The 66,011-nt window shown below is 42.8% G+C and overlaps 1 protein-coding gene across 1 annotated transcript; it reads left to right on the forward strand.

Moving 5' to 3' along the window:
- The first annotated feature begins 2,574 nt into the window (after positions 1-2,574).
- B3GNT9 (UDP-GlcNAc:betaGal beta-1,3-N-acetylglucosaminyltransferase 9) lies at positions 2,575-43,857 on the forward strand. The gene is made up of 2 exons (XM_082270355.1): positions 2,575-2,898; positions 42,414-43,857. The coding sequence occupies exon 2, from the start codon at positions 42,476-42,478 to the stop codon at positions 43,787-43,789; it is 1,314 nt and encodes a 437-aa protein (XP_082126481.1). The 5' UTR covers positions 2,575-2,898; positions 42,414-42,475; the 3' UTR covers positions 43,790-43,857.
- Positions 43,858-66,011: the final 22,154 nt, after the last annotated feature.

A 66,011-nucleotide genomic window follows, 5' to 3' on the forward strand; every position in this document is an offset into this window, starting at 1 on the left:
AGACACCCTGTCACATGTGCCCTTGGCTTTTATAACATATCCCAGGATGCACCACTGTTTGTGCCAACCCACTAGGATAGTTACAAAAGTCTGCGTGTCACTGGTTGGGTTTCCTCCACTGTCCAACAGGCTCCCCTATTGGATGCAGTGGGGACAGTCCCTCAGCCCAGATGAATCACACCCTGATCACATGTAACAGGCCTAACTGATCAGGCTCCCCTGATAAGCAGATGGAGCAAGCTATGATTTACCTGCTACTCCCCAATTAAGCAGGCAGAGCAAACTATTCTCCCTGCCTAGCACCTATCTAGGAGGGTGCTACATCTGGAAAGTTGTTACTTTTGCAAAGTTCAACAAAGCTGTGGCCTTGCCTTATTTCAAACTTAACCAGCTTCTGTGTCTTTTTGGAGGGCAAGCTATTGGTTTATTAGTTGGTCATAAATGAGCCTATGCTTCTCAGCAGTCAAGAATGGTATGACAAATATACTAGTACTGGAAATCAAATGTAATAATTCGAGTATGACTTAGCTACAATCCGACTCAAGTTTGTTTGTTATTGTTTTATTCTTTTTTTACCCTTTCTTGTTATGTATGGTTGGTGTGTTCACCTATTGCAATACGAAAAGAGATAATGCTGATTGCATGAAAGCTCCAGACATATCAGATGTTTGTTGAAGTCTTCACATATAGTTCTATGTATATTTTTATTGTATTTTTTTTTTTTTTTTTGGATGATCCTACATTGATGTACTGAAATGAGAAGTCAAGGTGGTGGTGGTGAGGTCTCCTGTCTTATGACACAGTATGCTCTAGTGATCGACCGATATCGTTCTTTTAATGCCCATACCGATATTTTGGTCATCGGTTTCGGCCGATATTTTCAGACATGTAAAAAAAATGTTTTTTCTAAAGGTACTCAGAGTACCCGGAAGTGATCCAGAAACAAAAATTGATGCTTAGCACCCTGCTCCTGCGCTCAGAACCGGGTCCTCAGGCTGTTTGAATCTAGGAACCCACACTTGCCATCCCGTATGGCTAAGCCTTGCTGCCCTCTACGACCGGGGTAGTAAAAAACACTGTAAAAACAAACACAAAGAAAGGGCGCACCAGCCTAGTGCATTATCCTCAGCAGGCTTTTTTTATGACAGAAGTTAAAATCAACTACTCACAAATATGCGTGATAAATCAGCATATCAATTCCAAAGAACAGCTTCAAATGGAAAAGTCCAATGTCTCATGTAGACGGAGGCTAACGCGTTTTGAGGTCAAACCTCTTCCTCAGAGCCTCAGGAAGGCGAAACGCGTTAGCCTACGTCTACATGAGACATTGGACTTTTCCATTTGAAGCTGTTCTTTGGAATTGATATGCTGATTTATCACGCATGTTTGTGAGTAGTTGATTTTAACTTTTGTAATTAAAAAGCCTGCTGAGGATAATGCGCTAGGCTGGTGCGCCCTTTCTTTGTGTTTGTTTTTACCCGGAAGTGATGTCATGACATCACTTCCGGGTTTTTTACATTTGCTGCGCATTTAATGCGCACTTGCGGCAGGGATACCGGCTTTCACGGGGACACATCTTCATGCCACATCAGGTCTTCTCTTCGGCGGTGGCGGTAGGTTGCCCGGGTCTCCCAGTGGGACGGGAGACCCGGGTGAGCCGTGGAAGGCGGCGGGAGGGGGGGGAACGTCCCCTCCCGCTACTTGTAATGACAGCCGAGCGGCTTCTCAGCCGCATCGGTTGTCATTACAAGTCAGCCGAACCCTCGGCTATGGACACCGGTACCAGGGTGATGCCTCTAGCTCAGTGTTTCTCAACTCTAGTCCTCAGGGCACACTAACAGGCCAGATTTTAAGTATTACCTTGGGGAGATGCAGACTAGAATACTGCAATCACTGAGCAGCAAATTATATCACCTGTGATGTATTTCAGTTTTCTTGCAAACCTGGCCTGTTAGTGTGCCCTGAGGACCTTAGTTGAGAAACACTGCTCTAGCTGCAGGCATCACCCCAGGACAAGCACTTTCTCTAAATATCGGCAATATCGGTAACCTCAGGGGCCGATTCCGATATATCGGGGAAAATGCATATCGGCCCCCGATATATCGGTGTTGCCGATAATCGGTCGATCTCTAGTATGCTCTCAGATGGGGTGTCTGGGCGGGGGATGGCACTACCATAATCAGACTGTAGTTATTCGGGATATCTATTGTGTTGATGAGACAAATTGATTACTCCTTCGTTATGTAAAAGTACACCTACAATACGGTGACACAACTCTGTAAAATGTTAATACATTTTTTATTGAAACTAAATTGAAACATACAGTGGATCTGATTCAGAGTGGACTAGCTCCCTATTGTTGTTATTGGATTAATCAAGGTTATCAGAACAAAAATAGTACAAAAGGAAGACACATGAGATGCCACAATACATATAGTGTATGTGTTGGATCGCTATGTATCCAGACCATGCAAGTCCTGTCCTGCCTCTGGCTGCCTGGCTTAAGCTCATATTTTATTTAGGAGGAGAGTCAAAAAGAATGCACATGCTGAAACAACTCCAGATGTGCTTATTTGGCAGTCAGTAGCAAAACGCTCACACACAAAGAACAGCAGAGACCCCGAGAACAAGACCCTGCTGCAGAGTAACAATGGAGGATCTGCCCCTTCCCCTCTCTGACATCTCACTCCTATGACATGCCCAGTCTGGCTGGTTACCAGCTCTTCCGTGGGGGATCCAGCGGTTGTGGCTGGCTGCTCCAGATGTGTTCAGAGTATAGAGATTCATGATTTCTGCCACATCACGGACAAGCCTGGACCTTGTGTATGAGAAATCCTGGAGGATCTAGCCACACTCCCATGTGCACCTAGCAATTCTGAACTGCAAAACTTTGAGAGGGTAAGTCATTGTATCTCCAATGTGTATATTTCTGCTTCTGAACTGTCAGCCCATAAAGCAATATGTGCAAATATTATAGACCAGACCTGACCCCGATCATTTATTCAGAGCTAAACACCTGGTGCTTAAAGTGATGATAAACCCAACGTGGGGCAGGAAAGGTGTGTTCTGTGGGCGTTTCCCATACTACTTTCCAATGCACTGTTCTTGCGACCTGCATGCGAGTGCCAATTAAGTGTTATTGGCACCCCAAACACAGATTGCAAACTCTTTGCGTATGCAGGCATCTAATCCCATGTTACTGCAGTACCATGCCATTTGGTGTGGCGTGTTATTTCAAAGCCGTGCATGCATTACTTTTTCTGGGTTCTGGTGCGATTTGCAGTCATGCACCACACACGAACGCATATTGCGAACTGGCCCTTAATCCTTGCCTGTGATCTAGTTTAAGCTGGAGCCATGACTACTGCCTTAAAGCGGAGTTCCACCCTAAAATTGAAGTTCGGTCCATCTTCTTGCTCCGGGTCACCTGAAAAAAAAATAGCTAATCGCAATTTTTTTTTTTTACTTACCTTGTTTTAGAAGATAATATACTTACCTTACTTTCTCTTCCTCCCTCGTCGGCCACGGCGAGTCGTAACTTCCTTGCTTGCAATGATTCCTGGAAGCTGAACGTCATCGCTCCCAGGAATCAATGCGACTGCACCGGCCCCGACGTCAGTTCCGGTGCAGGCGCCGTCATACCTTGCTAAACAGCTTCTGGGCATGCCCAGAAGCTGTGCAGGGATGACGCTGCAGCCCCAGAAGTGAAGGCGGGGCCGGTGCAGTGCATTGTGGGACCGAAGAGGACGGAAGAGGACGCAGAAGAGGATCGCGCTGGCTTCAAGCTGCCCACACCTAAGATGGCAGCGCTGGACAATACATTTTCAAGGTAAGTATTTCTTCTTGCAGGTAAGTGCAACCCAGGACAGTTCAGAGCTATCCATTGTGGAATGCACTAGCCCTGACTGTCCCGGGGGTATTTTTATGTATTTTTTTGGATTTAGGTGGAACTCCGCTTTAAGTTTCCTGTTTCAGGGCGGCTCCTTTCTCTTGCAGCGTCTTATAGAGCCACCCTTGCATGCCGGGACTAAAGCTGTATTTCCCTACACTGTGTGCATCAATAGAAACACACACCCCATAGCATAGGATGGCAAGGCAAGGCATACTTGTACGTCATTTAGCGGGACAGCTACAGTAGTGGGGGCGCGCACGTGCTGATTGGCCAGCTGCTGTACTTATACTGCAGCAGGTTGGCTCTGTCCCATGAAAAGATGTACCTGTACGTCATTTAGTGGGACAGCTACAGTAGTGGGCCATAATTGGCCATAAGGGGAGCCAATCAGTGAGTCCAGTGGTTGCGATGTCCGCCGGACACCCACGATCGCTCCCCATGGAGACAGAACAGCGGTCTGCCAATGTAAACACGGCAGACCGCTGTTTTGTCGTAATGAACACAGGGATCCTGTGTTCCTATTATTCAGGAACACAGGTCTCTGTGTTCATCCAGCAAGCCCATCCCCCACACAGTTAGAATGCACCTCCTGGAGACACATTTAACCCTTTGATCTCCCCTGATGTTAACCCCTTCCCTGTCAGTGTCATTAGTACAGTAACAGTGCATATTTTTAGCACTGATTAGTAATAGTCACTGGCCCCCCCCAAAAGTGTAAAAAATGTCAGTTAGGGGTCTAAAAACTGTCTGCCGCAATGTCGCAGTCCTGCTAAAAATCGCAGATCGCCGCCATTACTAATATAAATAAATAAATAAATTAAAATGACATAAATCTTTTTCCCTAGTTTGCAGACGCAAACAAATCAATTTACATTTAGTGGGATTTTTTTTTTACTAAAAATATGTAGCAGAATACAAATTGGCCTAAAATGATGAAAACATTTTGATTTTTAATTTTTTTTTTTTATTGGGAATGTTAAATAGCAGAAAGTAAAAAATATTGTTGGTTTTTTTTTTTTTTTTAAATTGTCGCTCCTTTTTTGTTTATAGCGCAAAAAATAAAAATCACAAAGGTGATCAAATACCACCAAAAGAAATCTCTATTTGTGGGAAAAAAAGAACATCAAGTTTATTTGGGTACAGCATCGCACGACCGCGCAATTGTCCGTTAAAGTAACGCAGTGCTGAATCACACAAAATAGCCTGGTCATTAAGGGGGAAAACCTTCCGGACCAGAAGTGGTTAAGTGATAATCTGCCCTGGGAAAGACAGCTGCCTTCTGATTGGCAGCTTTGTGCAGCTTCCGCTCGTCACTCCAATTTGTCTTTCATAAATCAGCTCTTCGATATCAGCATACAGAATTTTATTTTTCATAATAACATTTTGTGATACAGTACAGACACAATCCCCCTCCTCTGATCACAGAGATTACATTGAAAAGTCTATGGGACTCGAAACCTGAAGAAAATCAAAAGTCCTAATTTTAAAGGCCTAAATGCAAGTTATTGCACAAAAAAAGTGGATGGGGACCCGTGTACCAATAAAAAAAAAAAAATTTAAAACAATGGTTTCTAAAGGAGCAGTGATTTTAATGAAGATTAAAGTGAAACAATAAAAATGAAAATTTCCTTTAAATATATACTGTACACTGGACTTGGCTGATATATAGGATTGTGTATATGGCATTGTATGGTTGGGTTTTCATTATTGGTGTTTATTTATTTATTTATTTTTTTAATTGGTTGAGCCAGATGGACTTGTGTCTTTTTTCAACCTGACTAACTATGTAACTATATATATATATATATACTGCACTGGTTGATATATACACTGCACTAGTTGATATATATATATATGTATATAAATATATATATATATACTACACTGACTGATCTACACAGGGCTGCCGTGTAAGCAGCAGCCTAAAGCCCCGTACACACGTACCGATCGTCGGCCGAACGATCGGCCATCTTTTGTCCGGTGCTGTCCTGTCTGTTGAAAACTGCAAAAGACTGCACACAAATTTTGTCGGCCAACAACAGCCGACTGCAGAAGTGATGTCATGTGATGGTTAACTTTCCTTGTCTTTTTTCTTTTCTGAGCATGCCCAGTCTTGCTAATCTGCTGTCTTTTGGCCGAAATCTGTACTGACTGGCGAACAATCGGCCATTCTGGTGTTGGCCAACAAAAATTTTAATGCCTGCACGACAGATTCTGTTCGGCCGAAAATGCGCTGTAGGCTGTCGGAAGCATCATACTAACAAGCCTACAATCGGCCGATCAGTCGTCGGCCGAATAATTACGGCCGACAATCGGTACGTGTATACGGGGCTTTATATAGTGCGGGGCATGGACTTAGCCCCTGAGCAATGATTGGCTAAAGGCACCCTGCCTTTGTCCAATCATGACTCTTACAGGACATTGTGCTGTGACTCGCCAAAGCATACAGGTCAGGTGCATGCTTTGGCCAATCACAAGAACTCAATGCACTGCAATTGCGCAGTCTCCGCTCTACTTCATCCCAAAGGTTTCCTGTCGGGTTGAGGTCAGGACAGTCAAGTTCCTCCACCCCAAACTCACTTATCCATATCTTTATGGACCTTGCTTTGTGCACTGGAGCGCAGTCATGTTGGAACAGGAAAGGGGTCATCCCCAAACTGTTCCTACAAAGTTGGGAGCATGAAATTGTCCAAAATGTCTTGGTATGCTGATACCTTAAGAGTTCCCATCAATAGAACTAAGGGGCCAAGCCCGACCTCGGAAAAACAACCCCACACCATAATCCCCCCTCCACCACATAATTTGGACCAGTGCACAAAGGAGGGGTTTGACTCCACCTTTCTGGTCCAGTTGACATTGTTCATCCTCCAACTAATGTAACCTTTTTGACGAAACTATGTTTATGATGTTGTTGTCAGATTGTACTGTCTCATTTTTTCCTGATGTGCCTTAACTCTATTCTGCAACCTCTTCTTAAAAAAAAAATGGGAGTGGTTTCATAATTACCAATCAGCTGTGCACCTGCAGGGCAATAATGAGGAAATCTGCTGTGCCTGCATCCCTTTAGACATGCTCCTATTGTATTTCACCAAAGATGAAATTTTTTTGCAGGGGATGCCTGAAATCTGACTTCTGGGAAAATCAGGGAGTCAATCATACAAGCAGGAAATGATGTTTTTGGGGACATTTAGTATGCATTCTGTGTACAGAACCCCTCCAGGTAGCCATATTGCATTTCATTTTGAGAAAATTACAGCAGCTACAGGTTGAAGAAGAAAAGTTTTTTGAATAACATTCAATTACAATGTGACTTGTGTCACAATTGTACAGGCTATATTATTTTTGCTTTATTTGCTATTTTTCTTCCCCACAAAAGGGGAGTTAATCTTAAAGAATTTAGAACATCATGCAGGCTGTGAATAAAATAACCATGTACTGTATTCGTTTTTCTGTGAAGCTCCTCTTGGATTTTTTGAAAAGCTAATACAATTTACTTTGGCTGCTATTCGGCTAAGTCATAAAAGTTGGACGGATGAACGGTAAGATGAAAAAGGGGCTTCTGCCAATAGAAATAATACCATTAATTCATGGAAATATTATACAAGATGTCTGCCATGGAAAACAAATCCACTAAATATTCTTACTTTCTTTTTTTAAATTTGTTATGAATTAGTCCATAGCCTTATAACTTGGAATCAGTGAATCTGCATGATTGGCGTGTTCAACGACTAATGTTTGATATTCGCGAAACCCTAGCTTAGCAGCAAATTCTATTAAAGTGGAAGTCCTTTACTTATGTTTAACCTACTGGTAAGCCTATAATAAGTCTTACCTAAAGGTACTGTAAATATCTTCCAAACATGCACTGTTTAGGAGATATTTACTTGTGAAGCTGTCGGTGACGTCACCTGCGCATGCGCTCTAAAGGAAGCGCATACCCGTGCTGTTTCTTCAGAGCCCTGTGCCATAAACAGTGACTCCCGCGAGAATGTTTGGGAGTAAGGTCATCGCGATTTGTCCATTCAAAGGAACAGAGCCCGCAAACCCAGAAGGAAGACCAGGTGAAGATGGAAGCCCTGTGAATGGAGGGCTTTGTTTTAAGGTATGTTTCACACTTACTTAGTATGCGATGCATGCTAGCACATTATAAAATTGCTTTGCAGGGGAAAAGTTGTTTTTTTGGGGGGTTTTACTGGGTTTACCACTTTATTGTCTTTTAGGAACATTTTTAACCACTTAAGCCCCGGAAGATTTTACCCCCTTCCTGACCAGGGTTTTTTTTGCGATTCGGCACTGCGTGACTTTAACGGACAATTGCCCGGTCATGCGACGCTGTACCTAAACGAATTTGACGTCCTTTTTTTCCACAAACAGAGCTTTCTTTTGGTGGTATTTGATCACCTGTGCGATTTTTACTTTTTGCGCTATAAACAAAAAAGAGCGTCAATTTTGCAAAAATAACAATATTTTTCACATTTTTTTATATGAAATTCCCAAAAAAAAAATGCATACTATAAAAAATGGGAAGTATTCCCAAAGTATATCCAAGGCAGGGGCCTAAGGTGTAAAGGCATTGACCTGTATAGAAGAGAAAGAGAAAAAAAATATAGAAGAACAGAAGAGGGGAAAAAAAAAAAAATAGGAAGGGAAGACAAGGGAGAAAGGTAAAAAGGGAAACACAAAAGAAGGGGGGGAAAAGGAAAGAAAAAAGGGGGGAAAAAGGGGTGGGGAAAGATGAGGAAGGGGGAAGTGGAGGGAAAAAGAAATCAAGGATTGAAGGGAAAGAGCAGTCAGAAAAATGTTGAGGGCTGGTGGGATTTTGTAGGTACCGGGTAGAGAAAATGAAAAGCTATATTTATAAAACCATGAAAATATTTATTGATACATGTTAAAAACAAGGTAAACAATACAAAAAAATGTATTCATTTGACATAACAACTAACATATATAGAAGACTGGATGTGTGAAGAACATATAGGCATAAGGCAATGATATACAATTGATCAAGTCCAATGAGGAGCATCAGACAAATCCCGACATGTTTCGCGGACACTGGGGGTCCGCTTCTTCAGGGGTGTAAAGCACATTATGCACAAGATAAGCCTTAAATAGCCTGTGTGATACAACAACAGCAATCATTAATATATATACATACATAGGCATTAATGCATGCAAGTGTGGAACACCCAAACGGTGGATGCTCTGGGTGCATTTGGGTGTTCCACACTTGCATGCATTAATGCCTATGTATGTATATATATTAATGATTGCTGTTGTTGTATCACACAGGCTATTTAATGTGCTTTACACCCCTAAAGAAGCGGACCCCCAGTGCCCGCGAAACATGTCGGGAACATGTCAGCTTGTATGAGACCGCATTCACACTAGTCCGACTTGGACCGTGACTTGTCAGCCTGACAAGTCGCGGTCCGTCACGCTCCCATTGTGCGGTACAGGAGCCGTTCTAATAGGAGCGACACAAGTCGCTCTGACTTAGAAAAAGGGTCCTGTATTACTTCGGGGTGACCTGGAGGCGACTTGCATAGACATTCATTTTATGAAGTCCGTGCAAGTCGCGCCGAAGACGCGCTGCACGCGACTTCACAGGTCGCCCCCGAAGTCGGAGCGACGTAGTGTGAACCGGCACTAACAGTGTAAATTTGCTGTCCCCTCAAAAGAACTCAACACACAGCAATTAATGTCTAAACCGCTGGCAACAAAAGTGAGTACACCCCTAAGTGAAAATTCCAAAACTGGGCCCAATTAGCCATTTTACCTCCCTGGTGTCATGTGACTCATGTTAGTGTTACAAGGTCTCAGGTGTGAATGGGGAGCAGGTGTGTTAAATTTGGTGGCATCGCTCTCACTCTCTCATACTGGTCACTGGAAGTTCAACATGGCACCTCATGTAGCTCTGAGGCATAGCGCTGCATAATTTTTTTTAAACAAAGACACTGTGCAACATAGCTGCATATAACAGAGGGGATTCTAGTAATTACAGAAAGTGACTTTACAACCACTGTAATGGCCATTCTAAGCCAGCTGACCTAAAGCAGAGTTCCACCCATAAAGTGGAACTTCCGCTCAATTGCTTCCTCCCCCCCCCCTCCGGTGCCACATTTGGCACCTTTCAGGGGAGAGGGGGGAATGGGTACCTGTTTTTGACAGGTACCCTTTCCCACTTCCAGGAGAGGGCACCGCGGCGCTGTCCCTCGGAAGTTTGGCCCCCTCCTCCCCCCATCGCCGAGCCAATCCGAATGCACAGCACGCTTCGCGCATGTGCAGTAGGGACCCGTCTGTTAAGCCGCAAGTCTTCACTGCCGGGTTCCCTTACCGGCAATGACGGCGGCAGCACCTGACAGCCGATGGAAACATCGGCTGCGGTGCCGACATCGCTGGACTCCAGGACAGGCAAGTGTTCAAGTTCAAAAGCCAGGCAGTGCATTATGATTACAAAAAAATGTTTATAATACTTTTCAGCCAGTGTTTAGACTCAGGGATACAGGCACCTATAAAAAACTGAAAAATACGACCCCTGATGTCAGATGCTTCTGACAAAACGCATAGGGTTCACGGGGATACGTGACACATCATTTTCGCCTTTTGGAACGCAGGTGGACCACAATCAGCGTCCCTGCTTGTCTTTTTATCAAATCACTTCATTATCTGCACAATGTAAGTTTCTAACTTCACAATCTTTTAAAAAATAATACTTTATCACACTATGGAGGCTTTTCTATTCTTGTCCTTCTGAATGTGAGGTATCGAGGAGATATGTGAGGAGATACTAGTGTCCCAGTACATCTATTCAAATGTGATCTTATTGCTGAGGTTTTCGGTAGAGTACCTGTTATGTGATCCGAGGGTCCTTGTTACCATATTATACAAGATATACACTTACCTTTGGTGAGTAGGCATTCTTTCTGGTGGTGGATCCATTCCAGGCAAATCAAATTTGACACTTTTTCACGGAAGATTGTTCTTGAAAAGTGATTCACAAGAGTGTACACGTGTGAATACACTGGGTTTATGGACTTCATTTCAATTATTTCATTTTCAAACAGGGCTGTGTTGCCACGGACAATACCCAAGGTTTTACCATCTATTAATTGTCCATTGGATGGTATTTTTTTTAGCACTTATGCACAATAATTTTGCTATATGAAACTTTAATGGGATTATTTATTGGGTTTTTTAATTTTTTTATTGGCACCTATCACTTTATATTTATATTTAGCGCGGTTTGTTAGATTAATCGGGCAACATAAAGGTTGACCGGTTTCTCTGATACTGGGAAGAGGGGAGTACCTGCAACTAGTCACTGAGACAAAAATCCCTACATAGGAGATTGCAGTAGGGAAGGACACCACATCATTGCCATACCCTACAGTATTCAGCACCTTCCCAGGAGGACGAAGAATACCCAAAAAGTCATGGGAACCATACCAAAGAAGAAAGAAAAAAAAAAATGTGGTTTTTAAATTTGGAAATAAATACATAAATAAAGGGGTGCTAATATGGGGAAAGAGGGAGGGTTGGGAAATGGAAGAACAGAAACATGGAAGGACTTCACCCCCTACCTATGTCGTGTGATTACGTTGGTAAAAACTAGTACTAGAATGGGCTGTTGGGGGCCAACTGTACACACCATAAACAAGAGCCTTCCGACTCCTCTCAGCATCCACCGCATAAAGTTATTTTGCTAAATTTAGTCACAAATGTCTATAGGCGGACAGAATAAGGAAACACAGGGACAACATTGCCACAGGTCATGAATGTGGAAGCTTGTTGCCACCCCTTTAACCAATTTTCTGTAGAATTTGCCCTCTAAGCAAAGGCCTGCCTTGCCTAGCTCCCCACAAAGGCAATCCTTGTGCTCATTTATACAAAATAACTTTAATCCTGTTGATCTGTGAGTCATGTTGATTGTGAAAGCAGATCTGGTAGACAGATTTAAAAACAGAGCCAAGTAAACAAACACTAATTGATGAAGAAGATGAAGATCAGGGCAATGAGCTCATTGTAATAAATTAGTTACATGGACATTCGCCTTTTTAGCTACATAGAGGAACAACATATAAAACATATGTATTGGAAAATAAACCTTTTTATTATTTCTATATGGAAGCACTATTTTTAAAATGGTTCTCATACAGTACAGTAAAACCTTGGTTTGAGAGTAACTTGGTTTAAGAGAGCTTTGCAAGACAAGCAAAATTTTCAAATAAATTTTGACTTGATATACAAGCGATGTCTTGATATACAAGTAGTCTCAAGTCGCAGCTAAGAATAAAAGAGAAGAGAGGCGCCTCTAAGTGTAGCAATATGGTTACATTTAATGAAGGTTTAACATTTAGCAACTCACATAGTTGATGATTAAAACAGGCACATCTAAGTATGCAGGCATCCGGGGTAAAGCTGTCCACATAGACCATCCTCCGCACTGCCATCAACGTCATTCCTTCCATGCTGCCCCTCGCTTTCAGATCGCTTTACTGCAGGGTGGTCTTCCCGCTCAGGATTACAGACTGGCAGCCGGCGGTGCAGAAGATGGTCTATGTGGACAGCTTTACCCCGGATGCCTGCATACTTAGATGTGCCTGTTCCAATCATCAACCATGTGAGTTGCTAAATGTTGTACCTTCATTAAATGTAACAATATTGCTACACTTAGAGGCGCCTCTCTTCTCTTTAAAACCCTGTAGCTCCTGCTGGATTTTGCTTCTAATCCCCTTATGGAAGCGGCTATTTGTGGATGGACATTTTATGGTTACTCAACCTATCCCAATGCTATAATCTTTGTATAAGGACTATAAACTGAAGGATTTATGAATAAATGGTTGTGGAACGAATCATCTGAGTTTCCATTATTTCTTATGGGGAAATTTGCTTTGATATAAGAGTGCTTTGGATTACAAGCATGTTTCCGGAACGAATTATGCTTGCAATCCAAGGTTTTACTGTATATCCCAAATATTCCTACATATTTTACCCTCTGCAGTGTGTAGTTTGGGTAAAGAGAAGCTTTTGTGTCTTTGCATTAGGAGGGGACACTTAAGGTGGCTTGGACTTGTAACTAGCTTTTATCAGGCTACAGCCAGTGGTAATTTTGGCAGGACATTTTGCTTTAGTTTTAGTCATAGTCTTTTTACTAAAATGCCATTTTAGTTTTAGTCATATTTTAGTCTTTTGACTAAAATGCTATTTTAGTTTTAGTCATATTTTAGTCATTTTAATTGTTTTCGTTTTAGTCATATTTTAGTCGACTTAAATCTTCAGTACATTGTAGTAGACTAAAATCTCATACATTTTAGTAAACTACAAATTGAATGGGTTTAGGTAATTGTAATGCATTATTTAAACATTTCTCTAGAATTGCCAAACAAATGATACACTCCTGGAGTAAAAATCTAATGATATGTTATTATTTATGGTATTGAGGTTTGAACATGCACTACAGACACAGATTTATCCGTGATATATAACAACTTTATAAATAAAAACACGTTTCATAAGCTTTTTAATAAACAGAAGTGCAATTTTAAAATACAAAAAAAAAAAACAACTGTAAACTCTACTGGCTGTAATGTCATTGCACATATTACTTGAATATATTACCAACATTAATTATTAAGAAAAAATATAAGAAAAGCCTTTTTCTTATTTTTTTTTCTCTTTCAGCAGCTTAGTAGAAGCTTACTTATGCAACAGTGCAATACGTGTTTAAACTTTAATGTGCTATTATTACAGGCGTTAGATGGAATTGTGTTGCCAATTTAGAAATGGCCTGCAGAGTAGTGTTAATTTTTATGTCAATTTTCGATTTAGTTTGTCATATTTTAGTCTTATGACTAAAATGCCATTTTAGTTTTAGTTGTATGTTAGTCATCTCAAATTGTTTTAGTTTTAGTCATATTTTAGTCGACTAAACTTGTGTTAATTTAGTCATTGAAAATATTTTAGTCAACAAAATTAAGACTGGCTACAGCAAGCCTCTGTGTTTAAATCTACAGCAGGGGCGTAACTACAGGGGTTGCAGGGGTTGCAATTGCAACCGGGCCCCATGCTCCAGGGGGCCTGTGCGGCTCCCCTGTACACCTGGATAGGAGGGGGCAAGGGGGCAGCATGTAGAGAAATCACTGTCCTCCTTTTTCCTCCTGTAGCTGCAGGAGGAAAATGGAGGTGATTGGTTCCTCTGTATGCTAAATCAGTTCCTCTGTATGTAAGGTCACACTTGCGACCGGCCCTGGCATTCCACCACCGTGGGGAGGCCCCAAGATGGCAGGAAGGGGGCCCACTGCAGAACTTGTGAAAGGGTCCCGCTGCGGGATCGTAATAAAGGGCCCCACAATGAGAGTAAAGGGCCCCAGGATCAGTGGGAAGAACCCCAGGCTTGAAGGGAAGGGGTCCGGGGGGCCCTTCATGGTTTCTTGCACCGGGGCCCTGAAGGTTCTAGTTATGCCTCTGATCTACAGCCAGCACTCCCATTCAGATCTGCATTCAACTGTTCCATACTTAGGGGCAGATTCCTATACTTTGAGCCTGTAGGCTCAGAAACTTTACAGTGGTTGTAAAGGCATTACATTTTTTACCCTAATACATTCCCTGCATTAGGATAAGAAATGTCCCACTATTTGTATCACCTCCCCACCCCTCCTAAATACTTATCTCATTCGATCCAGTGCTGTGCCCATCTGTAGCAGCTCTCTCCTCTCTCCCTGCATTCACAGGACAGAGAGGCAACAGCTTCCTATGGTGGCACATGGAGAAGAGCAGGAGCCAAAAGCTCTGTATAATACCATTGCATAGAGCAGGTAAGTATAAGATGTGTAGCCAGGTCCTGGGTACACCTACATGGAGAAGTAGACAATGTTCTTTGGTGCTACACTCTTTGCTGTGATGCAGATATTATGCTGCACTACCCCCTCTAGCCAGCAGAGGGAGGGCCACAGCCAAGCAAGCCCATGGAGTCCTATGCAGAGCACTGAGAACCATGGGAGTTTGATTGGCAGCCATACAAAAGGGCCAATAGACTCTTTACACTACAGTTCCCAAGAGGCACTGCAGAGCAGGGGGAGTGGTAATATGGCTTTTACTGAACTGCCCAGGAAACTTCACTTTCATGGCACCACAGGACTTGGGAAGTACACATCTGCAGCTGCTGACTGCTGCAAGGCCTAACTCGTCGGATCAAGCAGAGGACCAGGAGGGGACGCCCTTGCTGTGCTGTGCAACACAGTCTACAGTGATTGCACTGCACCATTGCCACGGGAAAACTGGAGTTTAATCTCGCACTCTGCTTCCCACAGCTTGAATCTGGAGGCATCCTAGGGAGAGAAAGAGGCCAGAGTATCCCAATCCACAGCAACACCTTACAGCTGCAATGCAGGGACTGGCGAGAGGGCTCATCGTCCATCATTCACACTGCAAGCAGGAACTGAGTCATTGGAAACAATAAATTAGGCATACCACATCCATTCTGAACTTGTGCCTTAACAATTCTGCTTCTATACCCCATCGGTAACGCATATGTGCCTTATCTATGTTACATTTCTACCACCCTATACTGCACGCTGGTTTATTTAGATTGTCATCAAGTGCACCAACACTTCTTTAGGGCCCAATGATAGCTGGCTGTAAGGACCGCCCTTACCGTTAAAGGACTGCCACTCCCATTAGGCAATCCTACAGGTCCTTTTGCCCCCCCCCCTCCTTTCACCCCTTTTTTCCCATGAATAGTACATAAACATTCAGTTTAAGCCTAGCATAACCACCAATTATGCACTCTGGCAGTATGGTTCCTGTATTTAGTAGGTTAAGCTTCCCATCTCCCCATTCCAGGCCAGTGACTCATGAAGCAGTGAAAGAATGGCCAACATGACAAATTTAAACTTGTACCTTCAAACAAGCCAGCAATGACAACTTCTATATTTCTGTCATGACAAATTACTTTCAAGTCAAGCTGCGGTTTTTAGCCTGCATATCTGACTGACTCCTAAGGTGTATGAATAGCTTTAGGTCCTGTTCAAATCTGCATGCTGCAGAGCATTGGGGAAAAAAAACTGTACAACGTGCCTACAATTCAGTGCATTCACAAAGCGCTAAAACTAATAGGTATGGCTAAAAATAACTGTTTTTAGTGGTAGGGGTCCCATCTCTCAAATCCCCTGTGTCCTGCTAGGGATAGGCAAATGGTTCCGACCGAGCATTAGCTATTCCCCAAACACCCGAATTTGCAGGGTGTTCACCCTGATGAACACCCTGTAATGCACTGAGCGCTATTTTTTTTATTTTTTAATAAAGGATTTCTCAAAAACCTGTGATTATTACTTTTCACACTTTTTTCGTAAATGGGTAGGGTTACCTGATACCCATCCACTTGGGGGGCGGATTCTGCTGCCCCCTTGTTAAAGGGGGCTTCCAGATTCTGATAAGCCCCCTGCCCGTAGACCCCAACAACCACAACCCAGGGTTGTCGGGAAGAGGCCTTGTCCCATCAACATGGGGACAGGGTGCTTTGGGGTGGGGGGGGGGGGTTGAGGGCATGTGGCCTGGTATGGTTCGGGAGGGGGTGTTTGCTCATCCCCTCTCCTTTCCTGACCTGCCCAGCTGCATGCTCCGATAAGGGTCTGGTATGGATTCTGGAGGGAACCCCACGCCGTTTTTTTAATTTTGGCATTTGGCCATTTTTTACTTTATTTTTTCAATAGCCGGATGCCAGCAATTGTAATCGCAAATCATTTTAAATGGGATTTGACTCTTTCTTTTTTCTTTAGAAATGTCATTTTTGCTGTAGCAGGTTCTATACATGCTTCAGATGTGCCACTTTACAGGCACATTAAGGGGACCTCCCAGGCACTATATTTAAATACATTTTTTATTTTTTATTGTTTCACTTTAGGCATAATTAACTACCTCAATACTGGACACTTAAACCCCCTTCCTTCCCAGACCAATTTTCAGCTTTTACCGCTGTTGCATTTTGAATGACAATTGCGCGGTCATGCAACACTGTACCTAAACCAAATTTATGTCATTTTTTCCCCACAAATAGAGCTTTCTTTTGGTGGTATTTGATCACCGCCAGGTTTTTTCTTTTTTGGTGCACAAATAAAAAAAGACCGAAAAGTTTGAAAAAAAAAAAAAGTTTTTTTGTTTAGGTTATAAAATTTTGTAAATAGATAAGTTTTTTTCTGCACTGATGAGCACTGATGACGCCGCACTGACAGGCACTGATGAGGAGACACTGATGGGGTGGCACTGATGGGGTGGCACTGATATGTAGCACTGATGGGCACTGATAGGTAGCACTGATATGCAGCACTGATGGGCACTGATATGTGGCACTGATAGATAGCACTGATATGCAGCATTGGTGGGCACTGATAGGCAGCGCTGATGGGCACTGATAGGCAGCACTGATGGGCACTGATAGGCGGCACTGATGGGCACTGATGGGTGGCACTGATGGGCGGCACTGATCGGCACTGATGGGGGGCACTGATAGGCAGCACTGGTGGGCAATAATGGGCACTGGTGGGCGGCACTGATAGATGGCAATAACGGGCACTGGTGGGCAGCACTGATAGATGGCATTGGTGGGCAGCACTGATAGGGGGGCACCACTGGGGGTCATGGAGCCCTGTTTGCCATCCCTGGTGGTCATGGTGGGCATCCCTGGTGGTCATGGGTGGGCATCCCTGGTGGCTCTAGTGGCATCCCCTCCCCCCAGGGCTGCACTGGTAATCAATCATCTGATTACCAGCACAGACCCCCCCTGTGATCAGTGAGTAATTAGAAATACTCACTGATCACCCCGGCTGCAGAATCGATCCTCTGATCTTCTCCTCACTGACAGGATCTGTCAGGAGGAGAAGAGATCGAAGCCGTTACAACGGCTGTATTGACATTACATGACGGCTGTGATTGGTCACAGCCGTCATGTGATCAGGAGGGCCAATCACAGGGCCCTCCTGCCGAGTCTTGTTGCTCTGTGTCCTAGGGACACAAGCACATCGAGATCGCGCCGCCGCGCGTGCCCGGGGCGGCGCGATCTCTCTCCTTCTGAAGGACGTTCCGGAACGTCCATTCAGAAGGACGAGACTCCCACCCGGCCGTATATGTACTATGGCCCGGGTGGGAGGTGGTTAAAATCCCTGCTCCTGAAAAAACAATTGTTTAAAAAGCCTTCAAAATGGGCACTTTTGATTTTTCCTGTTCGGCTCCCATAGACTTCAATGTTCTGTTCGGGGTAGAACATTACCCCTGTTTGGAATGTTTTCTATGTCCTGCTAACTGAAGGCTCCTACAGTCATGAGCAAAGATGGCTTTTATTCAGGTTTATGGTCCCAACCAAATCAGCTCCCCAGACGTTTTAAAATCAAAATGAACTTTTAGTTTAAATCAGATAATTATGTCCTAGGTACATTAAAACAAAAGGTGCAAAGTCGTACATTTTGTCTTGCTTAGAAAGCAGCTGCAGTCTGTGTATAAAGGTATGTTCCTGGGAGCAGCTGCAGAGAGGGAACCTTGCTCTGCGTGTTAAAGCAGTGGTCTCTTTGTAGCGGTCCGACACATCCCCTCAGCAGGTGGCGTGTTAAACGTCTGCAGAGTGATCACTGTTTCCACACCTAGAGAAATGGTCCTTCTCTGCATGTGTATTCTCTGACTGTAGCTCCATTCACTTGAGTGGGTCATGTTTGGCAGCGATACTTTAGACCTATGAATAAAATTTGCCACACCATGGCCGCTGGCCATGTTAACTTTTGTCTTGGGGACAGTAAAAATTACTCAGCAGCCCATTTGAAGTGTCCCCTGCCCACATATGTAAATGAGGCCCAAGACTTTCCACATATTTTCTTTTGATGGACCTGTGTTTAGCTGATTTAAACTGAAATTTCAGTTAACGTGAACCAACATAAGATGGGACACTCAGGCTCTATGCCTGGCAAAGAATCCAATAAGATGATTTCATCCCGGGCCTCCTACCCACCTCCGAACACCATCTCTTATCTTAGTTCCACCCCCTACCCCTCTCCCAGTACCAAGTATAATTTTGTTGGGCTAAGTAGGTTGTATAATTTGCTACTGATAACAAGAAAGGCAGTAAATTAGATTTCCTGCAGCCAGGAACAATAGACCGCTCCCCCAGCAACAATAGACCCCCAGGAACAATAAACCCTCTGGAAAAATACCCCCCAGCAACAACAGACCTTTGCTAGCGAAAAAAAAAACAGATTTCCCAGCATCCAGCATTAAGACCCCCCTCCCCCAATAGTAGATCCCTCCCAGAGCAATTGACCTCCTCCCAGCAACAATAGATCCTCCAGTAGCAATTATAGACCTGACAGGCAAGCAATAGATCTCCCGAAAAAATAGATCTCCCAGTGACAATAGATCTCCCAGCAGCCAGCCTTATCGGACCCTTCAGCACACTAAGCACCCCTTGCCATTACATACATTCAGTGCGTTAGGTGCTGCCCCCCCCCCCCCCCATTCTCGCTGAAAAAAGCGAATTGATAGTTGCACATATTGAGAAATAATGCAGCCCAGAATAATAAGCCGTAAGGCACCACATGTCCTGGAACCTCTTCGCATAACTAAGTCTGCATCTCATCAGGCACTGGAACGCTACCCTTCCCCGTGGGGATACCTCCCTTCTTATAGATGTGTCTCATCTAAATTATCATTAATTCTCAATACAGCATGGGGCAAAGTGTGTCATTCGTCTATTCTATCTGTCTGCTAGGAGGGGACGCGACATTCCATTTCAGCATAGAGGGTGCGTTTCATTAATTACAAGGACATGCCAAAGCTTCATAGAACAATGATGAGGGTCCAGCACTAGAAATATTCCTTCCGAAATACAATAAGCCATAGACTCAAATATGACCAGCGCTATGGAGTATCTGCGTATAACCGTATAAGAAGGGGTGTATTTTGGAGATGTTGTGTAGGTTGAACATGACCTAAAAAAATGTTTCCATAGCTAGATCATTCCAATACATAAAAAAGCCATTTGAAGTCTATGGATTATTGTTATATAAAAAGTGATGTTGATATATGGCGCTACCTTCTCTGAAAAAGTGAATAAATGTCGTGCTTTGCAATGTGTGGAAGAGTGTTGGCTACACTTAGTAGTCCACCTTAATCAATAACCCATAAACTCAATAAATATATATAAAAAATCAATACACAGATTCCTTATGTATTCCAGCAGTGCGTTAAATTTTTTAATAAAGTGCAGCGTGCAAAGTAAACCAAAATACTATGCAGATGATAATACCTTTACAAAGTGCTGGGTGCTGGTGCAACAAAAGGAATTTCTGTAACAGTGCTCAGTGTATTTCACAGACTTTTTATTTGTAAGTGTGCTTGTTAGTGTAGATAGTACAGAGAAATTAGGGTAGTATTAATAATATTGTGATGTCCTCTGTCCAGAGGATTTAAAGTGCTATTGTGCTGAGTAAATAATTATACACATGGGTTATGAGAAATAAAGTATAACACATGGGTAATGAGAAATAAAATAAAAAAAGTTATTAATAGAGGGGAGATTAATCCCAGTGCTCAGTGCCCAATCGTGAGTACCAGTTATTGCCGGTGTGGAATGACCGGATTCGGTGAGGGTGTTGGTAGTGCCTATACCCGTGGCCCCCCACTAGGTACTGCACTCACCCCTCCGAATTCCCCTTTCAACAGGGGTGCTGGCTTTATATATAATCCTGGGTTGCTGGTTCCCACAAGTCTTGGGCTTCCCTGGTGTCCTTGGCAGGATCGGCTGTGAGTCCCTTCCCTGGAGGTCTGTGGGGTCTGGTGGGCTCAGAGAACAAACAGGGGAGCTGTAAGCTCCGCCCTACGCATTTCATCACAAATACGTCATCTGGAGCGGCCTTAGGGCGGAGCTTACAGCGTCAATGTCACTTCCGGTTAGGGGAGCTCGGACCGTGGAACGCAGAAGTGTTCCGGCGTTTCCCCGCTGAATAGCGTGCATCCAATTATGAGTTTACTGCATTTTTTTTTACTTTAACCTTGCATACTACAACATGGGGGAACCAACTGTTTAGTGTTGCTACCTCTCCCTACCAATCCCTCCACTGACCTCCGCTCACCCAACAAATTAAATTCAAAATCTTAACAACATCTTAAAAAACCATCCACAACTTGACCCCCCCTTACATCCCTAACCTAGTCTCAAAATACCAACATAATCATTCTCTTATTTCCTCCAAAGACCTCCTGCTCTCTACCTCGCTTGTCACCTCCTCCCATGCTCAACTCCAGGACTTCTCCTGAGCATCTCCCAACCTCTGGAACTCCCTACCCCAGTCTGTCCGGCTATCTCCTACTCTGTCCACATCTAGATAATCTCTGAAAACCATTCTCTTTAGAGAAGCCTATCCTGACTACAACAACTGTACTTTTAGTTTCTCCATCATCTTTTCCCCCACAGTTATTACCTTTTGTATCACTTTACAATCCCTTTTGGATTGTAAGCTCTAACGAGCAGGGCCCTCTGATTCCTGTATTGAGTTGTTTCGTAACTGTACTGTCTGTCCTCATGTTGTAAAGCGCTGCACAAACTGTTGGCACTATATAAATCTTATATAATAATAATAATAATGTTGATTGAACAATAGCTTAAAAAAACGAGCATACATGTTAGAGCCAAACTCCAGCCAAGACCTTTTTTTTAGTTTTGTAAAGAGGCTTAACCTCCCTGGCGGTATGATTATGTCAGGAATTACATACCAAAAGCGGTACAATTCTTTTCATGGAAATTTGGCGTTATGTATTATAGGCCTACAATTCTTAGTAATTACTGACTTAAACCTGACCAAAACAAGACTCTAGTAGACATCCCAGATGTGATAAATTTGAAACACAAACACGTGAATTATAATCGAATCAATAATATTATTTTATTATTTAATATATAATATATATAATAAAATTATATTATTGATTAGATTATAATTCATGCATTATATATTATATATAGATATATGTGTGTGTGTGTATATATATATATATATATATATATATATATATATATATATATATAATATATAACGCATGAATTATAATTGAATCAATAATATAATTTTATATATATATATATATATATATATATATATATATATATATGTGTGTGTGTGCATATATATATATATATATATATATATATATATATATATATGCATATATATATATATATAATATAAAATGTGTTTTGTGTTTTGTGCAACGTTTTTTTTTTTTTTGAATTTCCCTCCCTAGTTCCGCTCCCATGCAGCATTGCTGCTGCAGGGAACGGAACTAGGAAGTGATCACACCGACGGAGGGACGGAGGAGGGGCGAGACTCTCGGCTGGCGATCTCAGCAATGAGAGATCATCGCTGGATCGCCAGGATAAGGTAAGAGAACACCGCTGCGCTCTCTGCAATCCACCCCGAGCGTGACTCTGGGTTACCGTTCCTGATATGAAAAATCAACCCCGAGTCATGCTCGGGATTACCGCCAAGGAGGTTAAAGGGGGTTGTAAGTCATAAGGTCTATGCATTAGGATAAAAAGCCTTCTGTGTGCAGCAGCACCCCTCAGCCCCTCCTAACACTTACCTGAGGTCCTTCTCTGTCCAGCAATGTCCACGGGTGTCTTAGCCATCCAAGATTCTCCCCCCTGATTGGCTGAGACACAACAGCCTCGCCATTGGCTGCTTCTGTCAATCACAGTCAGCTAGCCAATGAGGAGAGAGAGAGAGGGAGGGCAATGTCGGGGTCCATGTCTGAATGGACACCCGGAGCTCTGACTTGGCTCGGTTGTCCCCATAGCAAGCTGCTTGCTGTGGGGGCACTCAACAGGAGGGAGGGGCCAGGGGCAGAGAAGAGGGACCTGGAAAGAGGAGAATCTGGGCTGCTCTGGGCAAATCCACTGCAACAGAGCAGGTAAGTATGACATGTTTGTTATTTTTATAGGGAAAAAAAATTGACTTTACACTTTATGAACCCTTCCACCCAACCTTCATCTGCGGGGTCACATGCTGCCTTTTGGCATTTATTGTGAAAACCTAAAAGTCCATAAAAAAGTAATCTGTTAGCTAGCTTCTTACTAGGGCAACCGAAGGAACAATAATATTTAGACCATGTTCTGCTTTCTGGCTAAGCGCACAATGGCAGCGGAGGGGCAATAAAAGCAAGCAGTTGATCTGCATTTTTTCCAACCTCCCGACCGCCCACCTTCAAAGTTATGTGGTGGCCAGAAGGCAGAGGACACTACTGCAGCTGCGATGCTTCGCAGAGTGACAATTTTTACTTGCCATGTTGAGTTTGACAGGTGGTGATTCCTGTCGAACGCATCAATTGAAGTCAATGGGATTGCCAAATATTCCAAATGGGGCTATTGTCGCTGAAGTGCTGTAGTGCTCTGTCTGTCTTTCAATGCTGGGGAAATCCAGTGACATGAAGTGAGAGAAAATCTTCACAATGAGGACACGAACAGTAATAAAAACTTATCAAAATTCTAGCTCTTACCCACTAAATTAAAAATGACAAAGAAGTTTGGGCTTAGTTGGGCTAATGTCTATGGGACAGGGAGGGAAACCCCCAATGAGAGGACCAATAGCAAGACTTGACAGGGATTTTAACCCTTATCCACTCTATCCAAAACTCAGGAAGGTTTTGGGGGGGGGGGGGGTCTTTAGCCACTTAAGCCCCAGAGGATTTTCCTGCTGAAAGACCAGGGCCTATTTTGCAATTCGGCACTGCATGACTTTAACGGACAATTGCGCAGTCGTGCAACGCTGTACCCAAATGAAATTGAGGTCCTTTTTTTCCCACAAACAGAGCTTTCTTTTGGTGGTATTTGATCACCTGTGCGATTTTTTTATTTTTTGCGTCAATTTTGAAAAAAATAACAATATTTTTCACATTTTTTTTATATGAAATTCCCCCCAAAAAAATGTAAAATCAAAATTTAACATTTTAGGCCAATTTGTTTTCTGCTACATATTTTTGGTAAAAAAAATTGCAATAAGCGTATTTTGATTGGTTTGCGCAAAAATTATTGCGTTTACTAACTAAGGGAAAGATTTATGTCATTTTTATGTTTTTTTTTTTTAACTATTAATGGCGGCAATCTGCGATTTTTCTTTTGCGGGACTGCGACATTGCGGCAGACAGATTGGACCCCTGACTAACATTTTTGACACTTTTTTTGACACTTTTGGGGGTACCAGTGACATTACTACAGTAATCATTGCTATACATATGCACTGTTACTGTAAAAATGACACTGGCAGGGAAGGGGTTAACTTTATTAGTGCTCAAGGGGTTAAGTGTTTCTCTAGGGGCGTGATTCTAACTGTAAAGGGGCGTGGCTTGTGATGTAACCACAAAGACATACGATCCTACATAGCAGGATCGTATGATCTCTGCAGTTGCACCAGGGAGAATGACAGCCAGCTTTGTTTACATCAGCCGCCTGCCTTTCTCCCTCTCCACGGGGAGACCACTAGTGACCGGCGGACATCGGAGCCGCTGGTCACTCGCACGGGGATGTCAGGGAACAAGCGGGGGCGGGAGCGCGCCTCCGGCGGCGTGCGCTCGCCTCCTGCAGGCTCCTGGGCGAGCGACGTAATACTACGTCGCTTTGCCCAGGAGGGGCTGACTGTCGCAGTAAATATACTGTGGGCGGTCGGCAAGTGGTTAAAGAAGAACTCCAGGATTTAGACAACCCCCAAACCTGTCTCCCCTACCTCCCAAAGCCGCCCCAAAAACTTTTTGTAAAAATGAGAGAAACCCTATACATACCTTTTTTTTCTGCAGTCTTCTGTGACAGTTCTAAATACACAAAATTATACCCACAGTTGATCCAGAGAAAGGCAAAGAACCCAACAAAGTGTGATCCAATTTTCTCCAGTGGGGTAAAAAATCCTTCCTGATCCCCAATCGGATATTACCTGGATCAACTTTACCTATAAATGTTAGTATCCATGGAGCAGGGTGATCTGTTGAATTCACTTGGGACCATACTATGGGATCTTGTGTTTTAGTGTTCATAATGGGTGGTTAACCAGCTTCAATGTGATATTTTTAAAATATTTTTTATATATATATTTGTTAGATGTCCTTCTCAAGTTCTCTATTTTTTACTGTAATACTGTTATGGTAAGACATTGTGATCTGTACTTTGGGGAGCTGTACTGGTGTTTGGGGAGGGGGGATTTGTACTGGGGGAAGTAAATTTTTACTGGGGGGGGGGAAGAAATCTGCACTAGGAGGAACTGTACAGTTGGGGTGATATCTGTATTGGAGGTCGTGGAATTTGTATTTGGGGGAGATCATACTTGGGGAAAATCTGCAATGGGGTGGAGTAGATCTATCCTGGTGAGAGTTGTGCTGAGGAAAGGAATATCTGTATTGTTGGGAGCTGAACTAGGGGGGAAGATCTGTACTGCATGGGGGGAGATCTGTACTGGTTGGGGGGAGTGTAACAGGGGTAAATCTGTATTGGGACGAAGACCTGTACTGGTGTTGGGGGGGGGGGGGGCTGGCTGTACTTAGGTAAGCCGAGCCGTATTGGGGCAAAAGGTCTGTAGTGGGGGCAGAAAGCTGTACTGTAGGGAGATCTGTATTTAGAAGAGGGGACATTTATTAATGGAAGGGAGGAGATCACTACTGGGGGGGGAAACTTGGTTTGGGGAGGTAGGTACACTTTTATGGCATGGTAATTAAATAATATTTTTTACAATAGCTCGCTAGGGGGGCTGCCCAATTATCTTCCTCTACCACCCCTAGGCTAAACCCCCCCCCCCCGACCCCCCAGAAAAGAAAACAATATATATGTTCCTGCATATATCTCATCAAAACAGATAAAAATTTCCTGTCCCAGTGGGTTTAATATGATATGATTCTGTGTTTCCAGCAATGAAGAGAGCTCTGTACCCATGACCTGCCCTCAGGATAAGAGAATCAGACAGATGCGGTTTTTATTAGTAAAAGATGGACTGCAATAAAAAAACAGGAAATAGAAAATCCGCACAAAGCCAGGTCGTCTGGGGATTTCTCCCTAAAACTAAGCATCGCCTATGACAGTACGTCTGTATTGTTAGTAAAAGGTGCAGGAACTCCCAGATACGAAGACCCTTTGAAACTATAGTGCAGTAAAGGCTTGGCTCGGCTTAACTAAATGATCCCCAGGTTATTTCAGAATATTATTAGAACAATATTAAAAGATCAATACAAAGTGTAGTAACCCATAACAGCCAATAGGTTTGACATTATTGCACTATGACCAATGAGTCTCAAAGTAAGTTCACAATATTGCTATAATTGGCAATGCTTATTTCAGGGATTTCTACCTAATAATATACTACACTATCCACACCTGATTTAGGCAGCTGCAAGCACTACAGCTTTGACAACTATTGTGTGATATACAGTATCTCACAAAAGTGAGTACAACCCTCACATTTTTGTAAATATTTTATTATACCTTTTCATGTGACAACAGAAATGACACTTTGCTGCAATGTAAAGTAGTGAGTGTACAGCTTGTATAACAGTGTACATTTGCTGTACCCTCAAAATAACTCAACACACAGCCATTAATGTCTAAACCGCTGGCAACAAAAGTGAGTACACCCCTAAGTGGAAATGTCCAAATTGGGCCCAATTAGCCATTTCCCCTCCCCGGTGTCATGTGATTTGTTAGTTTTACAAGGTCTCAGGTGTGAATGGGGAGCAGGTGTGTTAAATTTGGTGTTATTGCTTTCACTCTCTCAAACTGGTCACTGGAAGTTCAACATGGCACCTCATGGCAAAGAACTCTCTGAGGATCTGGAAAAAAAGAATTGTTGCTCTACGTAAATATGGCCTAGGCTATAAGAAGATTGCCAAGACCCTGAAACTGAGCTGCAGCACAGTGGCCAAGACCATACAGCAGTTTAACAGGACAGGTTCCACTCAGAACAGGCCTTGCCATGGTGGACCAAAGAAGTTGAATACACGTGCTGAGGTTGTCTTTGGGAAATAGACATATGAGTGTTGCCAGCATTGCTACAGAGGTTGAAGGGGTGGGGGGTCAGCCTGTCAGTGCTCAGACCATACGCTGCACACTGCATCAAATTGGTCTGCATGGCTGTTGTCCCAGAAGGAAGCCTCTTCTAAAGATGATGCACAAGAAAGCCTGCAAACAGTTTGTTGAAGAGAAGCAGACTAAGGACATGGATTACTGGAACCATGTCCTGTGGTCTGATGAGACAAAGACACATTTATTTGGTTCAGATGGTGTCAAGCATGTGTGGCGGCAACCTGGTGAGGAATATAAAGACAAGTGTGTCTTGCCTACAGTGAAGCATGGTGGTGGAAGTGTCATGGTCTGGGGCTGCATGAGTGCTGCCGGCACTGGGAAGCTCCAGTTCATTGAGAGAACTATGAATGCCAACATGTACTGTGACATACTGAAGCAGATTATGATCCCCTCCTTTGGAAGACTGGGCCGCAGGGCAGTATTCCAACATGATAACGATCCCAAACACACCTCCAAGATGACCACTGCCTTGCTAAGAAGGTGAGGGTAAAGGTGTTGGACTGGCCAAGCATTTCTCCAGACCTAAACCCTTTTGAGCATCTGTGAGGCATCCTCAAATGGAAGGTGGAGTAGCGCAAGGTCTCTAACATCTACTAGCTCTGTGATGTCGTCATGAAGGAGTGGAAGAGGACTCCAGTGGCAACCTGTGAAGCTCTAGTGAACCATGAACAAGAGGGTTAAGGCCGTGCTGGAAAAAAATGGTGGCCACGCAAAATATTGACACTTTGGTCCCAATTTAGACATTTTCTCTTAGGGGTGTACTCACTTTTGTTGCCAGTGGTTTAGACATTAATGGCTGTGTGTTGAGTTACTTTGAGGGGACAGCAAATTGACACTGTTATACAGGCTGTACACTCACTGCTTTACATTGTAGCAAAGTGTCATTTCTTCAGTGTTGTCACATGAAAAGATAAAATAAAATGTTTTCAAAAATGTGAGGGGTGTACTCACTTTTGTGAGATACTGTAAGAATATAGGTGAAAAAGTGCTGCGCTGTGGATCTTAATATAAAGTGACTTATGCCAGTTTGAAAATGTAAAAACATATAACAATTGAGTGAAATATTGTGATGATTCTCTAAAATAAATCCAGATAAAAAGTCCACACATATATAGTGTCAATAAGGCCCCTTCACTCTGACTTTCTGATCAGATCCGCCTGTCAGTTTTTCAGGCGGACCTGATCGGATGCTCCATGCACCCCTATGGAGCAGCGGATGTCAGCGATGACATGTCCGCTGACACCCGCTGCTATCCAATCCATGCCTGATGGTGAAATCCAGATGATGATGGATGGTGACCCTACTTTCCATCCATCAGGAGGATCGGATCGTATGAGAATGGACAGGCGGTCTGTTTTCATCCAATCTCACATAGAGGACCCACGGGTGTCTTTAGTTTTTGTTGTATCTGTTATACATGTAGAGATGTATAGTAACTAAGTAGAACTACTTCACAACTGTACTTAAGTACCGAAAGGCGGTATCTGTACTTTCCTAGAGTAGAATTTTTTTCTCCTACTTCCACTTTTACGTCACTACATTTTTTCAATGATTTCAATACTTCTACTCCGATATTTTTTTTTTGTGCTGCATAGTTACTCGTTACAATTATAAAAATTACCACTGCCAGAACAGTAGATGACAGGTTTCATGAAGTTCGAAACATGTGTATTATAAGCTCATACGAAAATAAAAGCTACTGTATGTATAAATAAAAGCTGCATTTGAAATAATAAAAAACAATATGATGTTCAAAATTTTGAATTCTTTCTTTAATAACTACATAACCCAATACTTCTACTTTTACTTTCAGTACTTGAGTAGCAATTTTCTTTTGAAACTACTGGTACTTTTACTTTCAGTACTTGAGTAGCAAAATTTTTAAAAAAACTACTTGCAATACTTAAGTACAAAAAATGTTGAACACTTTAGTACTTCTACTCAAGTCACTTTTTGATCGAGCACTTCCACTTCTACTCAAGTCACTTTTTGATCGAGCACTTGTACTTTTACTCAAGTATGGGTTTCGAGTACTTTATACAACTCTGTATACATGTTAGCACAAATTGGATGGAACTATGCTGAGATCTGTGATGCACTTTTAACAATTAATTATGTCATCTCCATTTTCTGCAGATTTACTGTCAGTACAGCCCCGATCCCCATTAGTTTTCATGTCAAAGAGCATTCTAGTCAAACACTGCATTTTCTATTTGAACACATACAGCCGCATTCAAATGGAAAATATAGCGTTTGACCCGCTTTGTCTGAAGTTCAGATGCACCCAAAAGGACATGCTGTGTCTCAGGGGCAGACTGGCAGCTTTCAGCCCAGGGGGCAAGTACAAACCAGAGGCCCATGATGCAGCGACTCAGCCCCCCTCCCACTCTCCCTCTTCTCCTCCTACTCCTGACCCCCATTACAGGCTGAAGCTCCGCTCCAGGTACTCTCTACTCCCTCCCAGGCTGAATCCGGGTCTCCAACCTGGCCAGCAGGGGCAGTTAGGGGGAGCTGGGACAGCTCGTTTGGGGCTGGCCAGGGGAGGAGAATCTCTAGTAGGGCATGGAACCGGCCTCTGCTCAGACACAGTGTACACCATCCATGCTGGGGAGGGGGGGGGGGGGCTGTGCTTTGTCCTTGTCTTCATCCTGCACTCAGTAGGTCAGCGGCAGGGACTTTGTATTTCTCTTCACGAGGAATCCTTTAGTCATGTCTGTGGCAGAAGTGGTGCAGCCTTTTTACAGGGCATCAGAGCAGCCCAGGGGGCAATTGCCCCCCTGCCCCTGGCCCAGTCCTCCCCTGCTGTGTCTACAAAAATGTAGCACAACACAAAGCAAGTCAAGCTCAGCCTCTGAATAGCATGTGTACTGCTCAATTAAAGTCAATGAGACATTAGAGACGCACATCAACCACAAGAAAATGGACGACCGTTGACATGAGCCCCTAAAAGAAAAGTATTAACTTTTTAAACCTTATTCTGCATCTGAACCCCCTCTGCTTCTGCACTGAAAACTGAGAAATGAAACACTGCTGATCACTGTTATCCCCTCGCTCTGAGCAAAGAGCTGGTGATTGTCAGTCACAAGCTCTCTGCTCTGTCCCCTCCAGTACTCACTGGCAGGGCCAGATTAAGAGCATCATGGGCTTGGTGCTGAGGATTTTGAAGGGCCTTAAGGGCCGTGCCTTGGCATGCACCCAGAGGAGGAAGGGTGCAGCCATGCATGCCTAATTCCACATTGGATGCTGTCTCTGAAGCCCATAAACACATCCATGCATCGGCAACTGTCCCTCCTTGTCCGGCCTTCGTGCTGTGTGGGGAGGTTCTGAGGGAGCTGCCTGGGGAAGCGAGCATAGAAGCCAGACTTCTGTGTTTACAAGTGACAGAAGAGCGGTAACAGTGAACATGGCCAACCTGGGGCCTATATAAAGGTAGGGGCCTGGAGCTGCAGCTCCAATAGCCCCTACGTTAATCTGGCCCTGCTCACTGGAGCATTGGGCTGTGTAGGGGGTGGGAGCAGCTGGCTCAGTTTCCCAGCGGCTCCCTGAGTGGATGAGCCAGCTGCCAGTCAAGGCATCTAGGTGGATCCCAACTGTAAAAGTCGAGATCTTTCCCCAGCCTGGACGGCCTGAGTGACGTCGGCTAAAAACGGATCACAGGAGTGCAGAACGAACTGCACTCCTGTGATCCATAGTAGAAGTAAAGCCTAAAAAGTTTTGGCCATATTTCTCCTTCTACTCTGGGCTCACAGAATTGGATTTAATGACACTGGTTGTCATTTAACCCAGAGGAGAACTGGTAAGGAACCAAACAACTGTGAATTTGCTGAGGGCAGCGCATGCATAAAGCATAGTATTGCCATGAAAGGTTTTCTTTTCTTGTTTTACATCGTGCTGAGCCATGAATTTATAAAAAAGTCTCACTGGAGCTGAGTTTTAACTTTACGAGTTTTCAGATCTTGATAAAACGTTGAATAGCATAAAACCAATAAATGTCCTCTAATTAAAACCACATGACCGCTCTTCATCAAAAGTAAGATTAGTCACAATAGCCACGTCTCCTCCATATCACTGGAATAGGTCCATTGGGCAGTTGGTACACGGGTCTGGAATGCTCATCTCATGTAATGCGGGAATCCCTTTTCTGGACTGGTTAATGACTGGCAGGCTCCAAGCTTTCTCAGACACTCGTAAAGTTCACAGTTTGGTTTTACATCCTAGACCTGGAAAATGAATGCAAACGAACTCCTGAAAATTAGACTTGACACAAGGGGGTATGTTTATCTTGATGGCACATGATACATAAAATCTAGAGATCGTCCTAATAGCCAATGACATTAAGCCCTGAAATGAATGATTACACATGGGGAAATATCGCACGTTGTGCCAAGCTCTGCACTTTGTGGTCTCAGTGTTTTAACAAACTCTGCTTTTTCATACTCAGCTTCCAAGACTTTGACAAAGACATTTCCCAGATGCTTTAGCCAAGACTGAAATTCAGCTTTCCAGGGCTGACTCACTGTAAAAAAACACCCTTTGGGTGCCTGGGAGCCACTGAAAGGCTTTACATATAAATGTTTAAGTTCTCCTACTGTAACCCAGAGACCTTTAAAAAAGAGATCCAAAAACAAAAACTGCCAGTAAACCTATAAAATATTACATTTTTAATTCAAGCTTCAGAAGTATTCATACTGTAGGTTAACCACTTAAGCCCCGGAGGATTTGGCTGCTCAAAGACCAGGGCCTATTTTGCGATTCGGCACTGCGTGACTTTAACAGACAATTGCGCAGTTGTGCGATGCTGTACCCAAATGAAATTGACGTCCTTTTTTTCCCACAAACAGAGCTTTTTTTTGGTGGTATTTGATCACCTGTACGATTTTGACTTTTTGCGCTATAAACAAAAAAAAAGCATTGATTTTGAAAAAATAACAATATCTTTCACATTTTTTATATGAAATTCCCCCCAAAAAAATGTAAAAATCTAAATTTTTTAACATTTTAGGCCAATTTGTTTTCTGCTACATATTTTTGGTAAAAAGAAAATCGCAACAAGCGTATTTTGATTGGATTGCGCAAAAGTAATTGCGTTTACTAACTAAGGGAAAGATTTATGTCATTTTTATTGTTGTTTTTTTTTAACGAGTAATGGCGGCGATCTGAGATTTTTTTTTGCGGGACTGCGACATTGTGGCGGACAGATCGGACCCCTGACTGACATTTTTGATACTTTTGGGGGTACCAGTGACATTACTACAGTAATCAGTGCTATACATATGCACTGTTACTGTAAAAATGAGACTGGCAGGAAAGGGGTTAACTTTATTGGTGATCAGTGGGTTAAATGTATCCCTAGGGGCGTGATTCTAACTGTGGGGGGGGGCGTGGCTTGTGATGTAACCACAGAGACATACGATCCTACATAGCAGGATCGTGTAGTCTCTGCAGTTACATCAGGGAGAGGCTAGAGGCTCATGGGCGAGTGACGTACCGGTACGTCACTTTGCCCAGGAGGGGCTGACCGCCGCAGTATATAGTCGTGCGGCGGTCGGCAAGTGGTTAAAGATCAGTTCCCAGATTTCCAACTAAGAGTTTGTAGTTAGACCGAGTGACATATGTCTAATTCGTAGTTGCATTTACTATTAAAGCTGAATTCCAGGCAAAGAGCTATATAGACGAAATGCATACAGTGTATATGGCATACAATATATTACCAAAAGTATTGGGACACCTTCCTTTACTCATATGAACTTTAACCACTTCAGCTCCGGAAGGTTTTACCCCCTTAATGACATGTCCATTTTTTGCGATACGGCACTGCTTTAACTGACAATTGCGCGGGCATGTGATGTTGTACCCAAATAAAATTGATGTTCTTTTTTTCCCCACAAATTGAGCTTTGTTTTGGTGGTATTTGATCACCTCTGTGGTTCCTATTTTTTGCGCTATAATTAACCACTTTGCCACTGCTCACTAGAGCTCTACTGCGGCAAAGTGGTTCGTTATCGTCTGGCGACGTAGACCTACATCGCCAGACACTCCCCTTTCTTGGCAGCGAGCGCGCGCTGTATTCAGTTACAGCGGGAGTCGGGCCAGGGGAGGAGCGGTGGCGATCGCCGCTGCTCTTCCCCGATCGTCGGGGAATCGAGTCTGGAGATCCGCACGCTTGTGTAAACAGAGCGGGCGGATCTCCTAAGTGACAGGCAGGGTCAGATTGCAGGGTTCAGCATAGCTGCGATCTGTCCCTGTGTCACTCAGTCACCTCCCCCCACACACGTCAGTAAGCACCAGGCATACATTAACCCCTCCCTCTCCAATAAAGTTAACCCCTTCCCTCCCAGTGTCATTTTTACAGTAACAGTGCATATGTATAGCACTGATTACTGTAGTAATGTCACTGGTACCCCCAAAAGTGTCAAAAATGTCAGTCAAGGGTCCGATCTGTCCGCCGCAATGTCGCAGTCCCGCAAAAAAAATCGCAGATTGCCGCCATTACTCGTTAAAAAAAAAACCACCAAAAATGACAGAAATCTTTCCCTTAGTTAGTAAGCACAATAGCTTTTGCGCAAACCAATCAAAATACGCTTATTGTGATTTATTTTTTACCAAACATAGGTAGCAGAAAACATATTGGCCAAAAATGTAAAAAAATTTTGATTTTTACATTTTTTTGGGGGGAATTTAATATAAAAAAATGTGAAAAAATATTGTTATTTTTTCAAAATTGTCGCTCTTTTTTTGTTTATAGCGCAAAAAGTAAAAATCGCACAGGTGATCAAATACCACCAAAAGAAAGCTCTGTTTGTGGGGAAAAAAAGGACATGGGTACGGCGTTGCATGACCGCGCAATTGTCAGTTAAAGTTGCACAGTGCCGAATCGCAAAAAGTGGCCCAGACGTAAGACAGCAAAATCCTCCGGTGGTAAAGTGGTTAAAAAAGACCGACAATTTAAAAAAAAAAAACAATATTCTTTACTTTCTGCTTCAAAACACATCCAATGAAAACATTTTTAAAAATCTAATTTTATTATCAGTTTAGGCCAATTTGTTTTCTGCTACATATTTCTGGTTAAAAAAAGTCCCCAAAAGTGTATATTGATTGGTTTGTACATTTACAAACTATGGGATCGGTTTATGGACTTTTAATTTTTTTTTATTGTTTTTATTAGTAATGGCAGTGATCAGCGATTTTTAGCCAAACTGATTACTTTTTAGCACTGATTACTGTAGTAATGTCACTGGTCCCCAAATTACAGTTAGGTGTCCGATCTGTCCGCCGCAATGTCACAGTTCCGCTAAAAACCGCTGATTGCCGCCATTACTAGTAAAAAAATAAATAAATAAAAATGACAAAAATCTTTACCTTAGTTTGTAGACGAATAACTTTTGCGCAAGCCAATCAATATACGCTTAAGGCCCGTACACACGTACCGATCGTCGGCATACAAACGTCGGTGGACGAAGGATCTGCCGATTGTACGCGTGTTAGTATGGTGCCTCCGACAGATGTCTGCGCACAATCCGCGGACAAAAGTCTTTCTTGCAAACATGAAAATATTTGTATGCCGACACCAGAACGGACGATTGTTCGCCTGTCAGTACACAATTCGGCCGACAGACCGCAGATTTGCAAGACTGGGCATGCTCAGAAAATAGAAAACACAGGGAAAGTTAACCATTACATGACATCACTTCTGCAGTCGGCGGACAAAATTCTTGTGCTGTCCTTGTGCTGTCTTTGCACTTTTCAGCAGACACCGACATCCCGGGGAGAAAAGAGGAACATTTGTATGCCGACCATCGGTACGTGTGTACGGGGCTTTAGTGGGATTTTGTTTACCAAAAATATGTAGCAGAATACAAATTGGCCTAAAATGATGAAAACATTTGATTTTTAAATTTTTTTTATTGTAGATGTTTTATAGCAGAAAGTGAAAAATATTGTTTTTTTTTTTTAGAATTGTTGCACTTTTTTTGTTTATAGCACAAAAAATAAAAATCACACAGGTGATCAAATACCACCAAAAGAAAGCTCTATTTGTGGGGGAAAAAAAACATCAATTTTATTTGTATCAAAGAGAATGAACTACCCAACTTGTGCCATCATCCAAAATTGATGAGAAAAAGGGGAATTTGTGAGAGATCATGGGTTTGGAAGACCAGATCCCAATTGATTCCTCACAAGAACAAATGACTGGACTTTCTAAGGCACATCATGAGATGAATCATAGCGAGTCACAAATTAATTTAAAATAATTTTATTACAAAGATACATTAAAATGAATATGAGGGCAAAGGATTCATTGTCCTCATCCAAACATACAAGACATATAACCAACAACCAAAAGGTTATTTAAAATCGAATAACCTAGGACTATTTTTTACCCATATAGTCTCCAATGACAATAGGAAAAATGTGTAGGTTATTATATATTCACAAAATTCTGGGGTAACATCATAAGGTACATAGTCACATCTGATCTTTGGGTCTACGCGTTTTCGCAGCGTGCTTCTTCAGGACCACATTTATACATCAGAGGTTTCTTAAAGTAGAAAAAATATTCGTTAGTATTAGCATAAACAGGAAGATAGCATTTGTGCTGTAGTCTGTGTGCTGCATAGGAAAAACACACCTGTAATAGGGTGTAGCCAATGTCTCCCAGGCGAGCATAGAGGGCGCAAAAGAAAGGGGAGTATATGAATAGAGGTGTTCAGTGATATCTATAAACATAAAATGTCATTTAGAATCTCTTCCTTCCAATGATGAAAATTTAATTTAATATAGAAAGGGCATCAATTTTATTTGGGTACAGCGTCGCACGACCGCACAATTGTCAGTTAAAGTAACGCAGTGCTGAATCTCCGACTGCTCACAGTAATATTACTGCGGCAGAGTGGCTCGTTATCGTCTGACGACGTAGTACTACGTCGTCAGACACTCCCCCTTCTGGGCGGCGCTTGCGCGCCGCCGGAGGCTCGCTCCCGCTGTTTTCATTCACAGCGGGAGTCGGGCCAGGGGAGGAGCAGCGGCGATCGCCGCTGCTCTTACCCGATCGTCGGGGATCGAGTCTGGAGATCCGCCCGCTGTGTGTAAACACAGCGGGCGGATCTCCATAGTGACAGGGAGTGACAGATCGGACTGTTCAGCATAGCTGGACATCCGATCTGTCCATGACTCACTCAGTCACCTCCCCCCCCACACGTCAGTAAGCACCAGGCATACATTAACCCCTCCCTCTCCAATAAAATTAACCCCTTCCCTGCCAGTGTCATTTTTACAGTAACAGTGCATATATATAGCACTGATTACTGCAGTAATGTCACTGGTACCCCCAAAAGTGTCAAAAATGTCAGTCAAGGGTCCGATCTGTCCGCCGCAATGTCGCAGTCCCGCAAAAAAAAATCGCAGATCGCCGCCATTACGCGTTAAAAAAAAACACCAAAAATGACAGAAATCTTTCCCTTTGTTAGTAAACGCAATAACTTTTGCGCAAACCAATCAAAATACGCTTATTGCGATTTTTTTTACCAAACATAGGTAGCAGAAAACAAATTGGCCAAAAATTTTTAAAAAAATTGGTTTTTACATCTTTTTTGGGGGGAATTTCATATAAAGAAATGTTAAAAATATTGTTATTTTTTCAAAATAAACGCTCTTTTTTTGTTTATAGCGCAAAAAGTAAAAATCGCACAGGTGATCAAATACCACCAAAAAAAAGCTCTGTTTGTGAGAAAAAAAGGACGTAAATTTCGTTTGGGTACGGCGTCGCACGACCGCGCAATTGTCAGTTGAAGTCGCACAGCGCCGAATCGCAAAAAGTGGCCTGGACGGAAGACAGCAAAATCCTCCGGTGGTAAAGTGGTTAAGGGGGTAAACTTTCCGGTCCAGAAGTGGTTAATAGAAGTGTTTTACTGCAGTAAACCATCCAACCACAAAATGAATGAATTTGTTCATTTGAAATGTCAGTATAAAGAAAAAGTAGTGTTGAAAAAACATCACTTGTGGGTTTAACCAATCATTTTGTGTGTATCGATCCTTCATGGTCAATGCAACTCTGTGCATTTGCAGGGGTGCGTCCTTTGCCTGCATGGCCAGTTGGAGGGGAGTGCACAGAAAGACCAAAATGTGATATGAAGTCTTGTATTCAGTGATATAATTAACAAAGTTAGTTGCCGAGATCACTTGCAGGCACCAGAATCCAGTTATCACACAGCAGAAGTCACCTGTGGCCCAGTGTTGCAGCAATAAAGACAGCAATGAATAGTATTGTACCAGCAGATTATTCGGCAATAGCAAAGTTCTGCTGCAGAATTTGACCCAATATGGGCAGTAACTCAGTGTTCCAGGCTGAGTCTGCTTCACCAGAGGACGGCTTCTGCTGCTGGGAAGGGGGGACTGACTGGATGAAAAGTATAGTCCCTCTTCTGTGCTCATAAGGGGGGTTTTCCAAAAGCATACCTGCCAACATTTGAAATGGGAACAAGGGACACCTATTAGCAAAAATTTGTAGTTATAGGACACGCCCCCTGCCACACCCCCTTATAGGAGGCTTCTTGACCACTGCTATTCCTTTAAATTTGAAATTTACAAATGCAGCAATTTAGAAATTGGATGAAAGGTTTAGCACTATGAAACACTTTTTGAAAGATAAAAAGTGCATTTTATATACAGCTATATAGATCAGACCAAAATGAGGGGGAAATGAGAGGGGCAGAGGGACTTTGTTCCAAATCAGGGACAGTCCCTCTAAATCAGGGACAGTCCCTCCAAATCAGGGACAGTCCCTCCTAATCAGGGAGAGTCCCTCCAAATCAGAGATAGTCCCTCCTAATCAGGGACAGTCCCTCCAAATCAGAGACAGTCCCTCCAAATCAGAGACAGTCCCTCCAAATCAGAGATAGTCCCTCCTAATCAGGGACAGTCCCTCCAAATCAGAGACAGTCCCTCCAAATCAGAGACAGTCCCTCCTAATCAGGGACAGTCCCTCCAAATCAGAGACAGTCCCTCCAAATCAGAGACAGTCCCTCCTAATCAGGGACAGTCCCTCCAAATCAGAGATAGTCCCTCCTAATCAGGGACAGTCCCTCCAAATCAGAGACAGTCCCTCCAAATCAGAGACAGTCCCTCCTAATCAGGGACAGTCCCTCCAAATCAGAGACAGTCCCTCCTAATCAGGGACAGTCCCTTCAAATCAAAGACAGTCCCTCCTAATCAGGGACAGTCCCTCCAAATCAGAGACAGTCCCTCCTAATCAGGGACAGTCCCTCCAAATCAGAGACAGTCCCTCCAAATCAGAGACAGTCCCTCCTAATCAGGGACAGTCCCTCCTAATCAGAGACAGTCCCTCCTAATCAGGGACAGTCCCTCCAAATCAGAGACAGTCCCTCCAAATCAGAGACAGTCCCTCCTAATCAGGGAGAGTCCCTCCTAATCAGAGACAGTCCCTCCTAATCAAGGACAGTCCCTCCAAATCAGAGACAGTCCCTCCAAATCAGAGACAGTCCCTCCAAATCAGAGACAGTCCCTCCTAATCAGATACAGTCCCTCTAAATCAGGGACAGTTGGGAGCTTTGTAAATGTTTAAAGCGGTAGTATACCGCTTTTTGTGATTTTTAACTACAGGTAATCCTATAATTAGGCTTACCTGTAGGTACAATTAATATCTCCTAAACCTGCACGGTTTAGGAGATATTTGCGCTGCATGCAGCCGCTGACGCGAGCGGCGCATGCGCTCTGAAGGTCCGGGGGGACCTTCAGAGTTCCTTGCCGGGAAGTTGCTGTAAAATCACTCGCATGCCAATCACAGCGCCGGAGCCGCCGAACCCGGAAGAGACGCCGAGGGATCATGTCCGCTCCCACAGCGTTGTCCGGGGGTCCGTGTCGGGGCTTTGTTCTAAGGTAAGTGTTTCATAATGAGCTAGTATGCGATGCATACTAGCTCATTATGCCTTTGTCTTGCAGGGTTTTTTTTTTAGGTATACAACCGCTTTAACAAAGTTAGTTGCGGAAATCATTTGCATAGCTCCCAACTGTCTTTGATTTAGAGGGACTGTCCCTGATTAGGAACAAAGTCCCTCTGTCCCTCTCATTTGTCCCTCATTTTGGTCTTGGAATGTAGACTGAACATCAGCAATGTTCCTGCCCTATCCCTCCTTGAACAGGAACCTCTCCCTGAGCTGTGACGCTACCTAACTAGAGGGTTCTCTGTCCCTGACCTAACCACTCACTCAAAGTGCCCCAAAATGAGCTAGGAACCCTTATTCAAAAAGGTTTGACCAAGATGGTCACCAAAGGTCACAGCGTTCATTTAGGCAGCTGCTACCTTTGAGACACCTATGCCCCATACACACGTGCAGATTATCTGCAGACTTTTGTCTGCAGACTTACCAAAACCATATAATATGAGGTCAAATCTAAACACTTTCAATTTGTATGCTATCCGGCAGGCCCTTGCACTACATAGAAAAGGTAAGTCTGCAGACAAAAGTCTGCAGATAATCTGCACGTGTGTATGGGGCATTAGGATACCTGCAAAGCCTCCATGCCAATTGTACAGTGGCACAGTGCCACCTTCTGGATAGAGGAGAAATTGCACTTGCCTGCACATATACCTTATACAAAAGCCCCATCCATACACACGCAACGATTATCGGCCGACCGATCGTCCGTCTTTTGTCCAGAGTTGTGTTTTGTTGGTTGGAATGTGCCTAGACTGCACACGAATTTTCTCGCCCAACAAAAATCTGCTTCAGAAGTGATGTCATGTGTTGGTTTGCTTTCTTTGTGTTCTTTCTTCACTGAGCATGCCCAGACTTGCTCATAAGATTTTTCCCTGTCGAAATCTGTACTGACTGCACGAAAATCGGACGTGTTTCGACGGCCAACAAAAATTTTATAGCCTGCACACCAGATTTTTGTCGGTTGTCGGAAGCATCATACTAACAAGCCGAAAATCGGCAGATCGGACGTTGGACGAAAATTCCCTGCCGATTTTCGATGCGTGTGTACAGGGCTTAAGGGCTTGTTCACACTTGACTAAATCTCTAATGCTTAACAAATGCTGCTAAAGTAATTGTATGGTGTTAGTATGGGCGTCAGACAGGCGTCAATGAGCTTCAGTATGGGGCGTCTTAGAAGAGTTAAAAAACGCTCCATAAAGCGCGTTTGATGAGCGTTAAAATTGCTCCACAATGAAAAGTGACAGAAATAAACTAGATTTAACACGCTGGAACCATGCTGCAAAAACCTGCCAGAACGTTTGCGAAGTGTTACCATAGACTTGAATGAGAGGCGTTGAAAGGCTCCAAATGCCTCCTGACTCGACATGAGGCTTTTGAAGGGAAGTGAAGCTAATGCTTCATGTTTTGATAGTGTGAACAAAGCAATGTGCTGTCTATTGTATCTTGTGCATAGGCATTTGAGGGGCGTTTTTAATGCCTCTCAAATGCCTGATTTTAATGTCAGTCTGAACTCAGCCTTATATGTCTCTTTTTCTCCTCTCAGAAAGTTGGGAGATATACACTATATTACCAAAAGTATTAGGACGCCTGCCTTTACACGTACATGAAACTTAATGGCATCCCATTCTTGGTCCATAGGGTTCAATATTGAGTTGGCCCACCCTCTGCAGCTACAACAGCTTCAACTCTTCTGGGAAGGCTTAAGACAAGGTTTAGGAGTGTGTCTATGGGAATGTTTTGCTATTCATCCAGAAGCGCATTTGTGAGGTCAGGCACTGATGTTGGAGAGAAGGCCTGGCTCGCAGTCTCCGCTCTAACTCATCCCAAAGGTGTTTCTTCGGGTTGAGGTCAGGACTCTGTGCAGGCCAGTCCAGTTCCTCCACCCCAAACTCACTTATCCATATCTTTAGGTTACACTTAGAGGTTGTGTTCCTCCTCCAACCAGTGACTTGACAGAGAAAGGAGAAGCAGCACACTGATGAGCTCATCTCTCTACTCAAGTCAGCATTTCCTTGCCAGCTCATGAACCCGGCCCCACGACTGACTAATCCTTTGTGCTGCTTTAAACGTTCCCAGCTCTGTAGCACACCACGAGGCACATATGTAAACAATATATGTGTTGACATGCAATGAGTTATAAAAAAAAAACGTGCATGTCCATTTTCGTCTGCGTTAAGGTGCATTGCCAGCCTACTCAGATTGAATGGGCTGCCTTAAAGCGTAACTCCACTTTTGTTGAGAAAAAAGCATTCCCCTTTAGGTGATCTCTGTACATTGCAAGGATTTTAACAAACTTTGTTGCAGATTCATACCTTTTGTTATTCTGAAGAAATCCATGTTTGTTCCTCTGTGCCTCGTGGGTCAAATGGGAGTGGTTTCAGAATTATCTATCAGCTGTGGCAGCTGCAGGGCTCTAATGAGGAAAGCTGCTGGGCCTGCATCCCTTTAGACGTGTTCCTATTGGGAGTATCTCACCAAAAATGACATTTTTGTTGCAGGGGATGTCAGAAATCTGACTTGTCTCTTAGGCAGACTTTTGGAAAAATTGGTGAGCCAATCGCACAAGCAGAAAATTATGTTTCTGGGGGTGTGGTCGGTATACATTCTGTGTACAGAACACCTCCAGGTAGCCATAATGCATTGCATTTTCAGAAAATTACAACGGCTGCAAATTGAAAAAATTGAAAAGGAAAGGTAATTTTTAATAACATTCAATTACAATATGATTTGTGTCGCAATTGTATGCTATATTGTTTTTTCTTTATTTGCTGATTTTTTCCCCCACGAAAGTGGAGTTACCCTTTAATGCTGTGCAGTTTACCGTGCAGTAATGTGTTGTTTCAAAATGCACACTGTGTGGGGTCTTAAGGAAATTCGGGTGACATTGTAATTTGCAGATCTCCTTATGAAAATACTACCTACCTTACTGTCATGTTGATCCTTTGGCTTCAACACTTTCTGAATCATTGCCCTGAAACAAGTATGCACCCAGCGAAGGCAGATGTTCTGAGCTACGTGCTTGTCCCATAATGACATGTTTCAGTTGAAGGCCAGGTCCTTTGAGAGCTTTTCGTTTTTAATATTAGAATCAGCTATTAAAAATAGCCCTGATAGAGACTATACAATTTTCTTTAGATTTTTTCCCTTAGATTTACCAAAACCATATAATATGAGGTCAGACCTAAACGCTTTCAATTAGTATGCAATCAGGCAGAGCCTTCCACTACATAGTTGAAGGTAAATCTGAAGGAAATCTACCAACAAAAGTTGAATAGTGTGTATCCAGCTTAAGACTTGGATGCCATTAAAGTTCATGTGCTTGTAAAGGCAGACGTCCCAATACTTTGGCAATATAGTTTATATATATATATATATATATATATATATATATATATATATATATATATATATATATATACTGTATATCTCATAATTTTTTAAAAATATTATTCTAATTTATGTTCTTTGTTTCAGATGGGATCAGACAATCTTCCATATGCTACAAGTACGTAACCACTAAAAACGCCCAGGTAAAAATGAGAGTTCGTCTTAAAGGGGATATTCTCTGCACCCTCTTTCTCTTCATCACCCTATGTACATTGTTCTACAGTCTGATGAGACCAACGTCAAAAATATCCCCAGTTAAACCAAAGCAGGCAAAGATTGTATCCAAAACTGCAAAACCGAGGAAGTTTTTGGAGACAAAGGAAAGGGCGAGTAGTGCCCGGCTTCTCTCAGAAGCATACCATGTAGAGGAGGATATTGAGGAGAATAAGCCTACTGAACAGTCTACAGTTACACCACCATTGTTTGACTTCCATCAGTATCTCAGGAGTAAAGACCAACGAAACTTCACCCTGCTGATCAACCAGCCAAATAAATGTTCCAAACCCCCAGGAGATTCATTCCTTCTCATTGCTGTAAAGTCTATTGTGGAAGAATTTGACCGGAGAGAGAGTGTGCGTAAGACTTGGGGTCGAGAAGGGGTTATTAATGGGGCAAGGGTTCGAAGAGTTTTCCTTCTGGGCATGCCCAGGAATAAATCTGCCGTGTCTATGTGGGAGTCGCTCATGCAACAGGAGAGCCATTACTACAAGGACATCCTACTTTGGGATTTTCTTGACACTTTCTTTAACTTGACACTGAAAGAGATTCACTTCCTTAGCTGGGCAGAACAATTCTGCAGCAACGTTAAGTTCGTATTTAAAGGAGACACTGATGTTTTTGTCAATGTAGAGAATCTGATTAGTTACTCACAGACTCAAGATCCTTCCAAGGACTTGTTTGTTGGTGATATTATAAATCATGCTAAGCCAATACGATCAAAGAAGAGCAAATATTACATACCAGAGACAATGTACGGGTTAGGCATGTACCCAGCATATGCGGGTGGGGGAGGATTCCTAATGTCAGGCGTGACCATGAAGAAACTATCCATATCCTGCAAGGAGGTGGAGCTCTTCCCCATAGATGATGTCTTTCTTGGCATGTGCTTACAGAGAGTTAACATCACACCAGTGCTACACGAAGGGTTTAAAACATTTGGAATTACCAAACCCTCAGCTGCCCCCCACATGCAAACATTTGATCCTTGCTTCTATCGGGACTTGATGGTGGTTCATAGCTTAAAGGCTGCAGAGATCTGGCTGATGTGGAATCTGCTCCACAGTCAACAACCACCATGTTCTCAGAGACAGCGGATAAAGAAACTTTTTCATTGGAGGAAAAAGAAGGCAAAGCAATCGATAAAAGCAGTTACAAAAAACAAAAAAATGAGCACATCTATCCCAGATACAGACTCACAGAATCAAATATTGGAAATGTTAGGACTAAAAAAACAGTATTACTAAATGGCTATAGTAACGGGGTCCAGGACACAAATAAGTTAGAGGCCATGATTAGTAAGGATATTCCTAGATTATGGTGGCAAAATTAGTAGTGTACCATTCATTAGTGGGTGGTGGTGGTGACATAACCTTGATTGAAAGTTGCGATTGGCCATATGGCTTCCACATTTGGTCAAGGAACTGGAATGTTTGCAACCATGCAGTTGTAACAAAACCTGGAGAAAAAGAAAGATGCTTGGTCTTCTAAACTGTTTGGCAAAATGGTGGGTGGAATCGGAGCGGTTGATGCAGTCACACCCACTTCCTCCTTTTCAATAGCATATTTTACAGAGAATGGAAAAGGTCTTCTCAGCTGCCATAGTGAAGAATAGCATAAGTTGTATCAAAACATGTTTCAAAGAGTTGTACTTATAAAGCTTTAAAGTTAAGATGTCTTCACAATACCTGCCTTCACGTGTAGCTGCTTTAAGTCACCTGCAGCCATGTGGTCTGCCTTAGTGTTCATCATAAGAATGAGGCCTATTAATGCACAAAAAGCATATAGCTTATGTAAATATCAAAAACAATATACTGTGGTGCGGTCAAATAGATTATATTTCTAAATAAAAATGTGATCTAAAGTCAAGCTACGGTGATTAATACTGTCTGTTGTACAAATTGCTATGACAGTATTAAGGTAGAACTGAAATTATGAGAATAACTAATGTACGGGCAGCCCCTAGAAGTGAATGCAGCTAGCCAGTACAAGAGCAGTAATGTACTTTTTGGACCCTTTCAGCTTGTATAGGGCCAATTTAAACAAGGCCAGTGTGTTGGCTGCTAATACCTACGGCAATACTTATCTTATAAATTGTATGTGTGAATTTGTTTTTTTTTTTCTGTAATTTCCACTTTAGAATGCAACTCTATGTAAAAATCAAAGAATTCACTTCTAATGATTTCTAGGAAACACTGCAGAGTGACGTCATTGAGGCTTCAGCCACTCATGCGGCCGGGATCCTGCGAACCCGAAAGGAAGACCCGGGTAGATGGAAGCCCTGTCACTGGAGGGTTTAATTCTAAGGTAAGTACAGGTGCATTTAAAAAAAAATTGAATATCATAAAAAAAATGTATTTCAGTAATTTAATTCAAAAAGGGAAACTTATATATTATAAATTCATCACACACATAGAGTAATATTTTTCAAGCATTTCTTTATTTTCTGATTTTGATGATTATGGCTTGCAGCTAGTGAAAACCCAAAATTCAGTATCTCAGAAAATTAGACTATTGTGAAAAAGTTCAATATTGTAGACTCATGGTGTCACACTCTAATCAGTTAATTAACTCAAAACACCTGTATAGTCTTCAAATGGTCTCTCAGTCTGGTTCAGTAAGTTACACAATCATGGGGAAGACTGCTGACTTCACAGTTGTCCAGAAGACAGTCATTGAAACCCTCCACAAGGAAGGTAAGTCACAAAGCTAAAGAAGCTGGCTGTTCACAGAGTGCTGTATCCAAGCACATTATTGGAAAGTTTAGTGTAAGGAAAACGTGTGATAGAAAAAGGGACACAAGCAAAAGGGATAACCACAGCCTTGAGAGGATTGTGAAGCAAAGGCCATTCAAGAATTTAGAGGAGATTCACAAGCAGTGGACTACGGATGGTGTCAATGCTTCAGGAGCCACCACACACAGACGTATCCAGGACATGGGCTACAACTGTCACATTTCTTGTGTCAAGCCACTCCTGAACCAGGGACAACATTAGAAGCGTCTTACCTAGGCTAAGGGGAAAAAGGATTGGGCTGTTGGTCAGTGGTCCAAAGTCCTCTTTTTGGATGAAAGAAGATTTTGCATTTTATTTGGAAATCAAGGCCCCAGAGTCTGGAGGAAGAGTGGAGAGGCACAGAATCCAAGTTGCATGAGGTCCAGTTTGAAGTTTCCACAGTCAGTGATGATTTGGGGAGTCATGTCATCTGCTGGTGTTGGTCCACTGTGTTTTATCAAGTCCAAAGTCAGCGCAGCCCTCTACCCCTCTAGCCCTCTAGAGTACTTCATGCTTCTCTCTGCTGACCATCTTTATGGAAATGCTAATGCAATTTTTCAGCAGGACTGGCTTAATGATTATAGTATCACTGTGCTTGGTTGTCCAGCAAACTCGCCTGACCCAAATCCCATAGAGAATCTGTGGGGTATTGTCAAGAGGAAGATGAGAGACACCAGACCTAACTAAGCAGAAGTGCTGAAGGCCGCTATTAAAGCAACCTAGGCTTTCATAACACCTCAGCAGTGCCACAGGCTGATCGCCTCCATGCCATGCCACATTGATGCAGCAATTCATGCCAAAGGAGCCCTGACCAAGTATTAAGTGCATACTATACTGTACACGGACATACTTTTCAGCAAGCCATCATTTCATCATTTCTGTATTAAAAATCATTTTTTTTATTGGTCCTATGAAACATTCTAATTTTCTGAGATACACAATTTTGGGTTTTCACTAGCTGTAAGCTATTTTCATCAAAATTCAAAGAAATAAATGTTTGAAATATATCAATCTGTGTGTAGTGAATCTATATAATATATCAGTTTCACTTTTTGAACTGAATTACTGAAATAAATTAACTTTTTGATGATTTTCTAATTTTTTGAGATGCACCTGTATTTCATAATGTGCTGGTATGCTATACATACCAACACAATTATGCCATTGCCTTGCAATGGATTTTTTTTTTTTTAAATGCTGCGGTTTACTACTGCTTTAAGATTAAATGATCATACCATAAATAGTTCAATATTCCATATGTGAATCAAGTATTTGAATTATGAAACAGAGAATTCAACAGATGTAAATAAAGTCCCATAGGTGACTAAATAATCACGCACATCTTTCAGGCGCATTAGGACAAAACACACATAGGGCGGAGCCTAGCGGTGACACCATCACATCCACTGGAGCGAGAAGAGTGGTGGTTTGTTTGAAGCCTGTATATCTACATTGTCTTGTGAGAGTGGAGAGTGCACAGTGGACTGTGATAGCGTTGGCAGGAAGCCACGAATAGTGATTAATGCTCTATGCCCCTGACCACTAAGGACAGCCGGGTGTCTGGCACTGGGTGTCATTAAACCTCTGGTGCTGATACAGATAGATCTGTGGACTGCTGCTTGTGTGGAGCTGGATCGCTTTATCTCAGGACAGCGGTACCTGATTGACCTCTCAGATGTCCTTGGGCCAAAACAGCGAGCCCGCCAGTTACAGTCAACTTTATAAACTATCCCAGAATCCCCTGTTGTTTCAGATTGCTAGGATTTGTAGTTTCAAAGTGGCGTGAAGATTTAGAAAATGTTAGTTGCGGGACCACAAGTCCCAAAATCCCCTGCATCAAGATAAAAAGAGAAGTCTACCTCCAGAGGCAGAAGATGATGCAATGACCTTTTCCATGAGCATAAGGGAGAAAATAAACATCCTATGGCTCTTTTTTGACAATGTCTCCTCTCCTCCATTTCTTAGTAGCCCACACCTGGCTACATTAGGATACAGATTTTATTGTCCATCATCTCTTCCTTACATCATCAGAAATCTAAAGTATTTAAGATCCCATACCACTCCTGACCCAGACAACGTACATATAAAATGTTTTGTTCCTTTCTGAAGGATTACTCATTTTCTTCATTCTATTTAGGAGTTGTTAGAATTTAGGGTGGGTTCACACTCAGGGTAGACATCAGAAATTTTGGGTCTCCTTTACACAGCTTTAGGCCCTTGGAGGGTCACTAACTGACACAGACATGGCTAGTGACACTAATACAGTGATCACTGCTAATACTGTACACTGACACTGGCTGGAAAGGGGTTAACATCTATTTTAATGTTTGGATGTGGCACACACTCGCCAAGCCCTACAGGAAGAAGTGTTTTGAAATGAGTTATTTTTTTTTTTTTTTGGGGGGGGGGGGGTCACACAGTAGTAGTGCAAGGTCTACTTTAGAATGTACTCCCTGTCAAGTAGAAGATCCAACATTGGTTTTAGTTTGTGGGCAATATTTATTTTCCCATTCGCTAAGGTAGAGGAAGGAAAAGAAAATGAAATATCAAATATTAGTACTACAAGCTGTGATCAGTTCTCCACAGCCACCAAATTCCGCTTTTCAGTCATTTTCCAAGTCTGATATTCTGATAATGAACTATATGCATGTGGCACTGCCAGCTTTCACACCTGAGGGTCCCCCTGAGTTACCAACAGCAACCTCGACGTGAACAGTTTCTCACTTTTCCTCTTTGGCTCGCTCCAATAACCAGTCCAAGGGTATTTGGTAGTTTTGTGTTTTATTATAAATTAGGGATAGGAGAAGTAAATAGTGGGATACTCCAAATAAACCATGCACAATGTTGGAGGACTTCTATCTTCATGTACAGCCAGGCTGTTGATTCACCCTGCCACCAAAGGTGAACTATTGATTATCTTCAGGACACTCTCCCCAGCATCCTCTCTCTCTTTACTGCTGACACCCGTTCTCTGACTATCCTACACATGGGGTAGCCCCCCTCAGGTCAGGCCCCTTGACATGAGTCCCTGTACTCACAAAGCTGTTTTTCCAGGGTCTCCAGAGTCTCCCCTTCATTCAGCTCTCCTAGACCTCTGGGTTCAGCTCCTCTCATCCATTCCTCTGGCCCTCAGGACGCCCTCCTGAGACCGTATGCCACTGCTACAGAGGAGAAGGCAGCCGTCCCCTCCCTCCTGGACTCTGCTCTCCAGCCAAAGACCCCGCAGCACATGTGCTCCTGGCTTTTATACAGTGTCCCAGAATGCACCGAGGTGACCTGCCCCTGCCAATCACCAGGACTGTATCAAAGCCTATGCATTCATTCATCAGGTTTCCTCCCACTGTCCAACATGCCTCCCTATTGGACCAGTGTGAAACACTCTCTAGACACAATGAATCGCATACTGAGCACAATGAGCAGACCTCACTAACAGATCCTGCTCTCTGGTAAGCAAAGAGCAGTGTAGATTTGCCTGCAGCCCCTCTGGTAAGCAGAAAGAGCCAAAAACTATACTCTCTCACTAGCACCTACCTAGGAGGGTGCTACATGCATAAAATGACATCTTAGCATTGAACCTTTACTCTCATTTGCTCAAGTTTAATCTGTTACATAGTCTGTTGAATTTACCATGTTTTTTTTCAATAAGTGCAAAGCACAGTTTACTATGCTTCAGTCATGAATGGACACAGTGAGCGAGTGTGTATTCTGTATTTATTTAGAAAAGGAAGAGGCAAGTAAATTACATATTTACTAGCCCCTTACCCTGCTCTCCATCCTGAAACATCCCTCGCAGCAGTCAGGGGGAGTAAAGGGAAGCCAGTAGCACTGCGGGGTGGGAGGCCAAAAAGGGGGGGGGGGCAGGCAGTAGGGAGAATCGGGACTGCATGTAGTGATTAGGGTGTGCCCAGGCTCACCTGGAACACCCCCTGCGCATGTCTATGGGAAGGGGGAGGGTTTAAGTAGCTTACTGTAGCAAAAGGAAACCAGGCAGGACTGTCACCGCTAAGTGTACCCCAGTGCTGTGTGTAGGTCCTTGGAGCTGAGTACTTTGCTAGCAGATCAACTGGTATTATTTTGTACTTGTAGGGTATTTTTTACCGCTTTTCTACTGTAGTGAAGTGGTGGAGCATTATTTATCCAATACTGTTTATTAAAGCAGTAGTACATTGCCCTATTTTATTTTCCAATCCTGCAAGGCATTGTCAGAATGTGCATCGCATACTAGCACATTATGTGAAACTTACCTTAAAACAAAGCCCTCTTCACCCAGTCTTCCTTCCGGGTTGGCGGGATCCGGTCCTTTGATTGGACGACCCACGATGACGTCACTCCCGTGCATGCACACAGGAGCCTCTGTTTACAGCACAGGACTCTGGCACAGATATGCCATTCCATCAGAACACATGCACCTGTGAGGTCCCAGGCAGCTTTGCAAGTAAATATCTCCTAAGCTGTGGACGTTTAGAAGATATTTACTGTACCTATAGCTAAGCATTATTATAGGCTTACCTACAGGTAAAAATGAAGAATGGGAGTTTACTCCCACTTTAACAGCACTTCATAAGGCACCCTTGGGTGTGCCACTGTGCTGGTTAATGCCAAGTTGGTATTAGATGGCTGTGTATGGAGCCAATCTGTGCGGCTCTGTACCTTGTGATCACTGTGATGATCAGAGAGATTACAAATGTAAACATACTACTGTTACAATAGAGGAAGGAAAGGAATTATTGTAATTTATGAATGAACAAATGAATAATAATAAAAAATCGATCATCGGCAACAGATAATTCACTGACTGTGGAATGTTTTTTTTTTTTTTTTTTTACTTTTTTTTACAGCTTTTCACTTCTCCTTATTTAATCTCCAGCCTAAATATGTATGTGATCTGTATATTAACCCCTTTACCTCCCTTATCCTGCACATGAACCCCTTCATAATTAGATACCCTTGGGATGGCTACTTTTCAAGAAGGTGTCATTTCAGGACTTAGAATTGAATCCCTTCAAAAACACATACGTCCTCATGGGATCCACTTAAGATCAACAGATACTGAAGTAACATTTTAGAGCATAATACATTTTATGTCATACACAGCAGGTGAGAACACTCAAGCACCATTTGATATAATCTGTTTATGCTGTTGGCTCTTAGGGCTAGACAGGAAATGATGATGCAAGAAGCTGAAGCATGTGTGTTTTTAATTACATAACTCTTGGATAATACTGGAACTATCTCTACATTTGGAATTATCTTTGTAGAAACAAAAACTGTCACAAAAGATTTAAAGTGTTACTAAACCCACAACAGAAAAATCAGTCTGTATATACAGTAAAAGCATGCTTGTTATACTCACTGTGGAACGTAAGGGGTTAATTCTGCGCATTGTGTAAAAAAGGCTGTTTGATCCCGTCTTCTCTGATCCTCACCTTCTTTTACTGTCCCCAATCCATCTCATGATAGTACAGAGATTTTGAGTCACTCTGCACATGCTCAGTTTGGTGTGTATTGCCAGAGAGTTTTTGTTTTTTTTTTCTTGGGAGAGTGCATGTGATCAGCTCAGGGCCAATCAGCACTGTGCAGACAGAGGGTCAGGGGTCTTGCAGCCACATAGGTCAGTCAGAGGAGAATGAAAACTCCTCCTACAAGCTTTAAAGCGGTAGTATACCGCTTTTTTCCACTTATAATTACAGGTAAGCCTATAATAAGGCTTACCTGTAGGTACAATTCATATCTCCTAAACCGGCACGGTTTAGGAGATATTTGCACTGCATGCAGCCGCTCACGCGTGCGCTCTGAAGGTCCGGCAGACCTTCAGCTTTCCTTGCCGGGAGGTTGCCGGAAAATGACTCCCGCGCGCATACGTGGGAGTGACGTCATCACGGCTCCGGCCAATCACAGCGCCGGAGCGGTCGAACCTGGAAGAGAGGCCGAGTGATCATGTCAGCTCCCACAGCGGTGTCCGGGGGTCCGTGTCGGGTAAGTAATTCATAATGAGCTAGCGATGCATACTAGCTCATTATGCCTTTGTCTTGCAGGGTTTTTTTTTTTTTAGGTTTACAACCGCTTTAACCAGTGCTGATAGAAGTCAGAAGGCTGCTTTATACTGGTGATGAGAAAAAGTTTTTAGCCGTTTATATTTACTAAAAGAATTGCATTTCTATGTTCTGTGTTCTTCGCAAAACCAGATATAGTGAATGCAGAGTCCTGGGTTTAGGAACACTTTAAGTTAGGAAACACAAAAGAAAGAATGGATGCGATTTGGTTACTGTGGAAAACTACAACTCAATCTCTTTTTTTTTTCAGTTTTTACACAATTCTAAGGAGTCTTTTGGACAAAAACTGGTGTGCCACCTTTAGGATTTCGGTTTCAAATGCTACTGCATACCGCGGAGACCTATACAGCCATTGATAAACTCTCCTTCTGATAAAGCTAAATGCTTGGCTACCAAGCTCCCAGAACAATTACCAGAAGGTCTGATTTCATTTTTACTAATGCCCCGTACACACGCATCGATTATTGGCTGGGAATATTCGTCCAACGTCCGATCGGCCGTTTTTCGGCTTGTTAGTATGATGCTTCCGACAACCGACTCCGACTTTTCGGGCGAAAAAAATCTGGTGTGCAGGCTATAAAATTTTTGTTGGCCTCCCTCAAAACACGGCCGATTTTCCTTCAGTCAGTACAGATTTTGGCAGACAAAAATCTGATGAGCAAGACTGGGCATGCTCAGAGAAGAAAAAACACACGGAAAGTAAACCAGCACATGACATCACTTCTGAAGTAGATTTTTGTTGGCCGAGAAAATTCGTATGCAGTCTAGAGCACATTCCAACCAACAAAACACCACTCTGGACAAAAGTCGGACGATTGGTCGGCCGATAATCGTTGCGTGTGTATGAGGCATTACCTGATCTCCATGCTTGTTCTGGGTTAGTTCATTGAATCAGCATGACAGACAAGCAACTAAAGGTTTCAGGTCAGCTGTGTTCCTGCAGGGTCGGAAACAAAATGTTTCAAGGGTCTGTACAAATTTAGACCATTCTGACAAGCTTTGAATTATGCTTTGACTGCTCATGCTCAATTTATGGGCCTAACACAGGGGTTGTTCAAATAGGACAAAATGTTCTTAAAGTGGGCCTTCACCCAAAAACTAAATGTGCCAACTGCCATTGTTCTGTTGTTCCCTGCAGCCTCTAAGGCAGGAATCCTCAAACTACGGCCCTACAGATGTTGCAGAACTACACATGCCATGAGGCATTGTAAAACTCTGACATTCACATACATGACTAAACATGATGGGAATTGTAGTTCCTGAACAACTGGAGGGCCATAGTTTGAAGACATCTGCTCTAAGGTAACTGCAGCTTGTTTTTTATTTTTTCTCCAGGGAGCGAATACCTTTGCTTGATGGTACCCACTCCCACTTCTTCCATACTCACCTAGGAGAGGATGATATTGTCTCACCAGATGCTCCCCCCTGTCTCCGTCCCCCCCTTTCTCCTTACCCACAGCCTCCTTGGATAATGTCACACTTCCTCATTGGGTTGCTCGCTGTAAGGCAGTGGTCCTCAACTCCGGTCCTCGGGGCCCACTAACAGGCCAGGTTTTCAAGATAACTAAATTACATCACAGGTGATCTCATTTGCTGCTAAGTGATTGCAGTATTCTAGTCTGCATCTCCCCAAGGTAATACTTAAAATCTGGCCTGTTAGTGTGCCCCGAGGCCTGGAGTTGAGGACCACTGCTGTAAGGCATCAGGAAGTCACAGACAGTTCCCAAATCCAAGGTGGCAGCCCTGGAGATCCGAAGCCCTGTCTGCAGAGCCGTGGACGTGTCAGTAGATCAGAGAACAGTGTCAGTAGGACAGTGAACTTTGTCAGTAGAGCAGAGAACAGTGTCAGTAGGACAGTGAACTTTTGTCAGTAGGACAGAGGATGGTGTCAGTAGGACAGTGAACTTTGTCAGTAGAGCAGAGAACAGTGTCAGTAGGACAGTGAACTTTGTCAGTAGGACAGAGGATGGTGTCAGTAGGACAGTGAACTTTGTCAGTAGGACAGAGGATAGTGTCAGTAGGACAGTGAACTTTGTCAGTAGGACAGAGGATGGTGTCAGTAGGACAGTGAACTTTGTCAGTAGGACAGAGGATAGTGTCAGTAGGACAGTGAACTTTGTCAGTAGGACAGAGGATGGTGTCAGTAGGACAGTGAACTTTGTCAGTAGGACAGAGGATAGTGTCAGTAGGACAGTGAACTTTGTCAGTAGGACAGAGGATGGTGTCAGTAGGACAGTGAACTTTGTCAGTAGAGCAGAGAACAGTGTCAGTAGGACAGTGAACTTTGTCAGTAGGACAGAGGATGGTGTCAGTAGGACAGTGAACTTTGTCAGTAGGACAGAGGATGGTGTCAGTAGGACAGTGAACTTTGTCAGTAGGACAGAGGATGGTGTCAGTAGGGCAGTGAATTTTGCCAGTAGAGTGGTGGACAGTGTCAGTAGGACAGAGATTGGTGTCAGTAAGACAATGGATGAAGCCAGTAGTTTTTTTTATTTTCATTATTTTACTTCATAATCATTTTTTTTACATTTTTTTTTTCTTTACAATATTATTTATAAATGAAAACCCTAGAGCAGTGATGGTGAACCTTGGCACCCCAGATGTTTTGGAACTGAGCATCATGGGAAATGCAGTTCCAAAATATCTGGGGTGCCAAGGTTTGCCATCACTGCCCAAGAGTTTTATCTTAGTGAATTAAGCCTAATAGCTTTGAAGTAATTTGTAAATCTACAAGCATCAAGACACAGGACAAAAAGAATTAGGGTATATCTGAGGCCAAAACTTTTTTTCTCGTTTTGGATATAGTGGAGAAGGATTAGACACCATGTCAAGTTTTAATTAGTGTCTGTACCTCCACTGGGGAAATATACCCTCTCTATTTGACCTGGTGCCCACTGTCAGTAGGACTGAAAATGATGGAAAATCCAACATTTTGAGCAATCACCAGAACAAGGATATAGGAGACATTTTCAAGGAGAGACTCTTGTTTCACACTTTGAAGAGATTTTCGCTTGCTTCCTGTTGTGTTTAACCACTTAAGGACCACCCGCCGCAGTTATACTGCGACAGGCTGGCCCTCCTGCGCAAACCGCCATAGGTATATGTCGGTCGCCGGTGGCGCGCTCTTGGCAGCGGAGACTCCATGCACTGGGCAGGCGGCTCCGATTGCTGCCTGACACCCACGATCGTTTCCCGCTGAGAGAGAACGGTCAGCTGTTGTAAACACAGCTGACCGTTCTTCTCTCTGGAATGATCACAGAGTGCCTGTGATCCTTCTATATAGCATCACAGGTCTCTGTGATCATTTTACAAGCCATGCCCCCATACAGTGAGAAACACGCCACTAGGTACACATTTAACCCTTTGATCCCCCCTGGGTTAACTCCTTCCCTGCCAATGGCATTATTACAGTAACAGTGCATATTTTTAACACTGATTACTGTAGTAATGTCACTGGTACCCCCAAAAGTGTCAAAAATGTCAGTTAGGGGTCTGATCTGTCCGCCGCAATGTCGCAGTCCTGCATAAAATCGCAGATTAGCGCTATTACTAGTAAACAAAAAAAAATGACATAAATCTTTCCCGTAGTTAGTAGACGCGTTAACTTTTGTGCAAACCAATCAAAATACGCTTATTGCAATTTTTTTTACCAAAAATATGTAGCAGACAACAAATTGGCCTAAAATGTTCAAAAAATTTTGATTTGGGGATGTTATATAGCAGAAAGTGAAAATTATTGCTGTTTTTTCAGAATTGTCGCTCTATTTTTGTTTATAGCGCAAAAAATAAAAAAAATTGCAAGGTGATCAAGTACCACCAAAAGAAAGATTTTTATTTATTGCGCAATTAACAAAAAAAAGAGTGACAATTCTGAAAAAAAAAAAACAATATTTTTCACTTTCTGCTATACAGTATAACATTTCCAAACCAAAAAAAAATGTAAAAATCTAAATTTTTTAACATGTTAGGCCAATTTGTTTTCTGCTACATATTTCTGGTAAAAAAAAATTGCAATAAGCGTATTTTGATTGGTTTGCGCAAAAGTTATCGCGTCTACTAACTACGGGAAAGATTTATGCCATTTTTATTGGTTTTTTTTACTAGTAATGGCAGCGATCTGTGATTTTTTTGCGGGACTGCGACATTGCGGCAGACAGATCGGACCCCTAACTGACATTTTTGACACTTTTGGGGGGATCAGTGACATTACTACAGTAATCACTGCTAAAAATATGCATTGTTACTGTAATAATGACACTGGCAGGAAAGGGGTTAACACTGTGGGTGATCAAGGGGTTAAAAGTGAGCCTAGGGGAGTGATTCTAACTGTATGGGGGCATGGCTTGTGAAATGATCACAGAGACCTGTGATCCTATATAGAAGGATCACAAGCGCTCTGTGATCATTCCAGAGAGAAGAACAGTCAGCTGTGTTTACAACAGCTGACCATTCTTCTCTCTTAGCGGGGAACGATTGTGGGTGCCAGGCGGCAATCGGAGCTGCCTGCCCCGTGCATCGGAGTGCCTGCTGCTGAGTGGAGGAGGGAGTGTGCCGCCCGCAGTGCGCGCTCGCCCCCTAGCTGTAGGCGCGTGACCGACGTATACCTACGGCGGTTTGCGCAGGAGGGTGGGTGGCTGGCTTGCTGGAACCCTGTTGTGGGGTGGGTGGCTTGGTGTCACCCTGTTGTGGGTGGCTGGCTTGTTGGTACCCTGTTGTGGGGTGGGTGGCTGGCTTGGTGTCAGCCTGTTGTGGGTGGCTGGCTTGCTGGTACCCTGTTGTGGGGTGGGTGGCTGTCTGCTGGCACTCTGTTGTGGGGTGGGTGGCTGGCTGGCACCCTTCTGTGGCTGCTGGCACCCTGCTCTGCTGTCTGGCACCCTGTTGTGAGTGCCTGGCTTGGTGTCACCGTTATGGGGTGGGTGGCTGGCTGCTGGCACCCTATTGTGGGTCGGTGGCTGGCAGCTGTCACCCTGTGGTGGGTGGCTGGCTGGCAAAGGGGCTGTGGGTGGCTGAGGCCAGGGCCTGTAGTTGGCTGGCTGGCACAGGGCTGCTGTGGGTACCTGGATGGCTGCTTGCATGCTGTTGGTCCATGGACGAGGTGTGCGCCGCGCACAATATCGGTAAGTTCCAGGGCAGGTGCCAAGTCCTGCTGGAAAATGAAATCCATAAAGCTGATCAGCAGAGGGAAGCATGAAGTGCTCTAAAAATTTCCTGATCGAGGGCTGCACTGACTTGATAAAACACAGTTTACCAACACCAGCAGATGACATGGCTCCCTAAATCATCACTGACTGTGGAAACTTCACACTGGACTTTATGCAACTTGGATTCTGTGCCTCTCCACTCTTACTCCAGACTCTGTGGCTTTGATTTCCAAATTAAATGCAAAATTTGGAGGACTTTGGACCATTGAGCAACGTTCCACTCCTTTTTCTAGCCCAGATAAGACACATTGCCTCTGGTCAGGGCTGGTGCAAGGATTTTTGTCTACTTAGGAGAAAGGGGCATTTTGGTGCCCCCCCCCCTTCCCACCGTCCTCCTGCCACCCCTTCTCCTTCCCAATACAACCCCCCCATACGGTATATACTATTTTTGTGCATCAGAATCCCTTCTTATGTCTCACCATTACTCTATAAATCAGGGTACCCAGATTCCCTCCTTACATCAGTGTCCCCAGAGTCCCACCTTACCTCAGTCTCCAGTTTTCCCTCTTTACACCAGAGCCCCCCTTTCTCATTAGAGTCCCCCCTAAATTGAAGTCCCCAGCATTCCCTCTGTACATTAGTGTCCCCCCCTTACATCAGCGTTCCCCTTTACATGAGAGTGCACAGATTTTTCACCAGATCAAAGTCCCCAGAAGTCCCCCCCTACAAAAAAGTTCCCCTGCATTATTTCCTTACAATCAAGGTTTCCAGAGCCCCACTTATATCAGTGTACCCCTTTAGATCAAAGTTCCCAACATTCCCACCCTACAATCAAGGTTCCCAGAGTCCCCTTTACATCAGAGCCCACAGAGTTCCAATCATACATTCAGACTTAAGGGGGACCACACTGTGGCCAGTGGGACTAAAAAAGGTCCAGACGTCAGTGGGAATAAGGAATGGCCCATCATTGTTGTCAGTGGGAGGAATAGTGCCTCATCGGTGTCAGTGGGAGGCATTGTACCCCATTGTTGGCGTCACTGGAAGGAATTCTGCCCTTTCATTGGTGTCAGTGCAGGGATTTATGCCCCACCGTTGGCAGCAGTGGATGAAAATAGTGCTCCAAGGGCCAGATAAAAGCAACCAAAGGGCCGCATCTGGCAATTGGGTTGTAGTTTGGAGACCACTTTTATAGAAGACCTTTGTCTTGAAAAGTGAGCATTACACAGGAGGATAGTTGTGTGTATGAATATGATTATCACAGTAGCTACTATCTCCATTATGTACAGCTCTGTGTAAGTGCAAAATTTGCTGACTCCTATTACAAAAAAACAAAGAAAAACAAGGAATGATCAACAACAAATTCAAGATTGTGACCAATGGTCTCCCTTTATTGACCTGTGGGTATACATGCTGATTGGGGCTACAGATTCCAGAGTATTTTTTTATTATAAAATAATAGTAAAGATAAAACAGGAAAATAAGCATGACCACAAACACCCTTATTTAGAATTTTATTAAAACAACAAATTTTAGAACTGACCCTGTACAGAAAAAAAAGCACCCCACAAGATAACTTGGCTCCGAAACCCACAAGAGACCCTAAACGTATGTTAATTCCATAAGTTGTTTCTAATTCTTGGCCCAGGCAATCCCCACCCCCCGCCCCATATACATCAGTCTCTTAATGTTCAGTCACATGGACTGGTGATGTCACCATGGCCTACAGGACATAATACTATAAGGGATGAGCAATGTAAACAAAATATAAATACAAGCAGCAATTCGCTACAAGAGAAGGCTGACCCAGGACTGGAAACAAGTGCAGTCTGCATTCTGTAGCAGGGTCTGTGGCAGGAGACAGAGCGGCGGTTTTGCCCTTCTCAGTGAGAATCAACAGGTCTAGTTTCTCACACATACCAATAGAAGCACACAAGTGTTCACTGGTAAATAAAAGCACATTAATTATTTAATCTGTGTTTTGCATCATTTTGGTGGGCATTCAGTATTAGGATTGAGGAGGGGGGTCTTACTTTTTTGAAGGGTCTTAAACTTGTCACTGGTTGCCTTTATGTACTAGTCTTGATCTCCAAAGATAAAGAGCATTAGATGAAGGGGTGCTCACTATGCAAATACTTCCAACTCCTGCACCCACCTCTGCAATGCACAACTTCAGCACTTGAAGTTGCTTTGTACAGTATGCAATAAGCACAGTTCATTTGAGGGCTCCTGGTGCAGTGGAAAATAAATAAAGACAAAAGGGAGACTCGGTCCACAGTAGCGCGACTTGTCAGCCTGACAAGTCGCGATCCCTCGCGGTCCATTGACCGCTACAGGACCCGTTCTAATAGGAGCGACACAAGTCGTTCCGACTTAGAAAAAGGGTCCTGTACAACTTCGGGCGACCTCGGAGCGACTTGCATAGACTTCCATTATGTGAAGTCCATGCAACTCGCTCCGAAGTCATGGTGCATGGGAATGCACAAGTCGCCCCCGAAGTAGTACAGAGTCGTGTCGCCCCAGTGTGAACCGACTCTAAATCTTCAGAACTTAGAGGACCCAAAAAAAAAAAAAAAGGTCCTAAATGGGACCTATCCATTACTAGCTCACTTCATATCTACTAGATTCACCAAGAGCTGTAAAAACAGACGATTCATTGCTATGGGCCAAGAGAACACTTCTTCCAATAGACACTCTGATGTGCAAGTCGTCATGAGTGATGGATGACACAGCATGCCTCCTAATGATCCTGAATTATTTGGAAGTTTGGTGTACATGAACTAAACTGCACATGGGCAGTAATCCTAGCTGCAGAAAACATGGATACATTTTCTAAAAATCTAAACCACTCTTCCATTAGAGACAATATTTTGGCCTGGTTTTAAGTTTAAATACTTTTTTACGTGATCCTAAAGTCTCTTTTTAAATTATATCCTGCCCATAATATTTTCCGTGTGATCATATCTTCCTTTCTATCCACTAGAATGGAGAAAAATTAAAAAAAAATTCAGCTATACATACTAATTATTAATAAACTTTACCATAGAATGTATAACCTGCAATTTATGAATTTACTGCCAATAGTAAAAAACTGAAATAAAGTTGGCAAAATCTTTTTTGTAACATCCCAATTTGCTTTTTTATCTTTTAACCACAAACATGACAAGACCTATTAATAAAAAAAAATAAAAATTGTGGAAGAGAAAACAGATTGCCTATTTCATTTTTAGGAAGAGTAGATTAAACTTCATTGGCTACTAGGAGGAACAACTCTGTTGTCGTTTCTCGTCTATAGGTGTAAGGAGGACTTGTGTCGTGTTGTGAAATGAGAGGAAGTGATAAGGTGGTTCCCACCTCCTCATATTTAATTTAAAAAATGCCCCCTGTTCATAGATTCTGAAGAAAAAATGTCAATGCGGCTTATAACCAGTTAAGTTAAGGTTATAAAAAAAATAATAATGAAAGTTCTCTTAAACTTTTGTTTTTCAACCACGTGAAATTTAGAATTGACCACTGTAAAATCATTATATGCATATCTTGTTTTGTAATTGGGGAATTTATAAAAATCTTTCACATAATTAAACAAAATGTGCTTAATTTACCTGTGCTCCTTCAAAATGTTTTTCTTGAAGCAACACTAAGGTTTCCTTTCAGACTTGGGTCTGGTTCATACCACAATTTCTGCATTCCAGATGCATTTTTGCACATACATTTACACGTTTTTGATGTGTTTTCAATGCGTTCCAGTGCATTTTTTTCTCTTTTTTGACACTTCAGAACAAAAATCAGAACAATATGCATTCCGGTGCATTTACATGACCCATACAGAAAAAATGAAAAATGTAGCAGGTTCTTCTTTTGTTGACTGCACTGGTGCGAACTAGGGCCATTTAAATATTTGGAAAACACTGTGCATGCCTTTTTGATACAGATAAAAAGGCACTGGACTGCATCTGGTGTGAACCAGCCCTTAAGGTTGACTGCACAGTGAGTTGTAGTAAGTTATTCATACAGTAAGGATGTGCATTGAGCAGTGATATACAGCTGGGCATCCATACAGAAGATGTATGAACAGATGTGGAATGTATTTTGGGTTGCCATACAGAAGTGTGTATAGAGCAGTGAGATGGATGTAGGGTATTCACACAAGGGAAGGATGCACAGAGCAGTAAAATGTAGTTAGGGTATCCAAACAAAGGAAGTGTGTACAAAGCAGTAAAATGTTGTTGGGGTATCCATACAAGAAAAAGTATATATGGAGCACTAAAATGTATTTAGGGTACAGATACAGAGGTAATGTGCATAGAGCAATGAAATGTATTTGGGGTAGCCATACACTGAAATGGCGCTTTTTCACTGCATGGAACGGAACGGTTCGGCTCGCTTTTGTGCTTTTCCACTGCTGGTACCGCATGGTATAGTGTAGGAACGGTTCGGTACGGTACGGTATAGGTTTGCTTTTCCACTGCATGGAACAGAGCGGTTTGGCTCGCTTTTGTGCTTTTCCAATGCTGGTACCGCATGGTATAGTGTAGGAACGGTTCGGTACGGCACGGCGGCGCTTTTCCACTGCATGGAACCGAACGGTACGGCTCTCAAAAACAGTACCTACTCGATTGTGGTTCCAACAGGTACCATACCCGGTACCATATCCCACAATCCTTTGCATGCAGTCACTACTAGCCAGCGATTGGTCAGAGAATCCCACCCACCCCGTTGTTATCCCACCCACTTAACTGTAGTACTACTTTAGTGGAAAAGCAAACCATACCGTACCGTACCGAACCGTTCCAACACCGTACCATGCGGTACCAGCAGTGGAAAAGCAAACCGGGCCAAGCAGGGCCGAGTAGAGCCGAGCCGGTACTTGCAGTGGAAAAGTGCCAAAAGTGTGCATGCAGCATTGAAATGTAGTTCGGGTATCCAAACAGAGAAAGTGTACATAGAGCAGTGTAGTTTAGGTATCCAAACAAAGAAGTGTGTACAAAGCAGTGAAATGTTGGGGTACCCATACAGAGAACATGTATATAGAGCATTAAAATGTATTTAGGGTATAGATACAGAGGGAATGTGCATGGAGTAATGAAATGTATTTGGGGTATCAATACACAGAAAATGTAAATGGAGCAAAAAAAAAAAAATGTAGTTGGGGTATCCATACAAGGAAAGCATGCACAGAGCATCAAACTATAGTTGGGGTATCTATACATGAAAAGAGTGCACAGAGTAATGAATTGTAGTTGTGGTATCTATACAGGGAAAATGTGCAGAGCACAGAAGAGTGAAATGTAGTTGTGGTATCCATACAGGGAAAGTGTGCAGAGCACAGAAGAGTGAAATGTAGTTGTGGTATCCATACAGGGAAAGTGTGCAGAGCACAGGGTAATGAAATGTAGTTGGGGTATCCATATAGGGAAAGTGTGCAGAGCACAGAAGAGTGAAATGTAGTTGGGGTATCCATATAGGAAAAGTGTACGCAAAGCCGCAAAATGTAGTTAGGGTATCCATACGGGAAAATGTGCACACAACGGCGAAGTTGGGGTTGCTTTACAGCATGGTGCTCAACCTGTAGCCCTCCAGCGGTTGTGGAACTACAAGCCCCATCATGCCCCTGCCTTTGGGAGTATGCTTGTAACTTTCAGCCTTGCAATGCATCATGTGACCTATAGTTACGCAACAGCTGAAGGGCTACAGGTTGAGCACGCCTGCCTATCAGGGAAAATCGGCTACCCCATCCATTGATTTTTAACCAGATCAAATAATCTCTCATCAATGGACACTACTAGAAACACTTTTGCCAACCGATTTCAGAAAAAAAAAAAAAAAAAAAAAAAAGAAGTTAAGCCAGGTTTGGATACTTTTTAAAAATCTTAAATGTTTCTGTAGATCAGCAGACACTGGGGAGGGTCTGACTACAAATCTTTACTCATGGGTACCATTTAGTACAGTTAGCTAATTTATGGGACAGCCTGCCAAGACACTAGCCCTTAGGGTGGATGGATCATGCCCGCATATCTGACCACCCTTGTACACCTATGCCTTGCTATACTCAGTGCAGTCAAGTAGCAGCAGTACATTGTAGTATGCACTGAACTGATTTCTGTACTGTTGGCCAGTTTTAATGCATGTTATTATTTTTAGGAGATTAGGTCATAAAACAAATTAACAACACGAGAAACCTCAGATAGTAGTCTTTCACTGACCTGCAGGAAAGAGCACTACTTCAGCAGCAAAATCAAAACTACTCGGCTTCCTTGTGAAGAACATTGAAGCTTTTTACACAGGTATTTTCCCTTACCATACAAGAGGACATCATTCAAGCTTGCGAACTGAAATAAACTTGTTGTGGATAACTGGTTTAGAAAAGTGAACATTTTAATCAGTGACAAGACCTGAACCTCTGATAGAGATGCAGGCCACACGATGACTGAACCAGGAAGACAATTCCTGCACTGCTCTCTGGTCCTGGGGTACCCTTCTCTTTTTCATTCTGGCTCTCAACCCGTGTGTCAATATAACCTACACACAAGTTAGTCTTACAAAAAAATATTATATACAAAATCTGTACAATTTTGTTTCTGTGGAAAACACACAAAAGTTTGTCCATGTATCACAAGTTTACAGCAAAATATTACAAATGGGAATTATACTACAGACAGTCTCTCCCCTCCCGCACTCCCCCCCTCCCCCGCTCCAGTAGTAATAGGGAACAGGTGCTTGCTGAAAATTGCTTTTGCTATGAACAGTTTACAAACCTTGACATGCTACAGGTCACGCTGCCTGAGGCACACTGGGAGTTGATGGGCCACAGTTTGGGAGATATCTTATTAAAGGCTATACAGGACATATCAAGAAAGTTTTACAGTACACCTCCACCTAGACCTGTTCTTTCTGGTGAACCTGGGTGGATTTGGGAAGCCTTGTGTAATAACACAGAGATCTCTGCAGCTCTGCTGTTTAAATTCAGTGCTGTAACTTTCAACTGAAACTGTTCAGGCTATAGACATTTAGTATTATCTATATTCTTAACTAGCATTAAACTTTAAAATAAGCCCCTCACTTGGCTTTGTAGCTGCGGGCACTATGGAGCAATTAATTCTCAATGTTCAAAACAGAAGCGTTAAAAGAGGATCTTCACCCTGTAAATAAAAATGTAAAAGTCAGCAGCTAGCAATACTGTAGCTGCTGACTTTAAAAAAAATGCACACTTACCTGTCACAGGATCCAGCGATGTCCTTACTGACCTGGCTCTTTGCCGATCCCTGGGTCCAGGCGGTGGCATCTTAACTGTGGGCAGCCGACTGTGACTCCTTTAGGCTTCACAGCTTTCTGCCAACTGCACATGCCCAGTCAATGGTTCCGCAGTCTCCTGGAACCCGTGACGTGTTCCAAGAGGTTGGGGAGGAAAGGGGGAGGGGGCGAAAAGAGGTTGCGGAGGAAAGGGGGAGGAGGGGGGAGAATTTCTGCTAGGATGGCTGTGAAAATCTGACTGGAAGTGGGAACTTGTCAAAATCAGGTACCCAATAAAAGTAATTAAAGGATGCGCTAGCCTACAATCTATAAAGACTGCTGCACCTGAGACCCCCTGAATACCATGAGATAAAGTGAAAAAAAAAAAAAAAAAAAAATATATATATATATATATATATATATATATATATATATATATATATATATATATATATATATATATATATAGAAAGTGTGCAGTCATAAAAACTAAATTTCTGAAGGGAAAATGTATATAAGAATATAGCGCATAAAATCATAAAAACATATCAGATTCCTGTGTTTAGCAACATATTATAACCAAAGTGCATGAATTGCAAACAAATATACAAAAATTAAAACATAATAGAAAAAAAGTTCCAAGTGAATGTCAAAAATATATGTAACCCAACAACAGTTCACATAACGTGATTTTGGAAAGATTTTAATGGTGCTTAAGTTCTTATCCTTCAAGGTGCTGCATGCATCACCACCATGCTCTAATAAAAAAAAAGGCTGCTTACCAGACCCAAAAGGGTCAACAGGCATGTAAGCTGTTCTCAGCTTAGGAATCCATCCGTGATACTGGGAACAGACTCAGTCTCTGGGAATCACAGATGGATATAGGAAATAAAAGGAGGACTAATAGTGCATTATTGCTAAAAGGTAATGTTTATTAAAAAGAAATACACTTACAAAAAGTCTTAGGGATAAAAGCACTGATATTCGTGGTGGCACAGCCGCCTATAGTGCGGTCCGTGCATGCTGACATCACAACTGTCTCCATCCGACGCGTTTCCCCTCAGAAGGCGTCAACTGGGATTGGAGCTGGGTTTCCCTATATCCAACTGTGATCCCGGAGATGGAGTCCATTCGAGTATCACGGATCGATCCCTAACCGGAGGACAGCTTACATGCCTGTTGACCCTTTCGGGTCTGGTGAGCAGCCATTTGGTTATTAGAGCACGGTGGTGATACATTCACTTGGAACTTTTTTTCTATTGTTTTAATTTTTGTATATTTGTTTGCAATTCATGCACTTTGGTTATATGATGCTAAACACAGGAATCTGATAGGTTTTCATGATTTTATGCACTATATGCTTATACACATTCTCCCATTTGGGATTTTTGTTTTTATGACACTCTCTCTCTCTCTCTCTATATATATATATATATTATATATATATATATATATATTATATATATATTATATATATATATAAAAATGAATAAATAAATAAAATCAGGTACGGTCATAAAAACAAAATTTCTGAAGGGAAAAAAAAAGACACTTTAAATTTGGGGGGGGGGGGAGCGAAACTTCTCCATTTGGGTGAAGTTCTGCTTCAAGTACTTTCTCTCAGCAGCTCAGTTCACCCTGCTCCCGCTCCAAGAAGGCTGCTGAGTCACTGCAGGAAGGGAGAAAAGGGTGAACTGAGCTACCGAGAGCAACTTTAACAAATGCAGTGCTTCTGCTTTGAATTTGGGGGATGAATTGTTCCACAGTATCTACAACTACAACAGTTAGTCAAGGTTTCAACATGAGAGCCAAGCAACCAGCATTAAAAGAATAAAGCAGCAAAACTGCATTGTTTTTTTTTTAACAGGGCTGCAGAGGCTTCAAATGTCACCCTCCACCTAAACAAAATTACAGGATTTGTATAGAGGCTTTGTTGGAAATAAACTTCAATATTTCAGAAATGTACTCCCAATCTTTCATCTAGAGCGACTGCGACAATGTCAAGCGACATGAACTGTGAAGGAATTTGTCAATTTTGAAAGTAGACAGAATTCCCAATGCACATGCAGATAAGGTCTTTGGCTATTGTCTGTAAGAGGGGAAAGGAGTTCTGACAAAAAAGGTGCAAATGGGGCTTGTTTGGCCTCAGTCGGGAACACTGTACCAATAATTATAAGACTTTCTGAGCACGTTTATTACATTAGAAAAGCAAAAAATAAAAATAAAATAAAAAAAGTAATTTTGCGAATTTGCTTACAAATACCACAACTAAAA

Source organism: Pelophylax lessonae (genome assembly GCF_965119305.1).
Source record: "Pelophylax lessonae genome assembly, chromosome: 10".
Classification (NCBI taxonomy): Eukaryota; Metazoa; Chordata; class Amphibia; order Anura; family Ranidae; genus Pelophylax; species Pelophylax lessonae.

What these genes read in the sequence shown, in the direction of transcription:
- B3GNT9 (XM_082270355.1), top strand. Translation starts at nt 42,476, where the DNA reads ATGAGAGTTCGTCTTAAAGGGGATATTCTCTGCACCCTCTTTCTCTTC.